At 39.1% G+C, this 72,089-nt stretch overlaps 1 non-coding gene across 1 annotated transcript; it reads left to right on the forward strand.

Annotated features, from left to right (window-relative positions):
* Positions 1–30,695: 30,695 nt before the first annotated feature.
* TRNAW-CCA (transfer RNA tryptophan (anticodon CCA)) lies at positions 30,696–30,767 on the forward strand. The gene has a single exon. It is a non-coding gene; the product is annotated as a tRNA-Trp (tRNA).
* Positions 30,768–72,089: the final 41,322 nt, after the last annotated feature.

Raw genomic sequence — 72,089 nt, forward strand, 5'->3', positions numbered from 1 at the left:
GTTCAGTTGCTCAGTTGTGTCTGACTCCTTGCGACCCCATGAATCGCCAGGCTTCCCTGTTCATCACCAACTCCCGGAGACACTCAGACTCACGTCCATCGAGTCAGTGATGCCATCCAGCCATTTCATCCTCTGTTGTCTGCTTCTCCTCCTGCCCTCAATCCCTCCCAGCATCAGAGTCTTTTCCAATGAGTCAACTCTTTGCATGAGGTAGCCAAAGTACTAGAGGTTCAGCTTTAGCATCTTTCCTTCCAAAGAAATCCCAGGGCTGATCTCCTTCAGAATGGACTGGTTGGATCTCCTTGCAGTCCAAGGGACTCTCAACAGTCTTCTCCAACACCACAGTTCTAAAGCATCAATCTTCAGCACTCAGCCTTCTTCACAGTCCAATTCTCACATCCATACATGACCACTGGAAAAACCATAGCCTTGACTAGATGGACCTTAGTTGGCAAAGTAATGTCTCTGTTTTTAATATGCTATCTAGTTTGGTCATGACTTTTCTTCCAAGGAGTAAGCGTCTTAATTTCATGGCTGCAGTCACCATCTGCAGTGATTTTGGAGCCCCCCAAAAATAAAGTCTGACACTGTTTCCACTGTTTCCCCATCTATTTCCCATGAAGTGATGGGACCAGATGCCACGATCTTTGTTTTCTGAATGTTGAACTTTAAGCCAACTTTTTCACTCTCCACTTTCACTGATATCAAGAGGCTTTTGAGTTCCTCTTCACTTTCTGCCATAAAGGTGGTGTCATCTGCATATCTGAGGTATTGATATTTCTCCCGGCAATCTTGATTCCAGCTTGTGTTTCTTCCAGTCCAGCATTTCTCATGATGTACTCTGCATGTAAGTTAAATAAGCAGGGTAACAATATACAGCCTTGATGTTCTCCTTTTCCTATTTGAAACCAATCTGTTGTTCCATGTCCAGTTCTAACTGTTGCTTCCTGAGCTGTATACAGATTTTTCAAGAGACAGGTTAGGTGGTCTGGCATTCCCATCTCTTTCAGAATTTTCCACAGTTTATTGTGCTCCACACTGTCAAAGGCTTTGGCATAGTCAATAAAGCAGAAATAGATGTTTTTCTGGAACTCTCTTGCTTTTTTCCATGATCCAGCAGATGTTGACAATTTGATCTCTGGTTCCTCTGCCTTTTCTAAAACCAGCTTGAACATCAGGAATTTCACGGTCTGGAGAGATGGAAATACCAAACCATCTTACCTGTCTCCTGATAAACTTGTATGCAGTTCAAGAAGCAACAGTTAGAATGTATGGAATAACTGATTGGTTCAAGATTGAGAAAGAAGTACAACAGGGCTATCTGATGTTACCCTGTTTGTTTAAACTGTACACTGAGCACATCATGAGAAATGCTGGGCTGGATGAGTTACAAGCTGGAATCAAGATAGGTGGGAGGAACGTAAACAACTTCCAGTATGCAGATGATATGATTCTAATGGAAGAAAGCGACCTAAAGAGCCTCTTGATGAGGGTGAAATAGAAGCGTGAAAGAGCTGGCTTAAGACTAAATATTAAAAAAACAAACAAAAAAAAAAAAAAACACTAAGATCATGGCATCTGGCCCTGCCCAATTACTGCATGGTGAATAAAAGGGGAAAAGGTGGAAGTAGTGACAGATTTCCTCTGTTTGGGCTCCAAAATTACTGTGGACAGTGACTACAACCATGAAATCAGAAGACAATTGCCTCTTGACAGGAAAGCGATGACAAACCTAGACAGTGTGTTGAAAAGCAGAGACATCACTCTGCTCACAAAGGATTGTATAGTCAAGGCTATGGTCTTCCCCACTGGTCATGTATGGTTGTGAGAACTGGACTGTAAAGAAGGCAGAACACTAAAGAATTTATGCCTTCAAACTGTGCTGCTGAGGAAGACTCCTGAGAGTTCCTTCGAAAGCAAGGAGATCAAACCAGTCAATCTTAAGGGAGTTCAGTTCAGTTCAGTTCAGTTCAGTCTCTCAGTTGTGTCCGACTCTTTGCAACCCCATGAATAGCAGTACGCCAGGCCTCCCTGTCCATCACCAACTTCCTGAGTTTACCCAAACTCATGTCCATAAAGTTAGTGATGCCATCCAGCCATCTCATCCTCTATCATCCCCTTCTCATCCTGCCCCTAATCCCTCCCAGCATCAGGGTCTTTTCCAATGAGTCAACTCTTCGCATGAGGTGGCCAAAGTACTGGAGTTTCAGCTTTAGCATCATTCCTTCCAAAGAAATCCCAGGGCTGATCTCCTTCAGAATGAACTGGTTGGATCTCCTTGCAGTCCAAGGGACTCTCAAGAGGCTTCTCCAACTCCATCATTCAAAAGCACCAATTCTTTGGCACTCAGCTTTCTTCACAGTCCAACTTTCACATCCATACATGTCCACTGGAAAAACCATAGTCTTCACTAGATGGACCTTTGTTGGCAAAGTAATGTCTCTGCTTTTGAATATGCTATCTAGGTTGGTCATAACTTTCCTTCCAAGGAATAAGTGTCTTTTAATTTCATGGCTGAATCACCATCTGCAGTGATTTTGGAGCCCCCCAAAATAAAGTCTGACACTGTTTCCATTGTTTCCCCGTCTATTTCCCATGAAGTGATGGGACCAGATGCCATGATCTTCGTTTTCTGAATGTTGGATCCACCCTGAATACTCACAAGAAGGAATGATGCTGAAGCTGAAGCTCCAGTATTTTGGTCATCTGATGCAAACAGACGACTCACTGGAAATCTACAACCTGATTCTGGGAAGATCCAAGGTCAGAAGAAGAAGAGGGCATCAGAGGATGAAATGGCTTGATGGCATCACCAATGCAATGAACATGAACTTGGGCAACTCTGGGAGCTGGTGAAGGACAGGGGGCTTGGTGTACTGCAGTCCATGGGGTTCAGAAAGAGTTGGACATGACTGGGCAACTGAATAGCAATGTTAGCTTCATTCTCAAGAAGGCTTTTTTTCCTCATAAAGACCCTCTGAAGATCCAGCTTGACATTCTTGTAACTACTTAGCTATTGGAAAGATTCATTTTGACTGAACCCATTTTTTGATCATGAATCCCTATATAACTAAGATGCTGAGAGACTGAATATGCTGACTATTCAGGTCTGAATCATGTATCACCCCTAAATATGGAGGATGTGGGAGTCCACTGATCCAAATCACATTGAATGAGGTTTGGGATTGTTTTCTAGGAATAAAGAGGACTTTTAAACCAACCAGGAAACAAAAAACAAAACAAAAAAGAAGAATGGCAAAAACTGGAAAATCATAATCAACCCATGAACCATGCTGGTCAGGCTTACTATCGACTATTCTATAATCCTATAATTTGTCATGGTAGACTAATTTCTGTCCATTTTTAACTTCTTAATAAAATGAAAGCTGATTTCTTATGCCATCTACAAGCTGAGAAAGGTTTTCTGAGTGCAAGTGAGTAGACGTGTCTGTTTCTAATTTCTCTTTCTTTGTTTTCTGAATGACTCTCCTTAAGGAGTAACTCAACATTCTAGGCTTCTATCTTGAGAACCACCATATCAAATTTTTCTCCAATCAGCCACAGCTGAGGAAAGGTACGGAGGATGGGAGTGTGCATGAGACAGTATTAACAGGCAAGCCTGGGGGTCATATACAACTTCCTCTCCCCTACATTTTATTGGTCACAACTTAAGAACATAGCTAAGTCTAAGTGCAAGGGGAAATGTAGCTCATCCCTGGACACAGAAGGAACTTGGATTTCATTCACTGAACCTAATAAATTATTTCTTCTGGGTTCCTGGGTGTGGGTGGGGGGAATCTGTGATCCAGTCTGCAAAACTAGCTTCTTGCCTTGTTCTCTTTATCTGAATCCCAGTCTTTATTATACTTTTATTACTTTGAGACAGGAAACTCTATAGCTTTACAAAGAGTTACTCAGCTACTATTTGTCTAGGGACAAGCTCTTAGACCCCCATATTGCAAAATCTGTCAGCCTGGACTTCCAACAGATCCTGGTCTTATTCTGGAGGTAATGTCTTCAAGCCAGGGTGAGTCTGTCCTCATAGGCTTACCCTTATCATAATTCAGTCCCCAAACTGACCATAGTAATTCTTATTATGCTGGTTGCTATTTACACACTTATTTTTACTGCAGGAGCCATTAAGTATTTACTCTCCCATGTTCAGCAATTCTTATGACAAAATTTCTAGCCTTGCTTTAGTTAACAGGCTGTCAACCCCTTGATAACAATCCCAGTTTATCACTCAGCTGTAAATACTGTCTCCAGGCAAAGCTTGGCCTACATGGTCTGTGCCCTGGAGCAATTTTATTTTTACTCATTCTAAATAAAACTTGAATTACTTAGAGTGTGTGGGTGGGTGAACTGAAGAGGAGGGTTAGAAAGGAGGAGGAGGGGGTTTCATAGCCTTGGAAATCTTTCAAAGAAAGAATAGGAGAAAAAGGATACGACCTCCTGGCAAAGGATAAGGGAAGTGAGAGAATAAAACTGGAGGAAAATAAAATAGAGAACCAAGAAACAATGAAGGACAAGTCATAATAGAAAATGTACAGAGAACAGATTATGGAAAGAAATACAAGATGGATCAAATAAGCCTGTGAAAGTACATGTCTCTGGTTCCCATTTTCTCTTTCTCACCAGCCACCATGAATTGATCAACAAGCACTGACTGAGAACTTACTATTTGCTGGGCATATATGTCTCCACAAATGTATATTTTGAGGTACATATACCATCTGTGCAATGGTAGGTAAGTGGCAAGTGTGTAAGACAGAATCTCTGAAGAGGGAGCTGTCTATGCCAGCTGGAGAACTAAGAGAAGGATTCATGGTAGAAATGGGGATCTATTGATTCATGAAGTCTGGGCATCATCAGAGAAACAGAGACAAGGGCAGAGGGCACTCTTAACAGGTAGAGAAGTGTAGAGACACAGAAAGTTTGGGCTCAGTCAGGAAACCCACAGTCCATGAGCTTCAATTAACAGAAGTATTTGATGGGGCAGATTGAGAAAACAGATGAGATAAAATAAAGAAAAATAGAAAAGAAGAATAAGAAATTAATGTAGAGAGAGTGAGGGGGAAAGGAATAAAAGAAAAAGACATGGGTAGAGAAAATGACAAATAACCTTTTGGATTCTTCAGATGTTTATTTTTGAATTCACACACCAAAAAGGAAAAATTATAATAGAACACAACTAATTTTTATGAAATAAATGTCTGAATCTAGCACCAAAATCAAATTTATAATATTCTCATAATGAAAAGTCTTATGTTATTTATCTATCCACCGCCTGCCCCATCCCTACAACCAAAAGTAATTATTACATTAATTTCTAGTATTATAGGTTACCATTGTCTGTAATCATATGGTATGTACTTTACTCAGTATTTACTATGAGATGCACTCATATGGCTGTGTACAGTTATAGTTCACTCATTCTTACTGATTTTTAGCTCAAAATAAAAATATACCATGATTTATTCAACTATTATTGGAAATTATTGCACAGATCTTTTGAAGTTTCAGAATTTCTTTTTTTTTAATTAATTATTTTTTTTTTAAATTTTAAAATCTTTAATTCTTACATGTGTTCCCAAACATGAACCCCCCTCCCACCTCCCTCCGCATAACATCTCTGTGGGTCATCCCCATGCACCAGCCCCAAGCATGCTGTATCCTGCGTCAGACATAGACTGGCGATTCTTTTGGGTAGATACCTAGGAATATGATCATTACTTTATAAAATATGCACAGATTCAGTTTTGCTTGCTGTGAAGTGTTTTAAATGGTGTTTTAACCAATTTACACTCAAACCAGCAGTAAGAGAGTTTCTAGATTCATTATCATCTATGCTTACTACTGTTTGTCTTTATCATTTTAGTAATTTTGTTTAGTACATGTACAGGTATTTCACAATAGTTTTAATTCACATATCATAATGACAGGAATTTGAACACCCTTTTTTTTATGCAGTTATTTGCCTTATCTCATTCTGTGAAAAAGTGCTTCAATTATTTTATCTATTTTTTTTATTGGTATTAACCTCTAAATGATAACTTTGAAGGAGTTATTTATGTATTTTGGTAGCAAGCCATTTATTAAACATATTGAAAATTTTTTTCTCCTTGTCTGTGATTTTCCTTTCCATTATTAATAATGCTGCTGAATGAATAAAAGTTCTTAATTACTATGTCTATAGTACTAGTATTTTATTTTGTGATTTGTCCTTTTCATGCCATAATAGCTCTGTTTCCTTCTTATATTCTTTAAGTGTGATTTTGCTATTCCTTTACTCTTAAACTGAAAGCATTAATCAAGATCATTTCCAGAAAGTTTTCCATTTGCCAAATGCTTGACTCCTTTCATTTCTGAATGGTGCCAGTCCTGGATTCCTCTGCGCTGCCAAACTTCCCAAATTCCCATCTTGCCTGGACCATAATCTTCAAGTTCTCTAGCTTTTTCAAGACTGATCTCTCAATTTTGTCATCTGGATGTGTCCTCAGAACCCAAAGTATGGATCTGTGTTCAGAGCAGCCTAGCCTAGCCCTTCCTGCTATAATCTCAAGTTTCTAGCCATGCCCCAAAGTAAGTACAATCCAATCATTATCATCATGATAGAGAGGGAGACTGTGAGCACTCTTTTCTCTTAAAGCTAAGCATGAATTCTACCTCCTCCAACTACTCTAAATTATGAGCTCTTCTATGAGTATACAGACAAACACATGGAGTTAATTGTGAGCAGGGCTGTGCTGAGTACTTGGAATATACAGTGAGTAAAGTTAATGTTTGGCATAGATGAGATACCTCAAATACAAGAAAAAGAGAGTAAATAAATGGCTGACTGGAAGGATGTGAAGGTATCTTTTTGTGCATTTATTCATTTATTCAACAAACACAATATGAGTGCATGATGAGAGATCAACTTCAGACACAGAAAGTGGAAAAAGGTAAAGTATGTATAAATATGTACAAGATGCAAGTTTTTTCTTTGGTTGATTTACTATTCAATAAAAATGAAACGACATATAATACCTTGTAACAGAATACTGCAATATGAATGGTATAAAACATGCACAATGGCAATAAGTATATTCATTTATATATGTTCTTGTATTTAATCAATTTGATTGAATTCCTAACCTATGTGAAAAACTGTGACTATCACTGTTGCAATAAACGAGTACAGAAATACCAATGACTTAATCCCTGGCCTAAAATGACTTAGCATCGAAACAGGAAGAAAATGTGTGCTCCCAAGAAATGTAAGGCTTAAAAAAATGTGCTCTATCTATATACTTACATGTGCTGTAACTAAATAGCTACATGTAAATATATAGATATACCTTATGTGCTATATATTAGAGTCTATCCATTGATTTGTTAAAGCAACTAGCTTTCATTAGGTCTCAAGTTAGATCGGATATATGTGCTAGGCACTAAGACACACCATTCATCCGAAAAGAAAGGACCCTTGCTTCTGGAGGCAAGGCAATCAAGGTTCTGGGAGGCAATATTTGGTAGGACAGGAGCTACATAAGGAATATAAAAAGAGAAGGCATTCAAAGTAGAATGAAGGACATATCTAAAACTGCAGAGACAGAAGAAAGTAAGTGCCTTGATACATATGTTGTTTAATTTGAATGTGGAATAATTATAAAACAAAAAATAATAAAAGGAGTTTCAGAGTAAGAAGAAAGAATGCTAAGATCCCAGTCTTTTCATCCTTATAGAATAATTCACTCTACAGTTAATTTACTGGCATTCACAGCACTCAATATTTTCAGATCAGTTCATCAACACAATCTAATATAAACACTTTAGTACAATTTGATCAAATGCAATATTTTTTAAAATAATGCTGTCATAATGCATGTTTTATATTACCTACTTAGCAATTAGCAGTTAGCATTCTCAAGCCAGTTAGCATAAGCTGAGCTATGACTCTCACTTAGGTGTTTTTTCATAGCTACACAAAATGAAGGAGAGCTATCTACAAGGGGCCCTGAGGCCACACTGCCTCCATTCTGGCAAGGAAATTTTCTCTGGGAGACAAGATGCTCAGAGAGTCATATTTCTTCCACTTGACAAGGTCTTATAAGACAGAAGAATAGACTTAAAGGAGGATAAATTTTGAAGTCAGAATGTCACAGAAGGAATCCTTAAGTGTTTGCTCTGTATCACGAAAGAGATGTGAGTGGGTGTAGAATGACTCACGATGAAAATGAATATGACATTCCTATTGTAGATCCCATGCAAGAGAAGCTTTGTTTTCTCTCCAATTCTGGACAGCCCATGGGTGGGTACCATGACCCCAGCAGGAAGCAGGAAAAAACCAATTCATGAATTATTCAGATGATCACATTTTAATTCTAAAAGCTAGATATTAGCTTGACTAATTGGATCTCAGTTGAAAAAAAAAATCAAGATTCTAGATTTCATATTTGTTAGCCAATTGCAAGTACTAATTTCAGCAAAACCTAACTAAACAAAAATATCTTAAATACTCAAAATCGTCATTGATAAGTACTTTGTATAAAATTATGTATGCATTGAATGAAAATTTAAAAATAATCATAAAGCAGAAAATAAAAATTATTATTAAACACAATATAAAAATCTATTAATTTTGATATATAAGCTTCTACATATTTTTCTCTCTGTAATTTTTCTTTAAAAAGTGGATTTATAAAATAACATCTTGTAACTTATAAAAGCAACTAAATATAAACATATTTCTACCTCATAAATATATTTACTTAACATCATTTTAATAGCTTTATCATATTCTATTGTATTGATGTCATAATTTAACTAATTAGTTATCACTGGACTGTACTTTGGTTCAGATTTTCTAATATAATCAACAATGCTGTGATAAACATTCATATTCTTTACACACTTCTCCAGTTATATCCTTAGGGTAAATTCCTAGGTAGAATTATTGGATTAGAAAGTATAAAACATATATTTAATTAAAATTTCAGTTAACTAATACTTTAATAGTTTTTTATTTCCTTTCTTTTTTTTACCATATGTTAATTCTGTATTTTTAACTCATGGCATGAGTTCATGCATAGATATATAAAAATATGAAGTAACTGAAAACTATAAATATAAGACTAAACATTTAATTTCTGTTTTCAAATTATGAATAATCTTGGTTAATTCACTTCTGACATTTATCTCTCTTTGCTAAATTGATGAGATACTCCCTTTCCTTCTAGCTTCTGAAATAAGCAGTATTTGTGATAGTATCTGGACAAAAGGAGATTTAAAAAACAAACAAACAAAACTTCAAGAAATCACTACTTAAATCTGGACCACATATAGCTTGTGACTCACATTTTAAAGAACTGCATGAATTTGAAATTTCTGTTTGAGGTATTGACAACAAAACTCATCTAGGATCAATGAATTCCTAGATTCCTGGCAGAACAGATTTTAAAACTCGGTAGAAATCCACGGGTGCATGAACCAGCCACAGGAAAACAAAGCAAAACGCATCACCATAGGGTTGTTTCCCAAATTTTCTATTTTTGTAAAATGCACAAACAAAAAATTTACCACATGAACCACCTTTAAGTGTTTAGTTCAGTGACATTAAATACATAAAAATTATTCTAACATTACCACCATCCATCTCCACAACTCTCATATTGTGAAATTTCAACTTTATACTGATTAAATAAGAAGACATCAGTCTTCCCTTCCCCTCAGCTCCTGACAACTACTGTTCTATTTTCTGTCTCCATGATTTTCACTTATCTAAGTACCTCATGTAAGTGGAATCATATAATAACCTTTTTGTGACTGGTTTATTTCACTTAATGTAATGTCTTCAAGGTTTATCCATGTTGGAGCATATATCGAATTTCTTTTCCTGTTAAGACTGCACAATATTCTCCTGTTGTATATACAAAATTTTATTTATCCATTCATTCACTGATGAACACCTGGGTTGCTTTCACAACCTTATTACTATTTTTAAATATAAAAATATGTTAAAAATGAGATGAGATTAAAATATAAATATTAAATAGAATTTATAGAGTAAAATCAATCATCCTTTCTAATAAATCAAAAGAAAACAAAGTAAAAGAGACTACAAAATAACTATTACAATTTTCAAATGAATAAGACAAAATAGCAAATATCTATAGAAAAAATAAAGTAGTTGAGAAAAAGATGGTAAAGACAACAGAATGTAGGAAGAAGGGAAGGAGGGGAAAGTGAGATAAATGATGAAAAAAAAATAATAAAACTGAAATATAAATGCAATGGTAAGTTAATAAATTGATTCTATTTTCATGTTTAAAAAATGTGTTCCAGATTTTTAAATAACCATTTCATATACAGATTATAAGAGATATACCAAACAGAAATAACACAAAAAATAAGCCAAATAAATATTAAGCAAAAATTCAATATATTAGTACTGACATCAGAGAAAATTGATTTGAATATGAAGTTTTCCAATATATGATATGCATTATGAAGTTGTATTTGATGTTCAAATGCACTCTTTGGTCCCAGAGATCCTGATATTAAAATAAGTTTAGACTTATGAACATATCTGTACTTAAGGATAGCCACCTAATTGCATTTTATCAGTAACAGTCAATCTATAGGAAAATACATTATGAATTTCAGGAACACTGCATACTGGTAAACTAAAACGGAAGAAGAAAACATTAGAGAGATTCATTGCACCAACAATGAGGGACAGATCCTTCTGATGACATGTAAGTATTCCACCCAGCCTAAGAATTCTTATATAGGAAAATATCTCAGGTCAGGGATGTCAGAGGAAACTGTTATCTCTGCCTTGACTCTGTTTCTTACTATTGCTATTATATTTCCATAGCACTTAAAATAGTGCCACCAACATAGACCTTTGATCATTCATTCATTCACCTTTTTAATTCTTTGTTTATACATCTGGAGCGTTGGCTGTGAATGACTATTAAAGTTTTGTTTTCTCCAGCAGTGACAGTAGAGATTTTAGATGCAGCCATTCTGAAGAAATTTCTCGCAATAGAAAGGATAAATGATTCACTCTGAATAAGAGTGGATAATTTGTCTAGTTCAATCTCCTTACTTTACGTATGGGGCAAAATTCATACCTAAACCTTTCACTTACCTCTCCCTTTCTGAATCACATAGCTTATTTGTAGCCACGTGTGGAAAGATCCTTATTACAAGTTTAATGATGCACATAATGGTTAAGAGTTTGAACAATGAACCTAGATTTAAAATCAATAACTTGAAGCTTGCTTTGTGACTTCAGTCATTATGTTTATTTCCATTTTTCAGATTTATAATTGGAGTTTCAAGAAATTAAAACATTTGCAAAATTCACAAGGGAATGATGAAACAAGTTGAGCTTTCAAACAGTTTCTGGCACTTGATAAATGAGGGCTATTGTTAATATCATGATTATTGTTTTATTAACATTACTACCAAGACATCAGCTGCCCATTTTTAGTTGGTTTAACTTCTTCTAATTATCAGAATTCAATATTTCCTTTTTGTTCCTTCTCACATACACACTGGAGAATTCTTTCTCAGCTTGATTTCCATTTCTGAGTCACATTCACTGCCTTTTAAAGTCAATTCCATTTGTGCCCCAGCATCAGCTCCTGAGCTACTGAGCTTTTTGGGGGCCTTATGAATTTTGCTCATTAGATGCTAAATTACTGCCACCAGAAAGTGACAAGTCTTAGTTTGCAACCTCTTTGCCGCAATAAAACTCACTCAGAAACAAAAGGAGTTGTAGAGATGCAGAGTTTCAGGGATCATAAAGAATATCTATGAGTTTCAAGCAGTTTGTGTTTAGAAAAGTGACAGCACTGAGTGAGTTAGTGTTAAGAAAACACACAGCTTCAGTTAATGAGATATATTATTTAGGAAAAGAGAACTGTCACTATTACTTGTCATGTAAAGCAATAAATTTATTACTTTTGAATGCTGGCCGCATTAGCAAATGCATCATTTATTCATATTGAGATGTTCCCCAGAGTTGCACTTTGGTTAATAAAGATAAAACCCTTATGGTGGTTGTTAAATGTTATCTTCCCATCCTGGGAACCCTTCCAACAGCAACCTGGGCATTTATTCTCTGAGATGATTTGCTTATTGTGAGATCTTCATGTGTACTGCGGAACCTGGGTGGGTTCTCTTAACTGATCGTTGGGGGTACTACCTATGAAAACCAAAAATCCACATCTGGGAGGTTTGATAAAGCAGGGAACTAAACTAAATGGAGAAAAAAAAAAATTAGAATCTCAGACCCAAAGAAAACTTACATGTTTTCATTGAAAAATTTCCAACTTTTAATCTCCCATTTTCCTCCTTTCAGCCAAACTTCCCCCATTTGCTTCCACTTCCTCACCTCTCCCTCACTCCCCAGCTTTTATGAAGTTCAAGAATGGGATCTGTTTAACTAAATCAAATGAATAATTTTGGTTCTTCTTTATTTGCTTTACTAGAATTACTTGACACTATCCATATATACATTCCTGCTTCTTCCAAAACTACAGCCAATTAGTTTCCATGGCACTACGCTATTCTAGCTTCCCTCTTAAATATCTTGCCAAGCTCACTCCCCTCCACCCAGTCATTTCATGCTGCTGCCCCTCAAGGCTAAATACAAGCTCTGCTCTTTTCCTCCTATTATATTCACTCTCCCTAGACGATCTTACCTACCAACACTGTTGAATACCAACTATTTGCAGGCAACTCATAATCTGGCCTGCATCTCTGACACACAAATCTCTTGCACTCTGAATTCATTCGACTAGGTGCATCTTTGACATCTTCCGAACACTGTCTCAATAACTTTATAAATTCTCAAAATGTCCAGTCCAAAGACTTGAATTTCCTCCCCAAACATAGTGAAGTGAAGTGAAATTCCCTCAGTCATGTCCAACTCTTTGCAACCCCATGGACTACATAGTTCATGGAATTCTCTAGGTCAGAATACCAGAGTATTCTTTCCCTTCTCCAGGGGATCTTCCTAACCCAGGGATCGAACCTGGGTCTCCTGCATTGCAGGCAGATTCTTTATCAGCTGAGCTACAAGGGAAGTATGTTTTGTTTTCACAAGCCAGAAACTTGAGTGTCATCCTAAAAATAGCCTCCTTACACTTCACATACAATTTATAAAGGCGTACTGTACATTATAGCACTTAAATATTGTTTATAGCTATCTATATCTTTCTACTTTTAGCCCAGAATCTAGGACATGACACACAGAAAGAACTCAAAGCTAAATTTTGATTAAAGAATCTATATCATAAACACATCAGTAAAAACTTTGCTTGGATCAAGAGTTTCTGAATCGATTACCTCAATTCAAGTATGCCCCACTCTGAATATAAATTGGTGCAGCTACTATAGAAAACAGTATGGAGTTTCCTCAAAAAACTAAGAACAGATTGGCCATGTAATCCAGCAACCCCACTCCTGGGCATATATCCAGACAAAACCATATTTCAGAAAGATGCATGTTCCCCTATGTTCGTAACAGTACTGTTCAAGGCAGCCAAAACATGGAAACAGCCTAAACACCCGCTGACAGAGGAATGGATAAAGATGTGGCATATATACACAATGGAATACTACTCAGCCATAAAAAAGAATGAAATAATGCCACTTCCAGCAACAGGGATAGACCTAGAGATTATCATGCTAACTGAAGAAAAAGAAAGATAAATACCATATCACTAAACTGTAGAATCTAAAATATGACACAAATGAATGTATCTATGAAGTAGAAACAGGTTCACAGACATAGAGAACAGACTTGTTGACAACTGGGAAGAGAGTAGGGGAGAGCTGGGCTTGGAGTTTGGAAGTAGCACATGCTAACTATTACATATATAAGATGGATTTTTAAAAAGGTCCTATAGTATAGCACAGGGAACTACATTCAATACCCTGTGACAAACCATAATGGAAAAGAATATGAAAAATAATGTATACACATGCATAACTGAATTACTTTGCCACACAGCAGAAATCAACACATTATAAATCAACTAGACTTCAATATATATATTTTTAAGTTAGTCCCACTCTATCAAGTCTTCATTTGACAAATAATCTGGTTGCTTACAAAGCAAAACAAGATCTTGTCATCTCCCTTTCTTCACTTTAAGTGATTTAATTTTTGCTTCAAGAACCACAACAATTAGCCACTCTCTCTCTCTACAGGCCCCTCACATACCCTTCTGCCCTTTCTCTCAGGTGACAGCCAACTAGCTTGTCTGCCTCTGCTCCTTACAATCACTGTCCTCCACACAGTGTCTTCTTTTTGGTCTACGATTCTACTCTCCTTCAATCATCTCCTAATTAACACATACTTTAAGTGGTAGCTCATTTCTTACTCCATTAGAAGTAGTCACAATAACTTTGCTGACAAGGTCAACCATCTCTGATTATCCTCATCACCGTATCCTCAGGAACAACCAGTTTAATAAGTTTAAATATAAACATTTATGGTTACATTTATCTAATTGCCGCTTACCTGTCCTGCCACGTGGTGGGCCACTTCCTGGCCCTGCCTGCATAGAGGCTTCGGCCCAGTGCTGTCAAGGATGCACTGCAGACACTGGCCATCAGACCATGGCCTCGTGGCTTAGCACAAACCTGTGAACAGGAACAAGCTGGGCAATCCCAGTGGCTGGAGGGTGTGCCCTGGCCAGTGGCCCGCGACAAGACCTCGCTGGGGAGCATGAAACAGGCCAGCATGGACAGGTAGCTACCAACCCTTCACAGCTCCACAGGAGAGAAAGGAAACTGTCAACTGCATGCAGCCCACCTCCTCACGCCCTCCTGGATGACCCCGCCCACCAGCACATGATGGTTCATGTGCCCCGCAACTCGCCCTCACTCAACAACCCCGCCTACCAACACGTGGCTATCCATCTGCCGCGCAATGCCTCATGGTCCCAGAAGCTCCTGAGCCAGTGGAAGAACTGGTTGATGAGGCCAGTCGGCAGTACCTGTGGGCACCTGTGGGTGCCTGCAGAGCCTGGGGGCGGAGGGAGGAGGAGGAGGGAAGGGAAAGGGGTCCAGCCCCAACCTCTTTGTACTTCAAGGTCTAGGCATTGCTGGGGATTGGGCCCTGCGTTAAAAAAATAAAAGTTTAAATGTATATGGTTTATTTTATACATGTATATGTAAAATGTGTATATATGTGTGTATTCCCCCGGAATAGGGCATGGCAACCCACTCCAGTATTCGTGCCTGGAGGATCCCATGGACAGAGCCTGGAGGGCTACAGTCCGTGGAGTGGCAAAGAATGGGAAAAGACTGAGCGACTAACACAGCTGTTTCTATACACGCACATTATATATTGATTTTGGACAATTTGATCTCTTCGAAGCTCAATTTTCCTATTTATTTAGTGGCATTAGTCATTATATTTGAGGTCTTTTCATGTCTAGATTCAGTAGAATAGAATATTAATTAACATCATAATAGTAATTGAATGGCAACATTTTCTTATATCCAAATTAAAAACACAGGTGAAAACAAAATTTGCAATGTATATCTCAAATGAATTAATATTCTTGATGCAAAGAACTCTGAATACGTTTGACAAATTGCCCAAAGTATGACAAAGAAGAGGCAATATACATTTTCAAATAATTCTCAGGAAATGTATAAAGATATGAAACTATATTTAATCTCTCTCATACTGGCAAAACAGAAAATAAAACTGTACTGGGTTACCATTTGTTATATATCAGATTGGCAAGAATAAAATAAATATGGTCATATATAACGGGCTTGTGGGGTGGCTTAGTGGTAAAGAATCTGCCTAGGATGAAGAAGATGCAGAAGACACCAGTTCAATCCCTGGGGCAGCAAAATACCCTGGAGGAGGGCCTGGCAACCCACTCCAGTACTCTTGCATGGAGAATCCCATGGACAGAGGTGCCTGGCAGGCTATAGCCCCTAGGGTTGCAAAGTGTCAGACATGACTGAAATGACTGAGCAAGCGTGCACCCACACACAATATATAATACTTTGCTGGTGGAGATGTGGAGAAGCAGTCACTCTGATACTCATGTGATGCTATTTGAAATAAACTTATAGAGGAAAAATTTTCATTTTCAACAAAAAGACATGTGTGCTCACATTGAGGCCTAAAAATCCAATTTCTACGAATTTACTCTGAAGATATATCTCCTAAAATAGGAAAATTCATGTGTAAGGGGGTATGCATTGCAATGTTGATTAAAAATGCAAAATACCGACAACATCTTATGTGCTAATACATAGAAAAAACAGTTCAGTAATTGGTGGTATAGTCACAAAATATAGTAAAATATAGCCAGAATAAAATAATTGGAATGAGAAAGATCTCTGTAACATGAAGTAATTTTTCAGATAAACAATTTAGTGAAAAAATCAAAATACAGATGACTGCATGAAGTATGCTGTTCTTTGTGTAAGAAAGACAGGGAAATGAGAAAATATGCCTGTATTTTTTAATTATACATATAAAAAACACAGGAATATAAACCACAGATCCATAATTTCAGTCACTTACATGATATGGGCAAGAAAGCTGGAAAGTACAGAAGTATAAGACGGGACATGATGCTTCTCTGAGCATGCCATTTTGAACAATGAATTTTACAATACTGTGAATGTTTCAAATTCTCAAAAACAAACAAACAAAAAATAATGTGTATGAGGGGATTTCTGAAACACAGTACAACCAGAAGCATTTTACAGGCTATATCTGGAGAAATAATGTAACCACATTACAAAGAGGGGGAAAAAAAAAAAAAAAAACCCTAAATCAGGTAACTTTTCAACTTTTCAGTATTTAGATTATATGCCTCAGGCTAAAGACAAAATTAGTTCTAAAATATGTTGGACTTTGGTTAGGTTTCTTTTTCACAAAATGATGGGTTAACAATTCTGAAAACAACTTTCTGTGTTTTCTGAGGCTAAGCAAATTAAGCAACTATATTGTAGCAAATTGGAGGCAGGTTGCTCATTGTCATAAGAAGTGTTTGAAAGGGAGAAGAACATTATGAACTCTAGTATCTCACTGGAGTTGGTAGTATCAGTATGAACTTATGATTTTAATATAATTTTAGATGTTTTGTTCAGTATGCATATTCATACATATATGTGTGCATGTGTGTATGTAGGCTTGTATGTATATAGATACATCAATAAATATAGATAAATTGAGAAATACGTAGAGGTATAAATGCATGAGTTTTTATGTACCTGTGTATACGTATTTGTATGTACATATAGTTACTAACTGTGCATTAAGAGAGCTTAGGAGCAGTGATCCTCAAGTAACACGGAGCACTGATCTTGATTTCTTATATCATTTTCTATTTAAAGAATCTAGGATTACAAACTAATACAATATTGTAAGGCAACTATACTTCAATAAAAATTAATTTAAAAAAGAATCTAGGAAACTGTGGAGAAGTGGTTGATTTCAGAGATAGGGTAGAACAGAACAAGATATGCTAGAATATTATTTTGTGCCATAAAGTAAAGAAGTATTCAAAGCGTACCAGCTTCATGGACACCATTTGCTAAATCTGAGATCATTTGAGCATATTTAAAAATATAATGATAGTAGAGAATTGCTAACCCATATACTAAACTAATTAATGAGTCCACTTCTATATAAATAAATGAAAAGTTCTTTCTTAGTATATTGTAAAAGATCTAAGTAGTAAGTATAGAAAATTGTCAACTGGCAATAATCATTATAAATATTTTTTCAAGCAAAATTCATTAATAGATGTTAAAACTCGTATGTAAAATAGTGGTAAATAAGATATGTCTGAGATAGACTTAGATTTCATATACAAGTGAGATAACACAGTATTTGTATTTCTGTCTCTGACATTACACTTAGTGTAATGTCTTCCATGTTCATTCAGGTTGCTGCAAATGGAAGAATTTTTTCCCTTTCTAGGATTGAATAATGTCCCATCATAGATACAGATATAGCTAGATCTATATCACATTCATCCTTCCATCAAGGGGCACTTAGGATGTTTCCATGTCTTGGCATTGTGAACAATGATGCAAAAACCATGGGAGTGCAGATACTGATTTCATGTCTTTTGGATATATACCCAGAAGTGGGACCACCAGATCATATGGTAGTTCTATTTTTAATTATTTGAAAGTTTAAAAAAAAATATACACATGTATAAGCATGTGTCGGAGAAGGCAATGGCACCCCACTCCAGTACTCTTGCCTGGAAAATCCCATGGACAGAGGAGCCTGGTGGGCTGCAGTCCATGGGGTCGCTAAGATTTGGACACGACTGAGCGACTTCACTTTCACTTTCACGCATTGGAGAAGGAAACGGCAACCCACTCCAGTATTCTTGCCTGGAGAATCCCAGGGACGGGGGAGCCTGGTGGGCTTCTGTCTATGGGGTCACACAGAGTCGCACACGACTGAAGTGACTTAGCAGCAGCAGCATCAGCAGCATAAGCATCTGTAGAGATAGATTACAGGCAGATATATAAACACGTGAAAGAGAAAGAGAAGAGAGAGAAGGTAAGGCAGAGGGAGGCATGAAGAGGGAGCAAGTAACAGTGTCAACACAGTTGTACGTGTATGCACACAGAAAGGGAAAACAAGAGAGACCATATTAATATTTGCAAATGATATATACACCTTCTTCGTACAACACTTATAACTTTTTATAAGCCTGAAATTATATTAGAATAAAATGTAAAAGACCATAAAAAATATCCTATGATATTATGCATTAGTAAACAGCCTTCTAATACTTACTGATTAAGGCTGAAATGGTAATATCAGTTCAATTCAGTCCAGTTGCTCATTCATGCCCGACTCTTTGCAGCCCCATTGACTGTAGCATGCCAGACCTCTCAGTACATTACCAACTCCCAGAGTTTACTCAACCTCATGTCCATTGAGTAGTGATACCATCCAAACATCTAATCCTCTGTCATCCCTTTCTTCACCCACCTTTAATCTTTCCCAGCATCAGGGTGTTTTCAAATGAATCATTTCTGCATATTAGCATTTCAGTTTCAGCGTCAGTCCTTCCAATGAATATTCAGCACTGATTTCCTTTAGGATGGATTGGTTGGATCTCCTTGCAGTCCAAGGGACTCTCAAGAGTCTTCTCCAACATCACAGTTAAAAGCATCAATTCTTCGGGGCTCAGCTTTCTTTATAGTCCAAATCTCACATCCATACATGACTACTGGAAAAGCCACAGCTTTGACTAGACAGATCTTTGTTAGCAAACTAACGTCTCTGCTTTTTAATATGCTGTCTATGTTGGTCAAAACTCTTCTCCCAAGGAGCAAGCATCTTTTAATTTCATGGCTGCAGTCACCATCTGCAGTGATTTTGGAGCCCCTCAAAATAAAGGCTGTCACTGTTTCCACTGTTTCCCCATCTATTTGCCATGAAGTGATGCCACCAGATGCCATATCTTAGTTTTCTGAATGTTGAGTTTTAAGCCAACTTTTTCACACTCTTTTTTCACTTTCATGAAGGAGCCCTTTAGTTCTTCACTTTCTGCCAAAGTGTGGTGTCATCTGCATATCTGAGGTTGTTGATATTTCTCCCAGAAATCTTAATTCAACCTTGTGCTTCATCCAGTCCAGCAATCCTTATGATGTACTGTGCATATAAGTTAAATAAGCAGGGTGACAATATACAGCCTTGATGTACTCCTTTCCCAATTTGGAACCAGTCTATTGATCCATGTACAATTCTAACTGTTGCTTGTTGACCTGCATAAAAGATTTCTAGGGAGGCAGGTCAGGTGGCCTGATAGTCCCATCTCTTCAAGAATTTTCCAGTTTGTTGTGATCCACACAGTCAAAGGCTTTGTCATAGTCAATGAAGCAGAAGTAGATGTTTTTCTGGAACTCTCATGCTTTTTCAATGATGCAGTGGATGTTGGCAATTTGATCTCTGGTTCCTCTGCTTTTTCTAAACCCAGCTTGAACATCTGGAAGTTCAGAGTTCACATACTGTTGAAGCCTTGCTTGGAGAATTTTGAGCATTACTTTGCTAGTGTGTGAGATGAGTGCAGTTATGTGGTAGTTTGAACATTCTTTGGCATTGCCTTCTTTGGGATTGGAATGAAAACTGACCTTTTCTAGTCCTGTGGCCACTGCTGAGTTTTCCAAATTTGCTGGCATATTGAGTACAACATTTTAACAGCATCATCTTTCAGGAATTGAAACAGCTCAACTGGAATTCCATCATCTCCATTAACTTTGTTCATAGTGATGCCTCCTAAGGCCCACTTGACTTCACATTCCAGGATGTCTGGCTCTAGGTGAGTGATCACACCATGGTGATTATCTGGGTCATGAAGATCTCTTTTGTGTAGTTCTTCTGTGTATTCCTGCCACCTCTTCTTAATATCTTCTGCTTATTTTAGCTCCACACCATTTCTGTCCTTTATTGTGCCCATCATTGCATGAAATGTTCCCTTAATATCTCTAATGGTATTTCTCTTGAAGAGATCTCTGGTCTTTCCCATTCTATTGTTTTTCCCTATTCCTTTGCATTGATCACTAAGGAAGGCTTTCTTATTTCTCCTTGCTGTTCTTTGGAAGTCTGCATTCAAATGGATATATCTTTCCTTTTCTCCTTAGCCCTTCACTTTTCTCAGCTATTTGTAAGGCCTCCTCAGACAACCATTTTGCCTTTTTGCATTTCTTTATTTTGGAGATTATCTTGATCAGTGGTAACATCACTCACCATTATCAGACAATGTGTTAGAAACAAAAGTTAGTGTAGAGACAAGTCTTGGGTGTTCTTTATATTCAATAATACATTCTTACTAGCCAATGATATAAGACATCAGCTTCCACTCCTCCATTCTTATCCGTATGGTAGACGTTGATAGTCAACTGATGGATTCCTTCACCCCTGCCCCACCTGGAACATAGTCTCCTATCTTCCTCAGTAAATTACCCCAGGCTGCCTCTAGTGATCAGTGTAGGCATCCAGGTTGAAACCTATTTCCCATTCTAAGGATCAGATATCACCCACTCTAATTCATACTGAAGTGGAAAGACCTCATACCAGAAATTTTACAGGAATATTTCTTATGGGGTGACAAAAATTGAAGAAATAAAATTTTCTACTTTGAAAGTAAGATGTGAACTATAACTAAATGTAATAAATTTCAGTAAATAAAGGCCAGTCTTTTCCCTCCAAGTAGAATTATGTTGGTGTGAATGCATGTGAAAAACTCTTATCTTGTACCACTGAGGGAGCTGTATCAACACAGGATTCACCTATTTCCCACTAATGAATCATGAAAAAAGACTAATGTTCCTTTAAAGTTTGGCTTAGAGTTCTAAGAGATTACAGATTGTTTTGAGAATAAGGGATGTGGTCCACTGGAGAAGGGAATGGCAAACCACTTCAATATTCTTGCCTTGAGAATCCCATGAACAGTATGAAAAGGAAAAATGATAGGATACTGAAAGAGGAACTCCCCAGGTCAGTAAGTGCCCAATATGCTACTGGAGATCACTGGAGAAATAACTCCAGAAAGAATGAAGGGATGAAGCCAAAGCAAAAACAATACCCAGCTGTGGATGTGACTGGTGATAGAAGCAAGATCCGATGTTGTAAAGAACAATACTGCATAGGAACCTGGAATGTCAGGTCCATGAATCAAGGTAAATTGGAAGTGGTCAAACAGATGGCAAGAGTGAACGTCAACATTCTAGGAATCAGCAAACTAAAATGGACTGCAATGGGTGAATTTAACTCAGAAGACCATTATGTCTACTACTGCGGGCAGGAACACCTCAAAAGAAATGGAGTAGCAATCATGGTCAACAAAAGAGTCCAAAATGCAGTACTTGGATGCAATCTCAAAAACGACAAAATGATCTCTGTTCATCTCCAGGCAAACCATTCAGTATCACAGTAATCCAAGTCTATGCCCCAACCAGTAATGCTGAAGCTGAAGTTGAATGGTTCTATGAATACCTACAAGATCTTTTAGAACTAACGCCCAAAAAAGATGTCCTTTTCATTATAGGGGACTGGAATGCAAAAGTAGGAAGTCAAGAAACACCTGGAATAACAGGCAAATTTGGCCTTGGAATGCAGAATGAAGCAGGGCAAAGACTAATAGAGTTTTGCCAAGAAAATGCACTCGTCATAGCAAACACCCTCTTTTAACAATGCAAGAGAAGACTACACATGGACATCACCAGATGGTCAACACCGAAATCAGATTGATTATATTCTTTGCAGCCAAAGAAAGAGAAGCTCTATAGAGTCAACAAAAACAAGACCAGGAGCTGACTGTGGCTCAGATCATGAACTCCTTATTACCAAACTCAGACTTAAATTGAAAAAAGTAGGGAAAACTGCTAGACCATTCAGGTATGACCGAAAATCAAATCCCTCATGATTGTACAGTGGAAGTGAGAAATAGATTGAAGGGCCTAGATCTGATAGATAGAGTGCCTGATGAACTATGCAATGAGGTTCGTGACATTGTACAGGAGACAGGGATGAAGACCATCCCCATGGAAAAGAAATGCACAAAAGCAAAATGGCTGCCTGAGGAGGCCTTACAAATAGCTGTGAAAAGAAGAAAAGTGAAACGCAAAGGAGAAAAGGAAAGATATAAGCATCTGAAGGCAGAGTTCCAAAGAATAGCAAGAAGAAATAAGAAAGCCTTCTTCAATGATCAATGCAAAGAAATAGAGGAAAAGAACAGAATGGGAAAGACTAGAGATCCCTTCAAGAAAATTAGAGATACCAAGGGAACATTTCACGCAAAGAAGGGCTCGATAAAGGACAGTAATGGTATGGACCTAACAGAAGCAGAAGATATTAAGAAGATATTAAGAAAAACTGTACAAAAAAGATGTTCATGACCCAGATAATCACGATCGTGTGATCACTCATCTAGAGCCAGACGTCCTGGAATGTGAAGTCAAGTGGGCCTTAGAAAGCATCACTACGAACAAAGCTAGTGGAGGTGGTGGAATTCCAGTTGAGCTGTTTCAAATCCTGAAAGATGATGCTGTTAAAGTGTTGCACTCAATATGCCTGCAAATTTGGAAAACTCAGCAGTGGCCACAGAACTGAAAAAGGTCAGTTTTCATTCCAATTCCAAAGAAAGGCAATGCCAAAGAATGCTCAAACGACCACACAATTGCACTCATCTCACATGCTAGTAAAGTAATGCTCAAAATTCTCCAAGCCAGGCTTGAGCAATATGTGGGCAGTGAACTCCTTGATGTTCAAGCTGGTTTTAGAAAAGGTGGAGGAACCAGAGATCAAATTGCCAACATCCGCTGGATCATGGAAAAAGCAAGAGAGTTCCAGGAAGACATCTATTTCTGCTTTATTGACTAAGCCAAAGCCTTTGACTGTGTGGATCACAATAAACTGTGGGAAATTCTGAGAGAGATGGGAATACCAGACCACCTGACCTGCCTCTTGAGAAGTCTGTAGGCAGCTCAGGAAGCAACAGTTAGAACTGGACATAGAACAACAGACTGGTTCCAAATAGGAAAAGGAGTACATCAAGGCTGTATATTGTCACCCTGCTTAGTTAACCTATATGCAGAGTACATCATGAGAAACGCTGGACTGGAAGAAGCACAGGCTGGAATCAAGATTGCTTGAAGTATCAATAACCTCAGATATGCAGATGACACCACCCTTATGGCAGAAAGTGAAGAAGAACTAAAACGCCTCTTGATGAAAGTGAAAGAGGAGAGTGAAAAAGTTGTCTTAAAGCTCAACATTCAGAAAACGAAGATCATGGCATCCGGTCCCATCACTTCATGAGAAATAGATGGGGAAACAGTGGAAACAGTGTCAGACTTTATTATTGGGGGCTCCAAAATCACTGCAGATGGTGACTGCAGCCATGGAATTAATAGACACTTACTCGTTAGAAGAAAAGTTATGACCAACCTAGATAGCAAATTTAAAAGCAGAGACATTGCCGACTGAGTTCCGTCTATCAAGGCTATTGTTTTTCCTCTAGTCATGTATGGATGTGAGAGTTGGACTGTGAAGAAGGCAGAGTGCCGAAGAATTGATGCTTTTGAACTGTGGTGTTGGAGAAGACTCTTGAGAGTCCCTTGGACTGCAAGGAGATCCAACCAGTCCATTCTGAAGGAGATCAGCCCTGGGATTTCTTTGGAAGGAATGATGCTAAAGCTGAAACTCCAGTACTTTGGCCACCTCATGCGAAGAGTTGACTCATTGGAAAAGACTCTGATGCTGGGAGGGATTGGGGGCAGGAGGAGAAGGGGACGACAGAGGATGAGATGGCTGGATGGCAATACTGACTCGATGGATGTGAATCTGAGTGAACTCCAGGAGTTGGTGATGGACAGAGAGGCCTGGTGTGCTGCGATTCATGGGATCGCAAAGAGAGACACTACTGAGCAACTGAACTGAACTGAAACTTAGAGTAGTCCTTGATGATTGATCCTTGCACCTCCTTCACAGCACTTTACTTTCCAACAAGAAACCCACTTTGAGTGTAGAAATGACCTCAGAATCTCTCTTAATGAAGTACTCCCAGATCATCACCACTGATTTCAGTTGACACTCAAAGTAAAACTCATGCTTTCACAGTGATTCCACCCTCCTAACTGAAAGTCATGATACAGGATAAGGGCTTCCCAGGTGACTAACTTAGTGGGTAATGAATCCACCTGAAATGCAGAAGATGCAGGAGATGTGGGTTCAATCCCTGGGTTGGGAAGATCCCCTGGAGGAGGGCATGGAACCCACTCAAGAATTCTTGCCTAGAGAATCCCATGGACTTAGGAACCTGGGAGTCTACAATCTGTGGAGTTGCAAACTGTTTGACACAACTGAAGCCACTGAGCACACAGCACACATGCGGGGTAAATGGCTTATACTAGATCTTTTCTTGGTGTGTTTTTTCAATTAGAAGTAGGAGTGAGCACACGTTTCCCTGGCGGCACTAGTGCCAATGCAGGAGATGTAAAAGACCCCTGGGTTGCGACGATCCCCTGGAGGAGGGCATGGTAACCCGCTCCATGATTCTTGCTTAGAGAATCCCATGGACAGAGGAGCCTGGAGGGATTGTTTTTTGATTGATGTAAAGACCATCACTGATGGTCAGGAATAGGAAATCTGAGTAACGTGCCTCAAAATCCCCCCAAAATCATCTGGTTTTATAATATATTAGGGTGTCTGCAGTAGAAATCTCCATTCACGTCTTAAGATCCAGTTTAGAATTAACCATCTTGGATTAGGGCACATTTTTGCAGCATAATCTAGCCTCAGGCAAAAGGCAGGTATTTTGCTCAAGCAGTCAAATCTTTTTTTTTTTTTTTTTTTTCAAGTAGTCAAATCTTAAAGCAACATATAATAGGTTTCTGTCCTGCTTCACTGACGGTCATATTTTTGCTGCCTCAATGGAACAAGGTTATGGGTTGTTTGCATGCATTCAAGCCAGTGCAATGCTACTTTCGTGAAAGTGACTGGTCCTTAGTTAAGAAATTTATTTAATAGCAGCAAAAATCTTGCAAGGGAGTCAACACATTTCCCCATTAATCCTTTAAGTGGTAGTCTCAGTCTCTAGAAGCTTCGGAAAATGCAAATTGGCAGTGCTTACAACTTCAATCCAATTTCTCAATCTAATTTCCCAAATTCCCTCCATTGGCAGCTGCAAGTGCCCCAGGGTGCATATTTCACATAATTGAGCTTATAGTTGGAGCCTGTTCTCAGAGGGTCAGCTGCCTGCATTCTATTGAAAATGCAGAGAGAAAAGGAAGTACTTGGCTGATTCACACTGTGGGATGCTCAGAGCCTGCCCTGGCTGGTCCATGGTTTGAAACAGCTTGAAGAGAGACTTTATTTTTGTGAAGGAAAATAATCAAAATATAGGACACCACATTCATGAGGATGGAAGCGGAGCACTGGTTAGGACCCACACAGTGTGAAAGGCTGCTCTTCCCTCTTCTGAACCTTTAATACACATACCATCTGAACCAGGGGTCACATAAATTAGTGTTGTAAAAGACTGCCTTATATTTACAGTAATTTCATGTATCTTACATATTTTATCTTCAGGACAAGGCTGTAACTGATTCACTATTTTTGCTGATTTTTCAGATTAGAAAAATGAGATTTAGAGAAACCTGTGGCTTATTCTGTATCATCTCCCAACTAAGATGATTATAAGGTTAGCTTTTGTGACTATAAACTGAGTGAATTATATTACTACACTGCTTAATAACTTTGCTTTTCTTAATATATTCCTCTCTCTCTCTGTCTCACAAACACACACATGCACACACATACACATCACCACACCCTCTGCACAGACTATAATCTTCCAAGGTACAAGAATAGCATCCAATGACCCCATGTCAGATAAGATGCTAGTACAAGGCTGGTGGTCTTAGATTAGAGAAATAAAAACTTTAAAACTGACAAATGACTAATATCAGAGAAGAGACATCAACAGACAGAACCTCTAGTTATCTCTGACTTCAAGGCTGATGAGATAGATCTGCGTCCACAGATTTAACTAAATCTTGGATGAAGATTGTCTCCTGGAACACTAAAGGTTCTGTATCCCCGGGACATGGCAGCCCCCAACGAAGATGGTATGAAGAAATCAGAGAGATTACCAACAAAGCACTAAAGCCATGATTTGCTATTTAAAACCCAATATTAACTGAAGACAAACTTTTCTTGAGAACACAAAATAAAGATCGATTCACTGTAATAGGAATGAGAATAATGGGTTGTAGCTGTACAGCTTTAATCCTCCATAAGAAGGGCACACTGGGCTGTTACGGCACCTCTCTTATCCCCATCCTCTGGTCTCACTCTAGCTCCCCCAAGAGGATCACACGCTGTCTTTACTAAGGACAATAGCTTGACTTGAAAGTTGCACAATTTTTTATAAAGGAAGGTCACCATCCTTTAGGGTACACCAACCAAGTATGTATATGTGTATATATGTGTGTGTGCATGCATACATGTGAATGCTAAGTTGCTTCAGTTGTGTCCAACTCTTTGTGACCCTATGGACCATAGCTTTCAAGGCTCCTCTGTCAGTGGGATTCTCCAGGCAAGAATACTGGAGTGCGTTGCCATTCCCTCCTCCAGGGGATCTTCCTGACCCAGGGATCGAACCCAAGTCTCCTGTGTCTCTTGCCTTGGCAGGTAGGTTCTTTACCACTAGGACCACCCGATTGTTTACCATGGCTGAGCACTGAAGAATTGATGCTTTTGAACTGTGGTGTTGGAGAAGACTCCTGAGAGTCCCTTGGACTGCAAGGATACCAAACTAGTCAATCCTAAAGGAAATCAACCCTGAATATTCATTGTAAGGACTGATGCTGATGCTGAAGTTCAATACTTTGGCCACCTGATGCAAAAAGCTGCTTCATTAGAGAAGACACTGATGCTGGGAAAGACTGAAGGCAGGAGGAGAAAGGGATGATAGAGGACAAAACAGCTGGATGGCATCACTGACTTAATGGACATGAGTTTTAGAAAGCTTCGGGAGTTGGTGAAAGGCAGGGAAATCTGGTGTGTGGCAGTCCATGAGGTTGCAAAGAGTCAGCCATGATTGAGAGACTGAACAATAATATGAATGGTAAAGAATATATAAATAAGTAAATATATATATAATGTATATGTACTACATATACATATGTATACATATGAAACACTTTACTAAATACCTATATCTATCTATATATATTTACTCAGACAGTAAAATCTTGTTGATGGTGAAGCTTCCTAGACTTGAAGGATCATCCTAGATTGTATTTGTTGTGTTCCCTAATTTCACCTATGTCAAGAGCAATTAAAGTTGGATTAGCAGCTAAAAAGGTTGACTCTCAGGTAGATGATTGTAAAAAACATTTCAGGGGCTTTGTATTTGATTCATGCCAATAAGTCCTATAGGGAAAAATCAGGCTGATAGATTTATGGGACTTCTCCACTTTGAAAAGAGACTTCACTGGGCCACAGGTGGCAATATAATCTACTCAATTCTCACACCTCAGGGCCTTATTTTATACTACAGTAATAGGCTTTAAAACCTGAATCTCATTTTATCCATCATGGCAATTCACTAGCACAATTCAATATTTGAGGGAAAATTGCAATGAATATTCTGAACATTTAAAGGCTTATTTTGTTTCATGTTTTAAAGCAGTTTACTGAGATATAATTCACACACCATACGTCATCTCAATGGCTTTCAATATATATCCACACAAACAAGCATCCATCACCACAACTAATTTTAGAACATTTTCATTGTCCCCAAAATAAATGCTACACTACTCAGCCTTCAACCAAACCGCCTCAGCCCTTCTTAGTAATCTGTTTCAGTCTCTATAGATTTGTCTGTTCTGGATATTTTATATAAACAGAATTTAAAATACATGCTTATTTTTGTGTTTGGCCTCTTTTGCTTTTTATGTTTTCAAGTTTCATTCATGCTGTAGAATCTATCAGTACTTCACATTTTTTTTTTTATTACCAAACAATATTCCATCAGTGGTTATACCACATCTTATTTATTCATTCATCAATTGATGGACATTTGAATTGTATAAAGATTTTGGTTATCATAAACAATGCTGCTATGGACATTTATGTACAAATTTTGGGGTAGACACATGATCTTATTTCTCTTGGGAGTACACTCTGTTGAGGAATTTCTCATTTATATGATGATTATAGGCTTAACTATTTAGGGAAGTTACAAATTATTTTCCAAAGCAGCTATGCCACTCAACATTCCTACCAGCAGTGTATGAGGTTACCAATTTTTCCACATCCTTGTCAACACTTTTAACTTGTATTTTTAGTACTTTTGTATTCTGAAGAGAATGGCATTAATATTTGGATTTAGTTGTACAAATTTAGATTTTCACATTGAAGTCAGAGTGCCTCCTGACCTTACTATCAGATCAGTTGTGCTCATTTACAGGGTGGGGGTTGGATGATAAGTAATAGTTTCAATTTGTGGTCACATGTTTACCTGCAGAAATGTCATCCCTTAAGATAGCATTAATGGAAGCCTTCCACTCCCCTATAGGACACAGAAAGTCACAGCTGAAAATTATGTGCATGCATGCTCAGTGGCTCAGGCGTGGGGACTCTCTGTGACCCCATGGACTGTAGCTCTGCCAGGATCCTCTGTCCATGGAATTTTCCAGGCAAGAATACTGGAACAGGTTGCCATGTCCTAGGGGATCTCTTGTGTTTCTTGCATTGACAGGTGGATTCACCTGGGAAGCCCAGTAGAAAATTGATCCCACTTTAAAAACAAGAACAAGACCCGTGCATGCAGGAACCCTGCCTATTTTTATTTATCTTTCTGAATTCATCAGACAGAACTGGGACTGTTAAGGAAGACTGGAAAGGGGACACAATAGTCAAGTAAAAAGAGACAGTGGAACCTGGGACCCCAAGAGAAACACGGTCATGTCAGAGCAGAGCAAAGTCCTATGTCCTCAGTAAAGAGCCTTGACCAGCCCTGAAAGCTGGGCCCATCAGAGCCAGCCTTAAGAAGGCTTTATGTGATTTTAAGAAGCTGGTTCACTCTCTGAATCTCAGGCTGCCTGGGACCTTAGAAGAGTGCAGTTCTGCAGGAAGGCTGTGATATATAGGAAGCAGTCCAGTTTAAATCCATAGTAGAAGACTGGGCCAAGAGTGAATGGGCTGGTAGACTGATTTGGGCCTGAAAATCATTTACTGAAAAATATCTTTTATCCAGTCAACGAGATGGGCCCAAATGGATCTAAAACAGAGCATATGGAAGCTGTACAAGGACAAGCCATAGTCCTTCTCTCATGGGCTCCTCATCAGTGGTAGCATGTGGTCAATGGAACAATTTTATCAGAATCTCTTTTTAATTAGAAATCATCTTTTAAAGAAATGCTGAAAGTATTGGAGATTGAGGGGGCAGAGCAATATCCCTTTATAACTATTTTGATGAAAATTCTCCTGAATATATTTGTTCTTAGTTAGGTGATTCAGTTCAGTTCAGTTCAGTTGCTCAGTCGTGTCCGACTCTTTGCAACCCCATGAATCGCAGCACGCCAGGCCTCCCTGTCCATCACCATCTCCCGGAGTTCACTCAGTCTCACGTTCATCGAGTCAGTGATGCCATCCAGCCATCTCATCCTCGGTCGTCCCCTTCTCCTCCTGCCCCCAATCCCTCCCAGCATCAGAGTCTTTTCCAATGAGTCAACTCTTCACCGGAGGTGGCCAAAGTACTGGAGCTTCAGCTTTAGCATCATTCCTTCCAAAGAAATCCCAGGGCTGATCTCCTTCAGAATGGACTGGTTGGATCTCCTTGCAGTCCAAGGGACTCTCAAGAGTCTTCTCCAACACCACAGTTCAAATGCATCAATTCTTCAGCATTCAGCCTTCTTCACAGTACCACAGTTAGGTGGTACTTAGTGGTAAAGAACATACCTGCCAGTGCAGGAGAATTAAGAGACACAGGTTCAATCCCTGGGTTGGGAGGATCCCCTGGAGGATGGAATGGAAACCCACTCCAGTATTCTTGCCTGGAGAATCCCATGGACAGAGGAGTCTGGCAGGCTTTAGTCCACAGGGCCGTGTAATACGACTGAAGCAACTTAGCACACACGCACAAGGTGTAAGTTGCCCATGATTAGCTTCCCTGGTGGCTCAGAGGTTAAAGCGTCTGCCTCCAATGCAGGAGACCCAGGTTCGATCCCTGGGTCGGGAAGATCCCCTGGAGAAGGAAATGGTAACCCACTCCAGTATTCTTGCCTGGAGAATCCCATGGACGGAGAAGGCTGGTAGGCTACAGCCCACGGGGTCGCAAAGAGTCAGACACGACTGAGCGGCTTCACCTCACCTCACCTCATAACTGCACGAGCTTACAAAAAATAGGAAAAATATTGAGGAAAGTGAAGAGCAAAGGGGCCTCTGCTCTGGGCCATGATAATAATGAGTGTACATAATGGAATTTAGCCTTGTATCTGAATCCCAAGGATCTGAATGACTATTTCTTTACAACAAGTGATTCAGATACCAGGAAAAATGTTCCTGTGCTTAATGTATGACTATGTGAATATATTAATATGAATATTCATAACCTAAATATATGAACATGTCATATATATATGCATCACAGAACACAAAAGCCACTTTTTCATGTAACTGAATATCTATTTAATCACTGAAATCTTTTTAGACCTTATATTCTGGTTAATATTTTTTTCAGAATTTCTTTAAAAAACTCCATGATTTAAACATTCAAAGAGGTTTTAGCAGTGAGCAAAATATTAAAAAAATTAGTGGATTGAAACAACAAGCATTTGCTATTGCTGAAGAGACTAGAGGTCAGTGGGAAGTGCCACAGGGCTTGGTTATGCTACAGTTGGTATGTCAGCTGCTGGCTAGTTGCTTTGGAATGGCCTTGGCTGGGTCAGCAGGGACTTTAATCCACATCACTTTTCATGCTCCAACAGATTAGCCTGGACTTCCTATCACGGTAGTGGTGATGTTTGAAGAGACAGAGAGTAGAAGTATGTAAGACATCTTGAAACTTCAACTCAGAACTTGTGATGACTTCTATCATCTAAAATAAGGGGACAGTTAGCCCAGATTTAAGGTTGGGTACTCCTACTGCAATACTTTGGCCATCTGATGCGAAGAACTGATTCATTTGAAAAGACCCTGATGCTGGGAAATATTGAGAGCAGGAGGAGAAGGGGACGACAGAGGATGAGATGGTTGGATGGCATCACCTACTCAATGGACATGGGTTTGGGTAGACTCTGGCAGTTGGTGATGAATAGGGAGGCCTGGCATGCTGTGGTTCATGGGGTCACAAAGAGTCGGACACGACTGAGCAACTGAACTGACCTCCTACTGCTCATGATGATAAGAGGAGGTACAAATGGACACAAATGTATCAAAGGATGTGGATGCTGGGAGGAGAGGACCATAGGAGCCATTTAAAAAAAATCCTGTGTATGTTATCATCATTATTAGGTAAGTGAATATTATCATCATTATTAGGTACTAATGTAAGCAGATATATTACTAAATATTCCAGTACTACAACCTAACCTTTATAACATATCAGTCAATATGTGTGGCATTTAACCTAAACATCCATCTTATGATTAAATTTCTTCTCTACATCTGCACTAAGGCAATCCCTTCTAAGGTAAAAAAAATCTCAATACATCCTGGGTCATTGCACAACTGAATTCAAAACCCATATATTCCTGCAAATATCTTTACACAGATAACTCAGAAATTCCTCTTGACCTGGAAAAATGTAAACATTACTTCCTTCTAATATTGTCCCTCTTCTTCCTATGATTCATATTTTGATGAATGATACAATTATCCAGTTGCCCAAACCTAACACCATGGAACCCTCCACAATCCCTACTCTCACTCACCTCTCTCCACAGTTGTTCCACAAGTCCTATAACTCTACCTTTAAGTGACTAAAGGAGATCAGTCCTGGGTGTTCATTGGTAGGACTGATGTTGAAGCTGAAACTCCAATACTTTAGCCACCTGATGCGAAGAGCTGACTCATTTGAAAGACACCCTGATGCAAAGAGCTGACTCATTTGAAAAGACACTGATGCTGGGAAAGAATGAGGGCAAGAGGAGAAGAGGACAACAGAAGATGAGATGGTTAGATGGCATCACCGACTCAATGGAAATGGGTTTGGATGAGCTCCAAGAGTTGGTGAAGGACAGTGACGCCTGGTGTGCTGTGGTTCATGGGGTCACAAAAGTTGGACATGACTGAATGACTGAACTGAACTGAATTCTTGTTTAACCTCTACATTCCACAACCCCTGCTTCATGATGGAACTCATGTCCATCAAGTTAGCGATGCCATCCAGCCAGCTCATCCTCTGTCGTCCCCTTCTCCTCCTGCCCACAATCCCTCCCAGCATCAGGGTCTTTTCCAATGAGTCAACTCTTCACGTGAGGTGGCCAAATTACTGGAGTTTCAGCTTCAGCATCAGTCTGTCCATGAACACCCAGGACTGATCTCCCCTAGGATGGACTGGGTGAATTTCCTTGTAGGCCAAGGGACTCTCAAGAGTCTTCTACAAAACCACAGTTCAAAAGCATCAATTCTTCAGTGCTCAGCTTTCTTCACAATCCAACTGTCACATCCATACAGTTCAGTTCAGTTCAGTCGCTCAGTCGTGTCCGACTCTTTGCGACCCCATGAATCGCAGCATGCCAGGCCTCACTGTCCATCACCATCTCCCGGAGTTCACTCAGACTCACGTCCATCGAGTCCGTGATGCCATCCAGCCATCTCATCCTGGGTCGTCCCCTTCTCCTCCTGCCCCCAATCCCTCCCAGCATCAGTCTTTTCCAATAAGTCAACTCTTCACATGAGGTGTTCAAAGTACTGGCGCTTCAGCTTTAGCATCATTCCTTCCAAAGAAATCCCAGGGTTGATCTCCTTCAGAATGGACTAGTTGGATCTCCTTGCAGTCCAAGGGACCCTCAAGATTGCCAGGAGAAATATTAATAACCTCAGATATGCAGATGACATCACCCTTATGGCAGAAAGTGAAAAGCTAAAAAGCCTCTTCATGAAAGTGAAAGAGGAGAGTGAAAAAGTTAGCTTAAAGCTCAACATTCAGAAAACAAAGATCATGGCATCTGCTCCCATCACTTCATGGGAAATAGATGGGGAAACAGTGGAAACAGTGTCAGACTTTATTTTTTTTGGGCTCCAAAATCACTGCAGATGGTGACTGCAGCCATGAAATTAAAAGATGCTTACTCCTTGGAAGAAAAGTTATGACCAACCTAGATAGTATATTCAAAAGCAGAGACATTACTTTGCCGACTAAGGTCCGCCTAGTCAAGGCTATGGTTTTTCCTGTGGTCAGGTATGGATGTGAGAGTTGGACTGTGAAGAAGGCTGAGCGCCGAAGAATTGATGCGTTTGACCACTGGAAACAAAGTAATGTCTCTGCTTTTGAATATGCTATCTAGGTTGGTCATAACTTTTCTTCCAAGCAGTAAGCGTCTTTTAATTTCATGGCTGCAGTCACCATCTGCAGTGATTTTGGAGCCCCCCAAAATAAAGTCTGACACTGTTTCCACTGTTTTCCCATCTATTTCCCATGAAATGATGGGACCAGATGCCATGATCTTAGTTTTCTGAATGTTTAGCTTTAAGCCAACTTTTTCACTATCCTCTTAATTTTATCAAGAAGCTTTTTAGTTCCTCTTCACTTTCTGCCATAAGGGTGGTGTCATCCACATATCTGAGGTTATTGATATTTCTCCCAGAAATCTTGATTCCAGCTTGTTTCTTCCAGCCCAGCATTTCTCATGATGTACTCTGCATATAAGTTAAATAAGCAAGGTGACAATATGCAGCCTTGACGTACTCTTTTTCCTTTCTGGAACCAGTCTTTTGTTCCATGTCCAGTTCTAACTGTTGCTTCCTGACCTGCATATAAGTTTCTCAAAGGCAGGTCAGGTAGTCTGGTATTCCCATCTCTTTCACTTGTCTCTAATTCAAATATTCACATTTTTCTTGGAATAAATTCAATTAAATGCAAATCTGACCTTCTGGCTAATATCATTCTTTTGGCTAATACCACACTTCTGGGTAATATCATCAAATCCTAGGATATCTATATAATAATGTGTATTATACAACGTAGAACCTTCAAAGCTCTCAGACAACTATAAGTGAGCATAATGATGGGAGGGATTGTGCCTCATTTAGCTTTGAGTCCCTTGTACCAATGACTAGTTCAATGAATATTAGCTTTTCTTGTAAAGTTAAGGAATATCAGGTTTCAGCTTTACCTGGAATAAATATATGTAGTCATGAATCCATAGTTGCTAAAGGATTGAAATTTTTTAGTTCATTGGAATTATTTACTCAGTCAGCTTCTAGGTCATATTCTGGCACCTGAGTACTGACTAGCATAACAGTTGATAACTCAGGCCTGCCTCAAGAACCTTGTATCAAAACAACTGTGATCCAGCAAAACCTTGGCTCAAGAAACAGATAGTTGACTTTTTGATTCTAAAGCATTCAATTGATTTCAAACCCACAGTCAGTCAAAGAATCATGCATAGGTTGATTTATGATAAAAATATCAGAATTGAGAAATCAAGATGTTTGGAATTTATCATCATCAACATCTGATGGAAATGTGATGTCTACATTTTGTTAAATCTGCCAATTTTCTAAATTTCCAAGAACAATAAACATGGGAATGAGGCTCATTTCCTATTTTAAGCACATGGGCTTTCATAGCAGCCCTTATTAGTTTGACTGCTTTGTTCTTTTTAGAAATATCACCATTTTTGGTGTTGAGAATATGCTGTTTGACCTTGAGACAGTACTTACAATTTGCAGAGGAGATTGTTTTCCCATATATTTTGTTTCTTATTCAAATCCCCTAAACTTGCTCATTGGTCAAGGAATGCACAAGAGGGCTAGAATTTTAACAATACATTTTAACAATACATTCCACTTCCAAACTTTCTATCTGGATTTTTCAGCCTGATAAGTTTCATTTTCCTAAATCCTTGCTTTTGAGTCCAAATTATTTCTGTGACTCTTCCTCCTGTTTGCTCTGGGTTATCTGGCAATTGATATAATTATTTGTAGACACAGAAACTTGAGAGAAGTCCAGAATTTCTGTCTGCCAATTTATAGTTTGATTTTCCAAATCTAGTGCTTTGCTTTCCTTCTTATTTATCTCTCTTAAAACCTTTCTAGTCCAACCCATTTTCTCTATTTGTGTTTATTCCAAAGAACATGGTTTATATATAACATTTAACTATTGCAAAAACACTTCTGACTCCTTTATTTTCCTCTAGAAGGAATAATATTTCATCATCTCTGGTATATTTTTGTGGCCTATACAGGAAGAATAATACAACAGAGAGCGAGGAATTGAGAATTTTGAGTGGTACTACTCTTTTTGACTGGATAGTCAAAATAGTTCTACTCTTTTGACTATTTCATTTGAGTTCCCATATACTGTTTCACTATGAAAGATAAGCCATTTCCTCTTGTTAAATAATATTTTTGTTTTATGTTTGTCTTCTCACATAATTATTTATTATATTACTTTGAATTATACTTAACAAAATGATCTTATAACAAATGGAATGAGAATTTATTTGATTTGGAGTAATGTCTTTACAGATTAACCTGCTATTTAAGCCCAAACACTATGAAATAGATGAAAATATGAAAATACTTATGCATATATATACCTGGACTATTCTGCATACACATAAAAATAAAGGTTTTCTTAACTAAGGTAACAGAATAGTGAAACCATACTGGCACATATTTTACCTTCATACTATATGTAAATACAGTTTGTTCAAGGTTATCCATGTTTTTGGTTAACCCAATAGAATATATAACTATATTTGCCTTTAAGGACCTCCATCCATAGTTCTAGTACTCTGAGGTTTATAACATTGTACAGGAGACATGATCAAAACTATCCCAAAGAAAAAGAAATGCAAAGGTAAAATGATTGTCTGAGGAGGCCTTACAAATAGCTGACAAAATCAGAGAAGCAAAAGGCAAAGGAGAAAAGGAAAGATATACCCATCTGAATGCAGCATTCCACAGAATAGCAAGGAGAGATGAAAAAGAATTCCTCAGTGATCAATGCAAAGAAATAGAGGAAAACAATAGAATGGGAATGACTAGAGATCTCTTCAAGAAAATCAGAGATACCAAGGGAACATTTCATGCAATGATGGGCACAATAAAGGACAGAAATGGTATGGACCTAAATAAGCAGAAGATATTAAGAAGAGGTGGCAAAAATACACAGAAGAAGTACACAAAAAAGGTCTTGATGACCCAGATAACCACGATGGTGTGATCACTCACCTAGAGCCAGACATCCTGGAATGTGAAGTCAAGTGGGCCTTAGGAAGTAATACTATGAACAAAGTTATGTAAGTGATGGAATTCCAGAAGAGCTATTTCAAATCCTAAAGGAGAAGCTGTTAAATTGTGCACTCAATATGCCAGCAAATTTGGAAAATTCAGCAGTGGCCGCAGGATTGGAAAAGGTCAGTTTTCATTCTAATCCCAAAGAAAGGCAATGCCAAAGAATGTTCAGACTATCATACAATTGCAGTTATTTCACTTGCTAGCAAGGTAATGCTCAAAATCAAGCTAGGCATTAACAGTATGTGAACTGTGAACTTCCAGTTGTATAAGCTGGGTTTAAATAGGCAGAGGAACCAGAGATCAAAGAACCAATATCCAGTGGATGATAGAATAGCAAAGGAGTTCCAGAAAAACATCTGCTTCTGCTTCATTGACTACGCTAAAACTTTTGACTATGTGGATTAAAACAAAGTGTCCAAAACTCTTAAAGAGATCAGAATACCAGACCACTTTACCTGCCTTCTGAGAAACCTGTATGCAGGTCAGGAAGCAAGAGTTAGAACCAGATATGGAACAATGCACTGGTTTCAAATTGGGAAAAGAGTACATCTCCCGGAGTTTACTCAGACTCACATCCATCAAGTCAGTGATGCCATCAACCATCTCATCCTTGGTCATCCCCTTCTCCTTCTGCCTTCAATCTTTTCCAACACCAGGGTCTTTTCCAATGAGTCAGCTCTTCACATCAGGTGGCCAAGTATTGGAGCTTCAGCTTCAGCATCAATCTTTCCAATGAATATCATGTGAAATGTCAGCCTGGATGAAACATAAGCTGGAATCAAGATTGCCAGGAGAAATATCAATTACCTGAGATATGCAGATGACATCACCCTAATGTTGAAAGTGAAGAGGTACTAAAAAGCCTCTTGATGAAGGTAAAAGAGCACAGTGAAAAAAGCTGGCTTAAAACTCAGTATTCCAAAACCTAAGATCATGGCATCTGGTCCCATCATTTCATGGCAAATAGATGGGGAAACAGTGGAAACAGTGACAGACTTTATTTTCTTGGGCTCCAAAATCACCACAGATAGTAACTGCAACTATGAAATTAAAAGATGCTTGCTCCTTGTAAGAAAAGTTATGACCAACCTAGACAGTATATTAAAAAGCAGAGATATCACTTTGCCAACAAAGACAGAGGCTCATAGAGTCAAAGCTATGGTTTTTCCAGTAACCATGTATGGATGTGAGAGTTGGACCATGAAGACCGCTAAGCGCCAAAGAACTGATGCTTTCATACTGTGGTGGTGGAGAAGACTCTTGAGAGTCCCTTGGACAGCAAGGAGATCAAACCAGTCAATCCTAAAGGAAATCGACCATGAATATTCATTTGAAGGACTGATGAAGCTGAAGCTCCAATGCTTTGGTCACCTGATGCAAAGAGAGCTAACTCTTATTTATAAAATTTGGTATATAATATTATTATATATACATATTTATCCTTGAAAGGCTATAGGAGGAAGGGAGTTTACTTAGGAACACTTTAAAGAAATATTTTGTGCTCCAGGAACCTCCTTCCATTATAGCATGGGGGGTATGTAGCAATGATTTAATATTCATATGGGGCCAATTTAGGTGTGAGGGTGTTTTAACCAAGCACAATGTCAGCTTCAAATGCTAGTTAATAAACCTATTTTTCTTCCTTTTCTATTTTACCACAAAAGATGTAGGTTGTCTAGTACCTTCATGTGAACAGCTTTACATGCATATTTTTCATGCATGCTTTATTTGGGTTAGTATGACACATTATATTTAAGTTACTTGCACACTGTGGATTCTCCTAACATGTGTATGTATTACTGAAGCTTTGTGAATTAAGGAGGGCTTGTGTAAATAAGGTTATTATAGATAGGCATACAACATATGTAGTATTATCAAAAATTTTTCCAGTGACACAATCACAGCACAGGAAGGATCAGCATGTTTGAAAATAAGTTAACATAAATTATCTAAAATAAAACAAAAGCTGAAGAAAACAGTGATGAAAGTAGCAAACTGTCATGGGACAATATCTTACATCCAGCATATGTGATTGGGGTCCCAAATGGAAGGAGAGGAGAAATGTTTGCTCAAAAACTGTTTGATGTGATAATGGTCAATAATTTTCTAAGATTAATAAGTGATGATAAAATATAGAACCATGAAATTCAGAAATCCTTATTCAGAATTTAAAAAAGACCAAATTAAAACAGATGCACACACATTAGCATGTCATACTGAAACTTCTGAAATATAAAGATAAAGGAATAAACTTGAATGTAGCCAGAGAAAATAAACATGAAATACAAAAGGAAAAAATATATGGATTGCCATACTTCTTTTTTCAGGAAGTGGGCAAACTAGAAAACAAAGCCACATCTTTAATATTTCAAAATACTGAAAGAGAGATAAAGCAAAGAACAGAAAACTATCTGGTCAGAGTTATAATTTATAAAAAAAATCTCTAAATAATAATTTTCAAACAAGCAGACCTAAGATAACTAATTGTCAAAATAACTTAGCAATAAGACATACGGCTCCAAAATCACTGCACATGGTGACTGCAGCCATGAAATTAAAAGATGCTTACTCCTTGGAAGAAAAGTTATGACCAACCATGATAGCATATTCAAAAGCAGAGACATTACTGTGCCAACTAAGGTCTGTCTAGTCAAGGCTATGGTTTTTCCTGTGGTCATGTATGGATGTGAGAGTTGGACTGTAAAGAAGGCTGAGCGCCAAAGAACTGATGCTTTTGGACTGTGGTGTTGGAGAAGACTCTTGAGAGTCTCTTGAACTGCAAGGAGATCCAACCAGTCCATTCTGAAGGAGATCAGCTGTGGGATTTCCTTGGAAGGAATGATGCTGAAGCTGAAACTCCAGTACTTGGCCACCTCATGTGAAGAGTTGACTCATTGGAAAAGACTCTGATGCTGGGAGGGATTGGGGGCAGGAGGAGAAGGGGACGACAGAGGATGAGATGGCTGGGTGACATCACTGACTCGATGGACGTGAGTCTGAGTGAACTCCGGGAGTTGGTGATGAAAAGGAAGGCCTGGTGTGCTGCGATTCATGGGGTCGCAAAGAGTCGGACACGACTGAGTGACTGAACTGAACTGAAGTCACACGGCAGGAATCTATTCAACCATAAGATCATTTCAATGTTTGTACAATGTATTTGAAAAGCTCAAATTTTACCCATTATAAAATAAACAAACTCTTAGAGGCTAAGAACAGAAGAGAATTTTCTCAATATAATAAAAAAGGATAGATACAGATATATATATAAACCCACATGTGTGCTAAGTCTCTTCAGTCATGTCTGACTCTTTGCGACACTATAGACCCTAGCGATTCTATAAACCCAGGGATTGAACCCCTTTCTCTTGCCTCTCCTGCATTGGCAAGAGGGTTCTTTACCACCAGCACCACCTGGGAAGTCTTCCTAAGGCATAACTCCCAGATAATATCATATACCAAATTGTGAAATAGTGAATGCTTTGTCTTTAAGATAAAGAAGCAAACACACATCCTTCCTCTTTCCTCTTCTGTTCAAAATTATCAGTTCAGTTCAGTCGCTCAGTCATGTCCAACTCTTTGTAACCCAATGTCAGCATGCCAGGCATCCCTGTCCAACAAAACTCCCAGAGACTACCCAAATTCATGTCCATCAAGTCAGTGATGCATCCAGCCATCTCATTCTCTGTCGTCCCCTTCTCCTCATGCCCCCAATCCCTCCCAGCATCAGAGCCTTTTCCAATGAGTCAACTCTTTGCATGAGGTGGCCAAAGTATTGGAGTTTCAGCTTCAGCATCAGTCCTTCCATGAACACCCAGGAATGATCTCCCCTAGCATGGACTGGTTGGATCTCCTTGCAATCCAAGGGACTCTCAAGAGTCTTCTCCGACACTACAGTTCAAAAGCATCAATTCTTCAGTGCTAAGCCTTCTTCACAGTCCAACTCTCACATCCATACATGACCACTGGAAAAACCATAGCCTTGATTAGATGGACCTTTGTTGGCAAAGTAATGTCTCTGTTTCTTAATATGCTATCTAGAATGGTCATAACATTCTTTCCAAGGAGTAAGCATCTTTTAATTTCATGGCTGCAATCACCATCTGCAGTCATTTTGGAGCCCCAAAAAATAAAGTCTGACACTGTTTCCACTGTTTCCCCATCAATTTCCCATGAAGTGATGGGACCAGATGCCATGATCTTCGTTTTCTGAATGTTGAGGTTTAGGCCAACATTTTCACTCTCCACTTTCACTTTCGTCAAGAGGCTTTTTAGTTCCTCTTCACTTTCTGCCATAAGGGTGATGTCATCTGCATATGTGAGGTTACTGATATTTCTCCCGGCAATCTTGATTCCAGCTTGTGCTTCTTCCAGTCCAGCGTTTCTCATGATGTAGTGTGCATATAAGTTACATAAGCAGGGTGAAAATATACAGCCTTGACATACTCCTTTTCTTATTTGGAACCAATTTGTTGTTCCATGTCCAGTTCTAACTGTTGCTTCCTGACCTGCATATAGGTTTCTCGAGAGGCAGGTCAGGTGGTCTGGTATTCCCATCTCTTTCAGAATTTCCCACAGTTTATTGTGATCCACACAGTCAAAGGCTTTGGCATAGTCAATAAAGCAGAAATAGATGTTTTTCTGGAATTCTCTTGCTTTTTCCATGATCCAGCGGATGTTGGCAATTTGATCTCTGGTTCCTCTGCACTTTCTAAAACCAGCTTAAACATCAGTAATTTCAAGGTTCACATATTGCTGAAGCCTGGCTTGGAGAATTTTGAGCATTATTTTACTAGCGTGTGATATGAGTGAAACTGTGCAGTAGTTTGAGCATTCTTTGGTATTGCCTTTCTTTCAGATTGAATGAAAACTGACCTTTTCCAGTCCTCTGGCCACTGCTGAGTTTTCCAAATTTGCTGGCATATTGAATGCAGCACTTTCACAGCATCATCTTTCAGGATTTGAAAGAGCTCAACAGGAATTCCATCACCTCCACTAGCTTTGTTCGTAGTGATGCTTTCTAAGGCCCACTTGACTTCACATTCCAGGATGTCTGGCTCTAGGTGAGTGATCACATCATCGTGATTATCTGTGTCATGAAGATCTTTTTTTGTACAGTTCTTCTGTGTATTCTTGCCACCTCTTCTTAATATCTTCTGCTTCTGTTAGGTCCATATCATTTCTGTCCTTTATCAAACCCATCTTTGCGTGAAATGTTCCCTTGGTATCTCTGATTTTCTTGAAGATATCTCTAGTCTTTCCCATTCTGTTGTTTTCCTCTATTTCCTTGCATTGATTGCTGAGGAAGTCTTTCTTATCTCTCCTTGCTATTCTTTGGAACTCTGCATTCAGATGTTTATATCTTTCCTTTTCTCCTTTGCTTTTCATTTTTCTTCTTTTCACAGCTATTTTAAGGCCTCCTCAGATAGCCATTTTGCTTTTTTGCATTTCTTTTCAATGGGGATGGTCTTGAACCTGCGTCCTGTACAATGTCAGGAACCTCCACCAATAGTTCATTAGGCAGTCTATCAGATCTAGTCCCTTAAATCTATTTCTCACTTCCACTGTATAATCATAAGGAATTTGATTTAGGTCCTACCTGAATGGTCTAGTGGTTTTCCCTACTTTCTTCAATTTAAGTCTGAATTTGGCAATATGGAGTTCATGATCTGAGCCACAGTCAGCTCTCGGTCTTGTTTTTGCTGACTGTATAGAGCTTCTCCATCTTTGGCTGCAAAGAATATAATCAATCTGATTTCTCTGTTGACCATCTGGTGGCTTCCATGTGTAGGGTCTTCTTTTGTGTTGTTGTAAGAGGGTGTTTGCTATGACCAGTGCGTTCTCTTGGCAAAACTCTATTACCCTTTGCCCTGCTTCATTCCTTAATCCAAGGCCACATTTGCCTGTAACTCCAGGTGTTTCTTGACTTCCTACTTTTGCATTCCAGTCCCCTATAATGAAAAGGACATCTTTTGGGGGTGTTAGTTCTAAAAGGTCCTGTAGGTCTTCATAGTACTGTTCAACTTCAGCTTCTTCAGCATTACTGGTTGGGGCCTAGGCTTGGATCACCATGATATTGAATGGTTTCCCTTGGAAACAAACAGAGATCATTCTGTCATTTTTGAGATTCCATCCAAGTACTGCATTACGGACTATTTTGTTGACCATGATGGCTACTACATTTCTTCTAAGGGATTCCTGCCCGCAGTAGTAGATATAATCGTCTTCTGAGTTAAATTCACCCATTGCAGTCCATTTTAGTTTGCTGATTTCTAGAATGTTGACGTTCACTCTTGCCATCTCCTGTTTAACCACTTCCAATTTGCCTTGATTCATGGACCTAACATTCCAGGTTCCTACGCAATATTGCTCATTACAGCATCAGAGCTTGCTTCTGTCACCAGTCACATCCACAGCTGGGTATTGTTTTTGCTTTGGCTTCATCCCTTCATTCTTCCTGGAGTTATTTCTCCAGTGGTCTCCAGTAGCATATTGGGCACTTACTGACCTGGGGAGTTCCTTTTTCAGTATCCAATCATTTTGCCTTTTCATACTGTTCATGGGATTCTCAAGGCAAGAATATTGAAGTGGTTTGCCATTCCCTTCTCCAGTGGACCACATTCTGTCAGACCTTTCCACCATGACCTGTCCATCTTGGGTGGCCCCACACATCATGGCTTGGTTTCATTGAGCTAGACATGGCTGTGGTCCATGTGATTAGATTGACTAGTTTTCTGTGACTATGGTTTCAGTGTGTCTGCCCTCTGTTGCCCTCTCGCAACACGTAACATCTTGGTTGGGTTTCTCTTACCTTGGACGTGGGGTGTCTCTTCTTAGCTCCTTTAGCAAAGCACAGCCACTGCTCCTTACCTTGGACGAGGTCACCCCTGCTGACCTTGAAAGTGGAGTTCAAGGAGAACCTCTCAGCCGCTTCTGCGCCATCGCAGCCTGGCACTTTCGGTTGTCACTCTCTTCCAGGCTTGTGTGTGGTCCGTCACAGCCACTGAGACATTATACCAGAGGTCAATCACTGACATGAAGAAATAAAATCATTGACACAGAAATACAATCAATAAAATAAAAAATAAAGTAAAATGAATTGAAATTGAAAGTGCTGCACTCAATATGCCAGCAAATTTGGAAAACTCAGCAGGGGCCACAGGACTGGAAAAGGTCAGTTTTCATTCCAATCCCAAAGAAAGGCAACGCCAAAGAATGCTCAAACTACCGCACAATTGCACTGAGCTCACATGCTAGTAAAGTAATGCTCAAAATTCTCCAAGCCAGGCTTCAGCAATACGTGAACCGTGAACTCCCTGATGTTCAAGCCAGTTTTAGAAAAGGCAGAAGAACCAGAGATCAAATTGCCAACATCCGCTGGATCATGGAAAAAGCAAGAGAGTTCCAGAAAAACATCTATTTCTGCTTTATTGACTATGCCAAAGCCTTTGACTATGTGGATCACAATAAACTGTGGGAAATTCTGAAAGAGATGGGAATACCAGACCACCTGACCTGCCTCTTGAGAAACCTATATGCAGGTCAGGAAGCAACAGTTAGAACTGGACATGAAACAACAGACTGGTTCTTAATAGGAAAAGGAGTATGTCAAGGCTGTATATTGTCACCCTGTTTATTTAACTTATAAGCCCATTACATCATGAGGTACGGTGGACTGGAAGAAGCACAAGCTGGAAGCAAGATTGCCAGGAGAAATATCAATAACCTCAGATATGCAGATGACACCACCCTTATGGCAGAAAGTGAAGAGGAACTAAAAAGCCTCTTGATGAAAGTGAAAGAGGAGAGTGAAAAAGTTGGCCTAAAGCTCAACATTCAGAAAACAAAGATCATGGCATCCAGTCCCATCACTTCATGGCAAATAGATGGGGAAACAGTGGAAACAGTGTCAGACTTTATTTTTTGGGGCTCCAAAATGACTGCAGATGGTGACTGCAGCCGTGAAATTAAAAGACGCTTTCTCCTTAGAAGAAAAGTTATGATCAACCTAGATAGCATATTCAAAAGCAGAGATGTTACTTTGCCGACTAAGGTCCATATAGTCAAGACTATGGTTTTTCCTGCGGTCATGTATGGATGTGAGAGTTGGATTGTGAAGAAGGCAGAGCACCGAAGAATTGATGCTTTTGAACTGTGGTGTTGGAGAAGACTCTTGAGAGTCCCTTGGACTGCAAGGAGATCCCACTAGTCCATTCTGAAGGAGATCAACCCTGGGATTTCTTTGGAAGGATGATGCTAAAGCCAAAGCTCCAGTACTTTGGCCACCTCATGCAAAGTGTTGACTCATTGGAAAAGACTATGATGCTGGGAGGGATTGGGGGCAGGAGGAGAAGGGGACGACGGAGGATGAGACGGCTGGATGGCATCACGGACTCGATGGACTTGAGTCTGAGTGAACTCTGGGAGATGGTGATGGACAGGGAGGCCTGGCGTGCTGTGATTCATGGGGTCCCAAAGAGTCAGACACGACTGAGCGACTGAACTGAACTGAACTGACTGAACAGTTTTATAAAATTTGCAAAACAACTGCTAGAAGAGGCTAATTAATTTATCAAAATCACAAGGTAATATTAATCTCTAACAACCAAAGTGCATATGGGTGCATGCTAAGTCACAGAAGTCTTATCTGATTCTTTGCAACTGTATGGGCAGCACCCCACTGCCCCCGGCTCCCCTGTCCATGGGATTCTCCAGCAAGAATACTGAAGCAGGTTGCCATAGGTTGGGATCGTCCCCCTCCCCCCACCCCAGGGATCCATTTCGTGTCTCTTGCATCTCCTGCATGGAAGACAGGTTCTTTACCACTAGCACCACCTGGGAAGCCCCCTAAAAATCAAAGTATTTTATATATATATATATATATATATATATATATATATAATAGCATATATGTAAACAATGAAACAAAATATTTATATAGGTTTGAGTAAAAATGCAGTTTGCGTCCACTTAATACTCTGGTTAGTAAAGAATGATAAATGGTAAATCACACACAGTAAAATATTTGTGTCAGAGTGTAACTGAATCTACTGAGGTTCAGAGTAAGCTTGAATGTGATGATATGTTTATCAAGTAGGCACTTTTAAGGACCTAGTCAGTGAAGTACTTCACTACTATGGTTGTAATAGTAGCTTTAAGAACTATAGGAGCAGTAAGGCTATTTATGACTATACTGGAGAGATCGCAAATAGAAAATCATAAGCTCTGACTTTTAAACCTTTAGTTTATTTTTTTTAAGGGATTAGAGTGAATGTTTGATGTTCCTGAAAGATCCTCTAATTCTTTATCTGCAAGGATGACCCTACTGATAGTTATATTGAAAATAAATTTGTTTGAGTTGCAGAATTACAATGTAAGTTAAATTCACACATTTGAAGAGTCTGTTATGTGATAATCAGGGAATTACTAAAGATGAAAAGGATTATGAAAATTGGTGAGAATAGTGAATAGATTTGAGTGAGGCTAAGAATTGTGAAACGTTGAGTCTTTTTCCTTAGTCTATGAGTCTCTTCGTAAGCATCCTGACTTTCAGTATCAAAGGAGGCTAACCTCCCCTCTCTCTGCCTAAATCAGTTCAGTTCAGTGTCTCAGTCATGTCCAACTCTTTGCGACCCCATGAATTGCAGCATGCCAGGCCTCCCTGTCCATCACCAACTCTAGGAGTTTACCCAAACTTATGTCCATCGAGTCGGCAATGCCATCCAGCCATCTCATCCTCTGTCATCCCCTTCTCCTCCTGCCCCAAATCCCTCCCAGCATCAGGGTCTTTTCCAATGAGTCAACTTTTCACATGAGGTGGCCAAAGTATTGGAGTTTCAGCTTCAACATCAGTCCTTCCAATGAACACCCCAGACTGACTGACTTTAGTAATAATTTCACACTGTTAAAATAAGTAGTGGAGTTTTAATTCCTGATCGCATGCTGATTAATATACAATTCTGGTAGATCTCTTTTTTATTCTTCATAAAACAGTATTGACATGTGGGAAAAAGTGATAATAATAATTATGCATCCCCTTCCTTATGTCTGGATATTATTTATATTGTATTTCCAGACCACATTGCAGATCACACTTTACTAAAGAGTCCAGTTTGTTAAAAATATAAAATGTCATATTGCTTAAATATAAAGATCATCTGTTGATATAACACTGGCAACACATATTTGTTATGATCTCTTTTATATTTTTTTTCTTACTTGCAGCAATCACAGTTATTTGCAGAACCAACTGATCCAATTAAACTCATTACCTTTCACCCACTTTGAAACCTCTTCTTGTGTTTCTTACCATCACCATTACAAATATGCAGAATAGATGTCAGCAAACATCCCATGAAGTCCCATAGGGTAACTATTTTAGACTTGTAGACTTGAAGGTCATATGGTCTCTGCTATGATGACTCAAACTCTGCCCCTGTAGCACAAAAGCAGCAATAGACCATATGTAAACAAAGGGGCATGCCTGTGTTCCAAAGAAATGTTATTTACAAAAACATGCAGCTGGCCTCTGGGAAGTAGTCTGTCTACCCCTGATGCAGGCACTATATTTGGTAATCATTTCTAACTTCTATGTCTACTCACATTCCAAATTCAAATCAGTTTAACAAACATTAATTGAGTACATGCTATTTACATTCCATGGTAAATGGCACAAATTTTATCTGAAACAAGTTTCAAATATCTACTGCTATACACTGTTATATTATTATTTTTTTATTTTTATTATTTTTTTATTTTTTTTAATTTTAAAATCTTTAATTATTACATGCATTCCCAAACATGAACCCCCTTCCCACCTCCCTCCCCATAACATCTCTGTGGGTCATCCCCATGCACCAGCCCCAAGCATGATGTATCCTGCGTCAGACATAGACTGGCGATTCAATTCTTACATGATAGTATACATGTTAGAATGCCATTCTCCCAAATCATCCCATCCTCTCCCTCTCCCTCTGAGTCCAAAAGTCCGTTATACACATCTGTGTCTTTTTTCCTGTCTTGCATACAGGGTCATCACTGCCATCTTTCTAAATTCCATATATATGTGTTAGTATACTGTATTGGTGTTTTTCTTTCTGGCTTACTTCACTCTGTATAATTGGCTCCAGTTTCATCCATCTTATCAGAACTGATTCAAATGAATTCTTTTTAACGGCTGAGTAATACTCCATTGTGTATATGTACCACAGCTTTCTTATCCATTCATCTGCTGATGGACATCTAGGTTGTTTCCATGTCCTGGTTATTATATACAGTGCTGCGATGAACATTGGGGTACATGTGTCTCTTGCTATACACTGTTATATTATTTAAACAAGGAAACCATCAGACTGAGGTTGCTTGAATTTTTTAGGCAGCAATTTCCTTACATAAGTAAACCAAATCTCGTCTGTAATACCTCAAGGTGAGGAAATGAAAATCTACGGACAACCAATCACAGCCAGCTAGACTTTCTCAAATAAAGTAGCTGCTTAAGCTACCACCAATCAAATAATTTCCTTGATTTGCTTCTGTCTCTTCTAGGGAGTATACTTTCCCCTAGCTCCTGTCAATGGAGCACATCCAACCTTTCTGATTTGGGACTCTCCAATCCAAATAGATTTTTGCTCAAATAGAATCTTAAAATGTTTAACATGCCTCAGTTAATTTTTCAACAACAGTCTTACTGTCTCATTATGAAAGGCCTCCAACTTGGTTTTCTATCTAATCTTTTTCTATACCATCCAGATTACATTCATTAACAAGATCTGAAGATAGTTTCTCTTGATATCTCACAGATACTCTGTGCTTCAAAGATTATGTCAACATGGTCCAGTTCATAAAGAGAACTATCACCATGTGTCAGAGGCCTTCTGATTTCCTTTGTTGTTGCAGTCTTATTTCTGAAGAACATCGAACCTCGGTAAGCAAAAACATACTGTACAATTGTCCCATTGCTATTTCCAGAAAGGTCAATCTCTAGTGTAAAAGTATTATTCAAAACATTGAAATATAGTTATAATGCTGTTATATGAGTATATGTGTGTGTTCGAGCTGTCACTTCAGTCCTGTCCATTTCTTTGTGGTCCCAAGGACTGTAGCCCTCCAGGCCCCTCTGACCATGGAATTCTCCAGGCAAGAGTATTGGCATGGGTTACCATTCACTTCCCCAGGGCTCTTCTCGACCCCGGGGATCAAATGCATGTCTCTTACATCTCCTGCATTAACAGGCGGATTCTTTACCACTAGTACCACCTGGGAAGCCCTATGATATGCTATTATGTGAGTATATCTATATCTATATATATATATATATATATATATATATATATACAGTTATAGTATTATTATATGACTGTGTATATGTGTGTGTGTGTGTTTGTGTGTCTGTGTAAGTCACTCAGTTGCATCTGAGTCTAACTCTTTGCGACCCCATGGACTGTAGCCTGACAGGCTCCTCTGTCCATGTGGATTCTCTAGGCAAGAGTACTACCATGGGGGGCCACTCCCCCTTTCCAGGGCATCTTCCCAACCCAGGGATCGAACCTGAGTCTCTCACATTGCAGGCAGATTCTTTACCGTCTGAGACACCAGGGAAGCCTATATGTACATACATACCTATATATATATATATATATACACACACACACACACACACACACATCAGTTCAGTTCAATCGCTTAGTCGTGACCGACTCCTTGTGACCCCATGGATCGCAGCACATCAGGCCTCCCTGTCCCGTCACCAACACCCAGAGTCTACCCAAACCCATGTCCATTGAGTCAGTGATGCCATCCAACCATCTCATCCTCTGTCATCTCCTTCTCCTCCTGCCCTCAATCTTTCCCAGCATCAGGGTCTTTTCAAATGAGTCAGCTCTTCACATCAGGTGGCCAAAGTACTGGAGTTTCAGCTTTAGCATCATTCCTTCCAAAGAACACCCAGCACTCATCTGCTTTAGAATGGACTGGTTGGATCTCCTTGCAGTCCAAGGGATTCTCAAGAGTCTTCTCCAACACCACAGTTCAAAAGCATCAATTCTTTGGCACTCAGCTTGCTTTATAGTCCAACTCTCATATCCATACATGAGTACTGGAAAAACCATAGCCTTGACTAGATGGACCTTTGTTGACAAAGTAATGTCTCTGCTTTTTAATATGCTGTCTAGGTTGGTCACATACATATATAAAATTGTACATACATACATATGTAATTTGGCTTTTTTCTTGGCTGGCTTTCCAGGTGGCTCAGTGGTAAAGAACCTGTTTACCAATGGAGGAGATGCAGGTTTGATCCCTGGGTCAGGAAGATCCCCTTAGAGTAAAGAATACTTCAGCATTCTTGCCTAGGAAAATTTCATGGACAGAGGAGCCTAGTAGGCTACAGTTCATGGCACTGCAAATAGTCAGATATGAGTGAGCATGCACGCAAAGCTGGCCATTTATGATTCTAGTAATGTAACACGAGCCTTACTTGGCCCTGCTGATGGGATCTGCCAGCATGTCCATTTGATTAAAAAAAACTCCAAAAAACAAAGAGCTTGAAGCAACAATACTGGATGTTGTTTTTTGTTGTTAATGAAGAAAGAGCCATAAGATCTGACTGACCTTTATTTATCCAGAATTATTTTTAATTTAGCAAAATTTGTTCTGCTTTAGACTAAAAAAAAAGTCTTTCTTATTTCCATTGTCCTGTCCTGGAGGGAAAATGAAACTAAAGAGTTTCACAGAGCCATCTGATCATCATAAGGTGACTTTGTTGGCCTTCTGCTGCTGAGGAGGCATCAGAAATGGAAATTTGTAGTGCCATGAGCACTGCCCCTCCTCTGAAACTAGTCACCATGACTGTGTTTGTCATTGAGTATGCTTTATATATTCACCACATTCCTGCTCAATCAGCTCCTTTTCAGAAAATTCTGTCTGCCTCTTAGTGAAGATATAGGCAAGCAGCCAAGGCATTAATCAGATAAATATCATTGCATTTGGAAAATCTTTTTTGCCCCCAAAGATTCTTCTTTCGCAGCTTCCTTCTTCATTATTTTTGTCCTTTGAATTAATTTCATTCATAGGCTATGGGAGGCTCTGAGTGCTCTAGGGTGGGTTGGGAGACAGGTAATCATGACTGTTCTGGGTGAGGCAGAAGACTTTACATGAGCCATGGCTCACAAAGCTACCACAGGTGTTACTATCTTCCCGGAGTCACCTCCTTTCTGCTATTCCAGAATCCCTAATTCCAGGGGCACCTTTCTTCTTAAATAGAATGCAACATGCATTTGGCAGCATATGCAGTCGTTTTCTGCTCCATCACTGTACTGTGCTGTGTGGTGCTGCTCAGTTGTGTCTGACTCTTTGTGACCCCATAAACTGTAGCCCACCTGGCTCCTCTGTCCATGAAATTCTGAAGGCAAGAATACTGGAGTGGGTAGCCATTCCTTTCTCCAGGGGATCTTCCCAACCCAGGGATCAAACCTGAGTTTCCTGCATTGCAGGCAGATTCCTTACCATCTGAGCCACCAGGGAAGCCATTGCTTATCCTAAACACAAGTTCTAGGCTCCTCCTAGACCTAGTGAATCAAACTCTTATAATTCCATGTTTCAAGATCTTGTTGATTCTGATGAGCAGTCAGGTTTGTAAACCAGCACTATATTCACCCCACCTTTTAATGCTCAAATGCCTCCTTCAGCAGTCCCAATGTTTGTTCCTCTAGCTTTGCTTTATATATTTTTAGTGACAAGGAACTCACTATTTCTTGGCACAGACTTATCTACATGTGATACTTTTGAGAAGTGCTTCCCTTTACCAAAGCAAAAGCTGACTTTGAATCAATACTAACTCTAACCCTTAGATTTATCAAGGAAAAATTTGAATCTTCTCTCTATTAAAACAGCCTATAGCTATTTGAAAACACTTAACTTCCTGACTCTTCTCTCCCATATGGCTATGCATTTTGACAAAATCCTTTACCTAGAATACTAGCTTCTTTTTAAACAATTTTCTCAAATATATTTCTACTGGTAGAGTTTTAGTGACCTTGTTCTTACAGTTCTCTTATAATTTATGCCTGAGAAGGTTTAATTTTTTTTTTTATTATTTTATTTCCAATTGCTTCTAACAGGTAGGGAGTATGTTCTTTCTGTGAGCTTTTGCAAAAGATATTTCAGATCAATTTTATCAATCTTATTTATGTGATTTCCATATTCTCAATCATATCAATAAAAGTAAGTTGCTCAAGATCAAGGTTATGATTTCTCATATTCTATAGAATATGAAGATTTAGAATGGTCTAGAATTGAAGATGTTAAGAAAAATATACATTGAAGATACCTCACACTCAGATCTATTATAGGAACAAGACCTTATAGATCCTGGTTGGCTAAGAGATTTCCTTCTCTCTTCTAGTACAAAGCCTACTTCTATGAATAAGGCTACGTTTGTATAATGGATAGAAGTCAGACTAGCATTCTAGAGAAATTTTTTTTAAATTTTCAGGATTTTTAGTTAATATTTAAAATTCAAATATTTCACATACTTTTCCAGAAAACAACATTAAGAGATCTTGCAATTTTAGATCAGCATTTCTACATAATGGGTTGGAGGTAAATGCTTCTTACCTTTGAACTGGAATTATATCCTCCATATTATGTGTCAGGGCACTGTAGGCATTTAACTTTACTTTGCCTCTCTTGTATGATTTGTTTTACTTGAAATATAGGTTAGTCCTACGCAGTACTCAGAATATAGGTACCCATATATAATATAGCATATATATAGAATATAGCATATAGGTGCCCCATATATAATAGGTGTATATAGATTAAGTTATCTGAGATCTCTAACATATGAAGCAGTTACACAATATTTTAGTAGTTTGGTGTAGTCTCTGAGTCAGCCTGCCTGCTTCAAATCCCCATTTTACCACTTAAAAGCTCTGCACTATTAGGCAAATCATTTAATCTTCTGTAACATGGTTTCTTCAGCTGCAAAATGGACCATGGTAATTGTGTTGGGAAACTCAAATGAGAAAATGAATAAAAATTTTTAGCAAAGGGTCTAACAAAGATAGCTATCTTTAATTTATAGAGACTGGGCATCAGGACTCATGTCTCTTGGAATCGGCATGGCCCATTGATATTATAACCATTCTGCTACCATTCTCCTGAGCCTCCCTGGTCCATACTCTCTGGAGCTTCACAAATGAAAACCTCACTGGAGCTGTTAGTGGGCACTGGATGAGCCACTGAAGCATCTCAACTTCCTATTTGACCCCCAGTGCTTCTTATAAGATCAATAAATATGAAGAAACCTATACCTACGAGGTGACCCCACTCTCCACCCCGATTTATGTTTCTAAATGGTGATAAGTAATCCAATCTGATTCATAATCATATTGCATGATTTCTTAGGCAAATGATAGCCTGGGATTCCAGCTAATATTCTTTGAAAATTTTGATAGTGTTGTGCAACTGATTGGCCATCCAAGTATATGACTCTTCTCTGTGAACCCTTTCATCAGGACAATTCAGTTGTGAGAGAAATTTGGGTCACTCAGCATCCACTGGCCCAGAGGCAGAGAGGTGTCTTTAAACTTCACATTCAGAAGATAAATCTCTTCTATTTTCAGGCTTAGTTGTGTGGCTGTGTAGATAGCAGGATGTTCTCTCTCTCACTCTCTGTCTTGTTTTTTTTTTTTTTTTTTTTTTTTTAGGACAACAATTTACTAATGACTCACGAAGACACTGGAAAGAATAAATTAAAAGTTTCATATAAACATTTTTTCAGAGTTCAGTCTTGAGTCACGAACCTCAGAATAATTTTGGTTAATTTTATAAAAAGGAAAGCACAATACCTGAATCTGTCCAAGATCTTCTGAACTGAAGCCTCAGGAATAAATCTCAGGAGTGTGTCATTTTCTCTTTTTTTGATCCCCCTGGATACTACTGAAATACATCAAATTTGAGAATTAAGAAATCAGTAGTTAGAGAAATGTGATAATGTATAAGGAAGTAATTGGGGTCACTACAGCAACAAATGCTATTATAATGAGGAATACAAAATTGTGGGGCCAGCTCTTTAGGTGTGTGGAGGTGGCCTGGGCTCTAAAAATGTAAAAACAAAAACAAAAAAAGCACAAAAAATACACAAGAAAAAAATTCATGATTAAGTATTAAAATGAATCATGCTGATGGTCAGGAAGTTCCCCTGGAGGAGGAAATGGCAACCTACCCCAGTATTCTTGCCTGGGAAATCCCATGGATAGAGGAGCCTAGTGGGCTACAGTACATGGGGTTGCAAAGAATTCAGACATGACTGAGCACTGTAAACAGAAATCCTGAAGAGTATCAGTCATCAGCTATCATAGAAGCTAATGGTTTGAGAAGGAGGGGATATGATATGAGGCAGGTCTTAAAATGAGATCAGGATGTAGATTGGATGGATGAAAGAGAAAGAGATATTGCAGTGGGAAAAGGAATGGCATGAATAAATCTGAAGTTGTAATAAAGTTTAGATTAATGGAGAGTTGAAAGGATGTATTTAGCTCAGGGAAAAAGAGTCTGCCTGCTACGCAGGAAATGTGGGTTCCATTTCTGGGTTGGGAAGATCCCCATGAGAAGGAACTGGCAACCCACTCTAGTATTCTTGCCTGGGAAATCCCATGGACAGAGGAACCTGGTGGGCTACAGGCCATGGGGTTTCAAAAGACTTGGACATGTCTTAGTGACAAAAACAACAACAATTGAAGATGAAGAGCATACACATTTGTGTAAGTACTTCCAAAAGTCACAGTCACAGTATCTGAGACGCAGTGATTTCAAACAGCATTGGTTTTTGAGAAAAAGTGGTCTCTTGATCCAACATAGAGAACACATGCATCTTTTTATAGTAGTGAAATCTGACCACACATTTGACCAACAAAGTCTCTTGTCCTCACTTTGACCCTGGTTTGGAATTATGTGGACCAGCTTCATTTTGGGCGAAAGGAGATAGTAAATATATCTCTTGTACTCTTGGAGAAGGCAATGACAACCCACTCCAGTACTCTTGTCTGGCAAATCCCATGGATGGAGGAGCCTGGCAGGCTGCAGTCATGTCCGACTCAGCGACTTCACTTTCACTTTTCACTTTCATGCACTGGAGAAGGAAATGGCAACCCACTCCAGTGTTCTTGCCTGGAGAATCCCAGGGACGGGGGAGCCTGGTGGGCTGCTGTCTCTGGGGTCGCACAGAGTAGGACACTACTGAAGCTACTTAGCAGCAGCAAACATATCCAAGGCAGAGGAAGCATATGTGAGAGCAATGTGACTCTATTGAAAAAGCAAGTAGATGTGAAAAAGGGAAAAATAAGTTGAGAGCCAGAGATTTACCTGCCTCTTCTTGATTCTGTAGCTGCGCCTCAAAGGACCACTCCTCTGCTTTGGAAACTTGAGCAGTACCTCTCTGGTAATCCATGTGTGCAGCAGGATCAATCTACAAAGCAGAGCTTTATAAAATATTGTTGCTGAAATGGGAACTGGCAGCCTCATTCATTTTAAATAAGACTAAAACATAGATTCACATCCTGTTTCATGGTTTCAGATTGCATTTAATATTTCTTATGCTAAATCCCAGATCGTGGTTGAAAAACCCATGGAAGATTAAACTCATGTTCTTGCTTATACTCTTGTAACATTAGAAAAATAAAGTTTTTGCTCTTCCTTGTTTTTTTTTTTTTTTTTCCCGCCCCCATCCTTTAACCAGGTTAGTGTCATTCATCCACACTGCTCTGGGACTGTGCTAGGTGGCCAGACTGCACTAAGGCATGATGTGGACAAGATTGGGTTGCTAAGAAATTTGGTTGAAAGGAAAAGGAAAGTGAAAGTCACTCAGTCATGTCTGACTCTTTGTGACCCCATGGACTATACAGTCCATGGAATTCTCCAGACAAGAATACTGGAGTGGGTAGCCTTCCCCTTCTCCAGGGGATCTTACCAACCCAGGTATCAAAAACAGATCTCCCGCATTGCAGGCAGATTCTTAATTAATTTGGTTGAGATCCTATTCAAATACTTCTGTGGCAAGAAAGATGTTTTGTGAGAGAGGCCTCCAGTGGGCATAAAAGACTCGCGTGTTGTAGAGTGGTCAAAAGTCTCCATAATATTAGAACAGTATTACCAGCCTTCTCTCATGCCTTGGCCTAGAAATGATACTGATTCCTATTCCACACATGGTTTAAGATAGAATATTCATGTATGTGCTGTGTTCTGCAGTGAATGTCTATTATTATTTCAGCCATGTAACTTAGAATCCCCCTTTGGTAAAAATGTCATTTCCCTTGGAGGAACTGTAGTTTCTATTATCTCAAGTGCCATACCCTGGGAGGGGCTGACCCCACTTCCAGCTCCAGAGAGAGGCGTGTGATTTAGGATTAAACCTCTCTCTTAGCCACAAAATTGGATGCACAGATAGGGAACAAACTTAGAATTGATAAAACTAATCTTAGGATGTATTTGGAATGAGCAAGAGAGGGATGTTTTTTGTTTCTTTTGGAAATTCTCTAGCCATCTTTCATCACAAAGTAAGAGTTTGTTTGAAATGGGGTCAATACAGAGAAGAAAGTGGCAAACACATATAGGGAGAAATCTAAATTGATAAATTTGCCTCTTGATGTATATGGCACATGAAGATACATGTTATCTTTGATTTGTGTCTGTGTGTGTGTGTGTGCATGTTTATGGAAAAATAGATTTTATTTCAAGTCATTAGGATAGGACTCAGAGGTATATTGTTAAATGTCAGTGGTACACTGGCAAATGTTTATAGCTGACTCTGTAGAGAGGGAGAGGAACTAGTATGGGAGGGGAAATAAAGCTCCAGTTTATAATATTTGCCAATGGTAGAACAGTGTAAATGTTGTACTATGCCATTTTCAAGCTACTAGCCTGATGCGACTAAACATGGACCTGGAAAAAGATATGTATAATTGGCTCTTGCAAGCTCATAACAACTGGCTCTCAAACATTACATTTTTTTTTTCCCAACCTGAAAAATCTTGCTATGACAAGATGATACCTGGAACACTTCTTTCTTAGTTTGATAGTAGAGGATGAATAATAATATCTCCATTAAAACTGCACTGGCAGCAGATTTAGAATACTTGAAATAATTCATGAAACTTACATTAATGGAAGGTAATATGTGGCAGATGCACAAGCATGGCGATTGGTCAGACTCAAACTGTGTGGCATTTAGATTTCTCTGTGACTGTAGGAACCTGGGAAAGTCAATTAAATTCTCTGAGTCTCATTTTACACATCTATAGAACTGGGGTGTACTAATACCTAAAACATGGAGTTCATAGAAATAAAGGTGGCATTTTATATGAAAGGGCTTTAGTATAACGCCTAGAACATGGTAAGTTCATCAGTTCAGTTCAGTTCAGTTGTTCAGTCATGTCCGACTCATTGCAACCCCATGAATCGCAGCACACCAGGCCTCACTGTCCATTACCAACTCCCAGAGTTCACTCAAACTCGTGTCCACCAAGTCGGTGATGCCATGCAACCATCTCATCCTCTGTCTTCCCCTTCTCCTCCTGCCCCCAATCCCTCCCAGCATCAGAGTCTTTTCCAATGAGTCAACTTTTCGCATGAGGTGGCCAAAGTACTGGAGTTTCAGCCTCAGCATCATTCCTTCCAAAGAAATGCCAGGGCTGATCTCCTTCAGAATGGACTGGTTGGATCTCCTTGCAGTCCAAGGGACTCTCAAGAGGCTTCTCCAACACCACAGTTCAAAAGCATGAATACTTTGGTGCTCAGCCTTCTTCACAGTCCAATTCTCACATCCATACGTGACCACAGGAAAAACCATAGCCTTGACTAGATGGACCTTAGTCAGCAAAGTAATGTCTCTGCTTTTGAATATGCTTTCTAGGTTGGTCATAACTTTCCTTCCAAGGAGTAAGAGTCTTTTAATTTCATGGCTGCAATCACCATCTGCAGTCATTTTGGAGCCCAAAAAAATAAAGTCTGACACTGTTTCCACTGTTTCCCCATTTCCCATGAAGTGATGGAACCAGATGCAATGATCTTAGTTTTCTGAATGTTGAGCTTTAGGCCAACATTTTCACTCTCCACTTTCACTTACATCAAGAGGCTTTTTTGTTCCTCTTCACTTTCTGCCATAAGGGTGGTGTCATCTGCATATTTGAGGTTATTGATATTTCTCCTGGCAATCTTGATTCCAGCTTGTGCTTCTTCCAGCCCAGTGTTTCTCATGATGTAGTGTGCATATAAGTTACATAAGCAGGGTGAAAATATACAGCCTTGACATACTCCTTTTCCTATTTGAAACCAGTCTGTTGTTCCATGTCCAGTTCTAACTGTTGCTTCCTGACCTGCATATAGGTTTCTCAAGAGGCAGGTCAGGTGGTCTGGTATTCCCATCTCTCTCAGAATTTTCCATGGTTTATTGTGATCCACACAGTCAAAGGCTTTGGCATAGTCAATAAAACAGAAATGGATGTTTTTCTGGAACTCTCTTACTTTTTCGATGATCCAGCAGATGTTGGCAATTTGATTTTTGGTTCCTCTGCATTTTCTAAAACCAGCTTGAACAACTGGAAGTTCACGGTTCATATATTGCTGAAGCCTGGCTTGGAGAATTTTGAGCATTACTTTACTAGCGTGTGAGATGAGTGCAATTGTGTGGTAGTTTGAGCATTTTTGACATTGCCTTTCTTTGGGATTGGAATGAAAACTGACCTTTTCCAGTCCTGTGGTCACTGCTGAGTTTTCCAAATTTGCTGGCATATTGAATGCAGCACTTTCACAGCATCATCTTTCAGGATTTGAAACAGCTCCACTGGAATTCCATCACCTCCACTAGCTTTGTTCATAGCGATGCTTTCTAAGGCCCACTTGACTTCATATTCCAGGATGTCTGGCTGTAGGTGAGTGATCACACCATCGTGATTATCTATGTCATGAAGATCTTTTTTGTATAGTTCTTCTGTGTATTCTTACCACCTCCTCTTGATTTCTTCTGCTTCTGTTAGGTCCATACCATTTCTGTCCTTTATCGAGCCTATCTTTGCATGAATGTTCCCTTGGTATCTCTAATTTTCTTGAAGAGATCTCTAGTCTTTCCCATTCTGTTGTTTTCCTCTATTTCTTTGCATTGATCACTGAGGAAGGCTTTCTTATCTCTGCTTGCTCTGTATTCACATGCTTATACATTTCCTTTCTCCCTTGCTTTTTGCTTCTCTTCTTTTCACAGTCTTAATGCATGATAATTATTGTAACTCTCAGTAAGCAGTCCACTACTTTCTCCTCCTCTTCTTCTAGGGGTTCTATTATATACATGGTAAGTCACTGGTCCTCATCTCACAGGTAATTGAGTCTTTGTTCATCTATTTTTCACTCTTCTCAGATTGAGTAATTTTTACTGATCATTATCCTATTTTCTTTTGCAGTTGCAATCGACTGTTAAGACAATTGGTCTATTTTTCCAATTTAAATATTTTACTCTGAGATACTAGAATTCCTATTTACTTTGTTTTACAAGAATTAGTCCATTGATTTTTCACCTTGAGGTCACTTCTTTTCTGCTAATTTGGCAACTCTGTCATAGTGACACTTTTTATATTGACTGCTTTTTCTCTCAATCCTAGCTAAAAGAGTTGTTTTTTCACATTTTTAAAAAAGTTTTGACTGTACATTGGACATTTTAAATGGTACACTATAGACTCTAGCCTCTGCTACCTTCCTTTGAAGTGTTCATCTTAGCAAACAAATTATTAGTTCATCACATTGAAATTTTGCATTGCTTATATTTGTCAGTTTTTTTTTTTTTTTCCTTCAGATTTGCCCTTAGTCTTATGGTGAATTCTTAGTCCTGGGATTCAGTCTCTATTCATAAGGCTTAGCCTCTCTGATGTTTTAATGGAAACCTCAGTGTTCTTACCACACCTGTTTAATTTGTAGGATTCAGACTCTAAACTTTTCATTCATCTTCCCCTGTTGTGAGTGATTGAGTGAAAGTCCTTCAGTCGTTTCTGACTCTTTGTGACCCCATGGACTATAGCCCACGAGGCTCCTCTGTCCACGGAATTCTCCAGGCAAGAATACAGGAGTGGGTAGCCATTCCCTTCTCCAGGGATATTCTCAACCCAGGAGTTCAATAGGGTCTCCTTCATTGCAGGCAGGTTCTTTACCATCTGAGCCTTAAGGGAAGCCCTCCCCTGTTGTAGTGAGTAGCTTAAATTTCTACTACTTAGTATTTTCAGTTTTTCCATGATTGCTTCTGTTGAGTTTTGGGAGTTTTCCCTGTACGTGTGAAATTCAGGGGTTGGCTATGGATTTGAGACTAATTCATATGTAAATATTGGAGCTGTCCCAACTGTGGCTCTTTCTTTTTTTGAGTTATTCTCTCAATTTCCAGTCACTATGGCAGCTGCAGTTTCTGTCATCTACCACAGCACACCTATAATCCTATAGTTTTCTACAGTAGAAGTATGTCATAATAATGTGGAGTGCCTCCCAAGGATCAAATCTATAAAACAAAGATGTCACACATGTTTCTTCCTTCATTCGAAGCTCAATTAATCTCACATTTTTGCCCGCTCTTTCTCATTCTATAATACTTGCAAATGTATTTTTATGATTTTTTTCTGAAATTTTAAATTTTTATTTAAGGAAGTTTAATATAATACAAAGTACTCCGGGTGTTACTGAAACTGGAATCAGCCCTTTCCCTTTTAATTTCTACTATAACTAGGAAGTTTCTTTGTTACTGATCTACTTAGCTTTGTCTTCATTGTATTCAAGAAACATTATGCTTTTAGAAATATTATTTGCATTTCTGGGATTGAGAGTAAGTGAGACTATAGCTTATGCTTAGCATTTTAGATGAATAACACATTTCAAATATAGTTATTAAATAGCTCTATTTGGTAAACATTGCCTCTAATTGCATTGAAATATTTTTGTGTTAATGAGTTTAGTTTATATAAGTATCAGCTTTTTTGACTACTGAAAAAAATTAATTTATTTTTATTATGATCTAGGGTCCTTCTAACCATTTCCTAACGAATGATTTCTTAAGGATTTTGAGAGGAGTAATGACTTCACTTTTATTATATCTAGGGTACAGAAGTAAGTAGCATTACCTTGTGCATGCTGTGCTAAGTTGCTTCAGTGGTGTCTGACTTTGCAACCCTATGGATTGTAGCCCACCAGACTCCTCTGTCCATGGGATTCTCCAGGCAAGAATACTGAAGGGGCTTGCCAAGACATCCTCTGGGAGATCATCCCAAAACAGTGATCAAACCTGTCTCTCATGTCTCCTGCACTGGCAGATGGGTTCCTTAGCACTAGCACCACCAGTTAGTCATGACTTATTCCTTGCAATCAGAGACAGCTGAACCTTCATGTAGATGATCATCTGGAAAGAAAGACAGAAGCCAGTTTGGATGGCCAGAAAACAGGTGACATATTGGGTGGTGGCAACCAGGCCTCCTTTTATGCAGATTAGAGTTTGGCTTGTGTTTTTCCATCAGTCTAAGCTTCTTCAGTCCCCCTCAGTAAACCTAGGCTCTGCCCCAGCTGCCTCCAAACCTGCCAAATATAAAATGTAAATCAGTTCAGGCTGCTTAAAAAAAGAAAGGGGGGGGGGAACAGCACTAAGAAAATGAGCAGAAGAAACTCTTCAAAACTCTCCATCCCACTGACTTATAAGAAGCTTCTAGGATGAAGAGCTACAATTTATTCCACATCTCTTATTATGTAAAATGATGCATCAAGCCTACACTGAGTAAAAGTTCAATTATTCCGACTAGAAGGGAAGTTCTTAGCTGTAATCTTAATTAAGATTGATTTGAAATCTAGCTTAGAGTTTTCCTTGACAAGAGGTATCACAGAGTAAGGTCCAGAGGTACAAAGAAATTCTTGGTCTAGAATCCCTTTCCAAGTTTCATCAGCAAGGGGAAATTATCACAGCTTTATTTCCTTATGGTTTGTTTATAATCCATTTTGTAACACTTTGGTTACAAAATATAGACTCAGCTGTGTCATCTGATTTTCTTCAAATTCAGAAGTCCAAATTAATATTGTTCAGAATCCCATGTGTCAACTATGATTTAAGTTTTCATCCTATGATTTCAGAGAATCCCCACAGTCACCATAGATACTTTGTGCTTTCTAAGTAAAGAAAATCGAGATATTATGGAGACAACAGGCAATGGGTATATAATCACAGATACCTACACTGTCTATGGCATCATCAGGTGTTCTGGTTACATATTTTATTTAACATTTTGTTGTTTCCTTCGGACTGCAGCTGAGTTAGCTGTAGGTGAGCTAAAGTATGTTAATGTGGGCATATGACTTTTAAATAAATCAATTACACATATTTACACTGCACATCACTCTTGCCATTCATTAATTCATTCATATTTAAACAATAAATGAAAGTACAAGGTGAAACTTGTCTTTCAGTTGCCAAGTTGTGCCTGACTCTTTGTGACCTTTTAGACAATAGCACGCCAGGCTCTTTTGCCCTCCACTACCTCCTGGAGTTTGCTCAGATTTATGTCCATTGTGTCAGTCGTGCCATCTAATTATCTCATCCTTTGCCACCCCCTTCTCCTTTCACCTTCACTCTTTCCCAGCATTGGAGTTGTTTCCAATGAGACTGCTGTTTGCATCAAGTGGACAAAGTATTCGAGCTTCAGCTTCAGCATTAGTCCTTTCAATGAATATTCAGGGTTGATTTCCTTTAGGATTGACCATTTGATCCCCTTTAGCCCAAGGGATTCTCAAGAGTCTTCTCTAGCACCAAAGTTCAAAAGTATCAATTCTTCGGCACTCATCCTTCTTTATAGTCAAACTCTCATATCCATACATGACAACTGGAAAAGCCATAGCTTTGACTATACAGACCTTTGTCAGAAAAGTGACAACTCTGCTTTTTAATACACTGTCTAATTTTGTCATAGCTTTCCTTCCAAGGGACAAGCATCTTTGAATTTCATGGCTGTAGTCACCATTGACAGTGATTTTGAAGCCCAAGAAAAGAAAATCAGTCACTGCTTTCACTAGGTAACTTGGGTACATCTAAATTTGATTAGAAGAGATAGCTGGGTATGAGATAAAAAATGTAAGTAGTGTCAGACAATTTCCCAAATCAAACAATTTTCCTCTAATAGTCTCTTACTGGGGCCAGATTTTGTCACTGGAATTTAGTTTTCAGTTAAGTCACTGCCCCTCTGAAATAGCATATTTTAGACTGTGTGGTAGTAGAGGATTTGAAACAAGGAAATGGCTAATTTTATTTTATATGTCTATTCTGAATTATCACTAGGCCATGTCAGGTGGATATATTGTTCTGAATTAGGGGGACAGATTGGGGTTAGAGACTTGAGTTTAGAAGGGTCTGCCTATACAACATAGCAGAGGTAACATATAATTGGCCAAGGAGAGGTTTAAAATGAAGATTAGATGCTTGCAGCAAGCCTTTGAGGCATGTAATATTATTGCATTTTCAATAGAAGAAAATGAGTCCTGTGGAGTTTATTTAATTTTTACATGATCAGTAAGTTGTGAAGCCAATAACAGAACCAAGTTCCCCCTCTATCAATCCCAAAGTATTTTTATTAAGCCACGATTGTTTTCTTGCCCATGAATATATGCAGTGGGACTGTCACGTGTCAGCATGTGTAAGACACTATACAGATAACAAAACAAGAATAAGTCAGGAGTATTTGATCCCCCACAAGTTAAAATGGGATTTTTAAAAAAGAATTTAGTCAGTCTCTTTATCTTCACTTCTCTCTTTTAGGGCTTTCATGGTGCTACTTAGAGCTTTCCAGTAATTATCTTGCCCAGACTTGGTCACCTCTTTCCAAGTGTTTGTCTGTACCATCCTACCATAATTGTCTTCTGAAGATGTCAAGTATTTTCTTTTTGTTAAAGAGAAAATGTTGAACTCTTTAGCCCAACATTCAAGGTTCTCTTAGTCTGGTCTAACCATATTTTCCAGTTTTATTTTGCTTTTACCCCAGCATGATATATATATATTTTTTTTTTTTTTCCTCCAGCCACGCTGTTCCTGTCACTATTCTCCTATTTGAGTTATTTATTACCATGCAATAATATACACCAAACTAGAGGTAAGATCAAGACTTTAACATCATTGTCTCACATAGCTCTTGGTACTGTCTGAACTAAGCTAGGCAATCCTTCTTTGGCATCTTTGCAGTTAAAGGCAGGCATCGGCTGGGGCTGAACCTGCCTCAAAAACGTCTTTATCCACAAGTCTGGTACATGAACTGGGAAGACTCAGACCTCGGGGATGAATCAGCTGGATCTCCTCAGGCGTTTTCATCTTTCTCTAGTAGTTTATCCATGTGGTCTCCCCAGCATAGCAACTTCAGAGCAGACAGATTTCCTACATAGTAGTTTGGGTTCTAAAAGAGAAAGCTAGGCAAAGGCTTTTAACATATTTTTATGATCCAGCCTTGAAAGAAGTTGTGAGGCATAATTTTGCTACACTCTATTTGCTATAAGCAAGTCACCAAGGTCAGGATATATTCAAGGCCTGTAGAATTAGACACCAACTCCTACCTGTAGAAATGTAAATGTGTTATGTAGTTTAAGTGGTTTAGTTGCTAAAGTCATGTTCAACTCTTGCAATCCCATGCACTGTAGCCTGGCAGGCTCCTCTGTCCAGGGGATTTCCCAGGCAAGAATACTGGAATGGGTTTCCATTTCCTTCTCCAGGGGATCTTACCAACTCAGGGATCAAAGCCAGGTCTCCTGCATTGCAGGTGGATTCTTTATGGACTGAGTCACCAGGGAAACCAAAAATGTTATACCACCAAACAAACATATTTTTGAGTCCAAAATATTTAATAGAATATTAGGATATTAATATTCCATAAATGCTCTATTCTGATTAATTGAGGTTTTGTTTACCACGACCACATAATTTTTTGACACTCATTGCGTGGGCATAGGAGGGCCTAAAGGAGCCATCCCACGTTGAAGATCAGGAAGGGCAGCAGTAAGGAGATACCCCTCAAGCAAGGTAAGGAGCAGTGGCTGTACTTTGCTGGATCAGCCGTGAAGAGATACCCCAAGCCCAAGGTAAAAGAAACCCAAGTAAGATGGTAGGTGTTGCAAGAGGGCATCAGAGGGCAGACACACTGAAACCATACTCACAGAAAACTAGCCAATCTAACCACACTAGGACCACAGCCTCGTCTAACTCAATGAAACCAAGCCATGCCTGTGGGGCAACCCAAGATGGGCGGGTCATGGTGGGGAGGTCTGACAGAATGTGGTCCACTGGAAAAGGGAATGGCAAACCACTTCAGTATTCTTGCCTTGAGAGCCCCATGAACAGTATGAAAAGGCAAAATGATAGGATACTGAAAGAGGAACTCCACAGGTCAGTTGCTAAGTCGCTTCAGTCGTGTCTGACTCTTAGCGACCCCATGGACTGCAGCCTACCAGGCTCCTCCGTCCATGGGATTTTCCAGGCAAGAGTACTGGAGTGGGGTGCCATTGCCTTCTCCACCCCAGGTCAGTAGGTGCCCAATATGCTACTGGATATCACTGGAGAAATAACTCCAGAAAGAATGAAAGGATGAAGCCAAAGCAAAAACAATATGCAGCTGTGGATGTGACTGGTGATAGTAGCAAGGTCTGATGCTGTAAAGAGCAATATTGCATAGGAACCTGGAATGTCAGGTCCATGAATCAAGGCAAATTGGAAGTGGTCAAGCAAGAGATGGAAAGAGTGAATGTCAACATTCTAGGAATCAGCAAACTAAAATGGACTGCAATGGGTGAATTTAACTCAGGTGACCATTATATCTTCTACTATGGGCAGGAATCCCTCAGAAGAAATGGAGTAGCCATCATGGTCAACAAAAGAGTCCAAAATGCAGTACTTAGATGCAATCTCAAAAACGACAGAATGATCTCTGTTCGTCTCCAAGGCAAACCATTCAATATCACAGTAATCCAAGTCTATGCCTCAACCAGTAATGCTGAAGAAGCTGAAGTTGAATGGTTTTATGAAGACCTACAAGACCTTTTAGAACTAACACCCAAAAAGATGTCCTTTTCATTATACGGGACTGCAATGCAAAAGTAGGAAGTCAAGAAACACCTGGGATAACAGGCAAATTTGGCCTTGGAATGTGGAATGAAGCAGTGCAAAGACTAATAGAGTTTTGCCAAGAGAACACACTGGTCATAGCAAACACCCTCTTCCAACAACACAAGAGAAGACTCTACACATGGACATCACCAGATGGTCAACACCGAAATCAGATTGATTATATTCTTTGCAGCCAAAGATGGAGCTCTATAGAGTCAACAAAAACAAGACCAGGAGCTGACTGTGGCTCAGATCATGAACTCCTTATTACCAAATTCAGACTTAAATTGAAGAAAGTAGGGAAAACTGCTAGACCATTCAAAAGTAAAGTAAAGTAAAGTAGCTCAGTCGTGTCTGACTCTTTGCAACCCTATAGCCTACCAGGCTCCTCCCTCAATGGGATTCTCCAGGCAAGAGTACTGCAGTGGGTTGCCATTTCCTTCTCCAGGGGATCTTTCCAACCCAGGGGTCGAACCCAGGTCTCCTGCATTGCAGGCAGACACTTTTACCTCTGAGCCACCAGGGAAGCAGACCATTCAGGTATGACCTAAATCAAATCCCTTATGATTATACAGCAGAAGTGAGAAATAGATTTAAGGGCCTAGATCTGATAGATAGAGTGCCTGATGAACTATGCAATGAGGTTCATGACATTGTACAGGAGACAGGGATCAAGGCCATCCCCATGGAAAAGTAATGCAAAAAAGCAACATGGCTGTCTGGGGAGGCCTTACAAATAGCTGTGAAAAGAAGAGAGGTGAAAAGCAAAGGAGAAAAGGAAAGATATAAGCATCTGAATGCAGAGTTCCAAAGAACAGCAAGAAGAGATAAGAAAGCCTTCTTCAGCGATCAATGCAAAGAAATAGAGGAAAAGAACAGAATGGGAAAGACTAGAGATCTCTTCCAGAAAATTAGTGATACCAAGGGAACATTTCATGCAAAGATGGACTCGACAAAGGACAGAAATGGTCTGGACCTAACAGAAGCAGAAGATATTAAGAAGAGGTGGCAAGAATACACAGAAGAACTGTACAAAAAAGATCTTCACGACACAGATAATCATGATGATGTGATCACTAATCTCGAGCCAGACATCCTGGAATGTGAAGTCAAGTGGGCCTTGGAAAGCATCGCTATGAACAAAGCTAGTGGAGGTGATGGAATTCCAGTGGAGCTGTTTCAAATCCTGAAAGATGATGCTGTGAAAGTGCTGCATTCAATATGCCAGCAAATTTGGAAAACTCAGCAGTGGCCACAGGACATGAAAAGGTTAGTTTTCATCCCAATTCCAAAGAAAGGCAATGCCAAAGAATGCTCAAACTACCCCACAATTGCACTCATCTCGCATGCTAGTAAAGTAATGCTCAAAATTCTCCAAGCCAGGCTTCAGCAATACGTGAACCATGAACTTCCAATGGTTCAAGCTGGTTTTAGAAAAGGCAGAAGAACCAGAGATCAAATTGCCAACATCCACTGGATCATGTAAAAAGCAAAAGAGTTCTAGAAAAACATCTATTTCTGCTTTATTGACTATGTCAAAGCCTTTGACTGTGTGGATCACAATAAACTGTGGACAATTCTGAGAGATGGGAATACCAGACCACCTGACCTGCCTCTTGAGAAATCTGTATGCAGGTCAGGAAGCAACAGTTAGAACTGGACATGGAACAACAGACTGGTTTCAAATAGGAAAAGGAGTACATCAAGGGTGTATACTGTCACCCTGCTTAGTTAACTTATATGCAGAGTACATCATGGGAAATGCTGGCCTGGAAGAAGCACAAGCTGGAATCAAGATTGCAGGGAGAAATATCAATAACCTCAAATATGCAGATGACACCACCCTTATGGCAGAAAGTGAAGAGGAACAAAAAAGCCTCTTGATGCAAGTGAAAGTGGAGAGTGAAAAAGTTGGCTTAAAGCTCAACATTCAGAAAACGAAGATCATGGCATCCTGTCCCATCACTTCAGGGCAAATAGATGGGGAAACAGTGGAAACAGTGTCAGACATTATTTTTTGGGCTCCAAAATCACTGCAAATGGTGATTGCAGCCATGAAATTAAAAGACGCTTACTCCTTGGAAGAAAAGTTATGACCAACCTAGATAGTATATTCAAAAGCAGAGACATTACTTTGATGACTAAGGTCAAGCCTATGGTTTTTCCTGTGGTCATGTATGGATGTGAGACCAAAGAATCGATGGCTTTGAACTGTGGTGTTGGAGAAGACTCTTGAGAGTCCCTTGGACTGCAAGGAGATCCAACCAGTCCATTCTGAAGGAGATCAGCCCTGGGATTTCTTTGGAAGAAATTATGCTGAAGCTGAAACTCCAATATTTTGGCCACCTCATGCGAAGAGTTGACTCATTGGAAAAGACTCTGATGCTGGGAGGGATTGGGGGCAGGAGGAGAAGTGGACGACTGAGGATGAGATGGCTGGATGGCATCACTGACTCGATTGATGTGAGTCTGAGTGAACTCCGGGAGTTGGTGATGGACTGGGAGGCCTGGCATGCTGCGATTCATGGGGTCGCAAAGAGTCAGACACGACTGACTGACTGAACTGAACTGAAAGTCCTATTTAATATTTATTAACTGTGACTTTTGGGAAGTCTTCACTTCTCACAGCAGTCAGTGGTGATATTAGAACTACTTTATACAATTATTTAAAAAGCATACAGTACAAAGTCATATCTTGCATGCGCATGTCCTATTTTAAGTAGAAAGATATGTTGTTGTTTAGTTGCTAAGTCATGATCGACTCTTTTGCAACCCCGTGGACTATAGCCCATCAGGTTCCTCTGTCCATGGGATTTCCCAGGGCAGAAATACAGCTCAGTAATGGGTGGCTATTTCCTTCTCCAGGAGATCTTCTCAACATAGGAATCAAACCCACATCTCCTGCTGTTCGGCAGGTTCTTTATAATGACCACTTAAAAGAGAAGACCATCTTTGAATGGCTAATTCAATGATTCAGAATATCAAGGGGTCACTTATGGTATCAATAATTGAAACATAAGTCATTCTGTAATTGACAAAAACACAGAAATTTCTTAATTCCCTGGCTGAGTGGGCTATAGTAGAAGAGATTTGAAGATGAGGAAGCCTCAGTTTTAATTTAGAGTCTTTTGACGGAGCAAATCCCATCCACTCCAAGTCTCAACCCTACACAATCATAACATTCTAATAAGATCCCTTGGGCGGCAACTTGGAGAAAGGAAAAATTAATTATCCCAGGCTGTAGTGTTATTTTTTTAGTATAATATCCTTTTGAATCCAGCAATCTTGGATCTGTTACAGAGTTTAGACTCTTCGGCCTTTTTTTTTTTCATGGTAACTGGGTTGCAGCAGCCTAGAAAAGCCTCTAGTCTTGGTAAATACTCATTAAAATAGAAGGTTATGTAGAGCCCCTGGAGGAATGCTTCATCAGGAAGCCAATTTGTTTAGATTCAACCCTTGACTCTGTTTAGAACTTTAAAATCACTACCTTATTTCCTATTTTATTTTCTTAACCTGTAATTAATTACTGCCTGTTATAAATTCCCATACCACAGGAAGCATTTATCTGCAACATTAGGTCATTTGGAAGGAAGTTAAATCTGTGAAGAGAGGCTGCTGAGTGATTACAGAATCTCAGGACATAACATACTAACTCTAGAAACAGCTCCCTGACTTGGGGTATGACCTGAGACATCCTGTCATCTATCCATAGAGAACACCTCCATCAGAAATGTGTGATCCAGTGGGAAGCAGCAGGTGGTCCTGGACCAAAGGTGGCTACCAAGACTGGACTCTTGCTGGGGAGTTTGTCAAGTCTTGACTTTCATTCTAACGTGAGTATAGTTCTCTCCCACCAACAAAGAACTAAATAAAGACAGATACATTTATATTTAGGTTTATGACAGAACAGGTTAATATTTGTCAAATAGAGAATTTTATTCAAATTTGATTTCTGAATCTTGGCATTTTAGAATGTTAAACATTTTAGAGTCTTTATTTCTTATCCCTTATCTTACATGCAGATCAGGCTATCGACATTCATTATTTCAAGACTCACCATGAGGTATGTATTGTTATATCATATTTAAGAGGAGAAATGTGAGGTTCAGAGAAGTTAAGCAATTTTTCTTAAGGCCTAGATTATCAGTGGTAGAGATGTGGTGGTAGAACTTAGGATCTACTCTTTCCAAAACATACATTCTTTCAACTGTACTCTATGTTTATAAATATTTACTTGCTAATAGATAGAATATATGTGTTATATAAAACACTTGTTCTAGAGAACAAAAGGAAGACTGAACTAAGAGGGAATGCTCTTTGCCAGACATCAAGTAATCCTGTCACATCTGCTGGAGAAAACTAGTACTCAGAGAAATACACTAGGAAAAGTTTGTCAGTCATTATATTTCCAGCTTGATCTTCTGTTCCCCAATCTATTCAGTAGATGTTTAGATATGTTCCACTGCTTTAGGTCTTTAAGAGTTTTGTGAGATGATAAAGTGGATATAATACCCATAAACTGTTCTCGCAGGAGAGGAGCACAAGGACAGCTGAGGTTGAAACCACATTGTCTTACTGGTGTAAACACTACTAATACCTGGATTCATATGATACTTTCTCCCGTATATATTTACTGAATGAGTAAATGAATAAACATTATTTTTCCTCCTTCTCTCTCTTCTCTCCCAAGTACATTAACTAGTACCTATACTGTTTGACTATAACAAATAAGGCCTTATCTTTGGCCTCAATAATTGTACAATCTAGGGAGAAAATACAATGTGAAGGACTGTCTCAAGATACAACATACAAAGAAAAGAATGATTCAGAAGGAGGTTGAGAGCAGGGAGTAGCCATGACAGTGTCCTCACAGAATCCTGAATAAACTTTCAGCTCAATCAAACAGGAATATTATCGCCATTTTTTAGATGAGATGACAGAGGCACAGAGAAGCTAGGGAACTTTTCCCAATTAAAAGTTGATAAGAAAGACTAAAGTTCCTTCATCTACCTTCCACTTTGTGCTACATATTCTTTATCAAAAAATAGAAAATAAAAAAATTCCACCATAAACAGAAAAATTCTAATGTTCAAGTATCTTATAATGTAACAATGAATACATAATTGTAGCTCATATCTGGTTAAAATATTCAAAGTTGATCAAGTCTGACATGAATTATGACTCAAACAAATCTATTAACACTGGGATAATTTAGAACTTCAGCATTAAAAATTTATTTAACTGAAAGCAAGACTCCTTCATTCTTCCCAGCTTTTACATCATTCCACATTGCAGCCAAAAGGGACAATTAACCTTAGGAGGATATCAATATTTGCTTACACTATAGATGATATAGCTCAATCCCAGGCACCCTCTCACTTGTAAACCCTAACCCCACCTCAGGACTTCAGTTCTGGGAGGTCTGTGGTATGAAAATACAAAGTGTTCCACTTTCAACAAGCTAGGGCGTCTGGAGCCCTACAATGCTCTTGACTCTTTCATAGCAGATATAAGGAACTCACCAAATACATGGCTTTACCCCACTTTCAGAGCAACTCTACCTCTCTAGTAATGAAAATTACTTGACCCCTTTTTCATAATGCACAAAATAGGGTAAGTCAATTCAAATGTATTCATGCTGTAAATATATCAAAATGGGAAATATTTAGAAGAAACAAATCCTGCTCTCAGGAAACTCTCCGCTGGTACACAAATGTGTGAGCTCCTTGAGATCAAGGAATGAAGATTTTACTTCCAAATCCTCAGTTTCCAATAATCTGGGATCAATAGTTAATTACTGAATAAATAAACAAATGATTCAATGCATTCATTTAATATTCATGTATTCATTCATTCAACACATTTATTGAACTTCAGTACATATAGTGGCAAAATAATAGCTATGGAAGACAGTGTAAACTGCAGGCTGGGGTTATATGGGAAGAATTTGCTGGG

The sequence above is a fragment of the Capricornis sumatraensis genome, chromosome 23 (genome assembly GCF_032405125.1).
Source record: "Capricornis sumatraensis isolate serow.1 chromosome 23, serow.2, whole genome shotgun sequence".
Taxonomy (NCBI): domain Eukaryota; kingdom Metazoa; phylum Chordata; class Mammalia; order Artiodactyla; family Bovidae; genus Capricornis; species Capricornis sumatraensis.